This window comes from Convolutriloba macropyga, unplaced genomic scaffold, assembly GCF_964194025.1.
Source record: "Convolutriloba macropyga unplaced genomic scaffold, txConMacr16.3 SCAFFOLD_621, whole genome shotgun sequence".
NCBI lineage: Eukaryota > Metazoa > Xenacoelomorpha > Acoela > Convolutidae > Convolutriloba > Convolutriloba macropyga.
The window spans coordinates 3434-75522 of NW_027449495.1; the positions used below are offsets into that span (position 1 = coordinate 3434).

General features: G+C 33.9%; 2 protein-coding genes across 8 annotated transcripts in view; both read left to right on the top strand.

The window, feature by feature from the left end:
- Positions 1-5170, top strand: part of LOC142355075 (rho-related protein rac1A-like) — a 5682-nt gene extending 512 nt beyond the window's left edge. The window contains exons 2-4 of one of the 5 annotated variants that reach the window (XM_075407355.1): positions 278-519; positions 1605-1792; positions 4181-5170. In XM_075407355.1, the coding sequence (XP_075263470.1) occupies positions 339-519; positions 1605-1792; positions 4181-4393 (582 nt within the window). In that variant the 5' untranslated portion in view covers positions 278-338 and the 3' untranslated portion in view covers positions 4394-5170. The remainder of the gene's footprint in view (positions 1-277; positions 520-1604; positions 1793-4180) is intronic. The other 4 variants (XM_075407354.1, XM_075407353.1, XM_075407352.1 and 1 more) reach the window with 4 other exon arrangements.
- A 9679-nt stretch (positions 5171-14849) lies between these two features.
- Positions 14850-41401, top strand: LOC142355073 (ras-related protein Rac1-like). Of its 3 annotated transcripts, none has more exons than XM_075407349.1 (4): positions 14850-14950; positions 20006-20231; positions 34691-34872; positions 41141-41401. In XM_075407349.1, exons 2-4 carry the CDS (start codon positions 20051-20053, stop codon positions 41324-41326), a joined length of 549 nt encoding a protein of 182 aa, XP_075263464.1. In that variant the 5' UTR covers positions 14850-14950; positions 20006-20050; the 3' UTR covers positions 41327-41401. The 3 variants fall into 3 exon arrangements, with proteins under 3 accessions (XP_075263464.1, XP_075263466.1, XP_075263465.1); XM_075407351.1 differs by having other exon boundaries at positions 34700-34872; XM_075407350.1 differs by having other exon boundaries at positions 14865-14950; positions 20036-20231.
- The last annotated feature ends 30688 nt before the right edge of the window (positions 41402-72089 follow it).

Genomic DNA, 72089 nt, shown 5'->3' on the forward strand with positions numbered 1-72089 from the left:
ACTTGCCATATGTAGGAAGTGACATGGTCATAGTTCTGAATCAGTAATGAAATGAGACTTGTAATTAGACTTGCCCCAGTACTGAAATTGACTTGGCGTTAGGTCCGTGCAGACTGCAATATACTGCCCCCCCCCCCAGCCCCGCCCTCGAGGACAGAACATAATAATAATACACGTTTTCGACACTGATCATAGTTTGAGTATTCTATTAAGAAGTCGGTGTAGCAACTGTATTTTTACATAATATTTGGCATAAAAACGAATAATAATTGAGTAGGAAAAGAAGCAGTTCCAATAGAAATTAGCCCATTTATCAAATCTGATTGAACCCATTAACAATGGCCCAGAAGGTGAAGTGTGTGGTCGTGGGTGACGGGGAAGTGGGAAAAACTTCCATGCTCATGAGCTATGTCGAGGATAAGTTTCCCGGTGAATATGTTCCCACTGTGTTCGATTCCTACAGTGCAACAAAGACTGTTGATGGAAAATCAATTAGCCTGAAACTAATGGATACTGCAGGTTAGTTAATTAGTTAATTAGTTTAGTTAATTAGTTTGTCACTTTGAACATGTTGAATGATCAGTCCGGGTCGGGTTGTAGTGGATGCGAATTAATTTTTAAAAAACAATGGAGTGCGAAAACTACTAAAAATCAGAGAAACAAGAGCACAGAAACAATAATGTGTCAACGCGAGATATTTGCGAAATTATTCGCCTGATAATTTGAACCAGTAAGAAATTAAACAAAATTGATTAAAAAGTTTATTAATTATGCAAATGAAAAGATAGGATTTATCCGCTTAAAAGTATACCGTTTTCTACGTCTGCCAGCATTATGTTTTCAAAGTCAACTGAATGCAAGTTTGCAAAATCCGGCGTTGACATCACTCATTCGTCACTGTTTCAAAAAAACTTTGAACAATCTAAAACTAGTCATCTGGATTTCCTGTAATGAAAAAACTACTGAAAATTTTCTGTAATTATTTTTTTACGGCCTGAGAGGGGATTTTGCATTTTATGCAATGTGAACAACCTGAATAAATATGATGATAGCCTGCAGTTTTCACAAAAAAATATATATATAGATCATTAGCTATCTCACATACTCAGTTGCTCGTTCATTCACTAACTTTTGTGAAGTGTGGAAATCTGATTAAAAAAACAGGAAATTTCTTATACCGCTATTTTCCAACATTTCTCCTCGACATATTAAGCATTTTTTGCCAATGTGTGACTTTTTCTCATTAATAATATAACAATTCTTATAAGTAAAAATAAAAAAAATCAAGTTTCCGTAGAAGGTCTTGAAATAATTTTTAAAAGAAAAGGCACCCTAACTTGTGTGAAATTCGGAAACGAGATTAAACGAATAAACAGGAACTAATTATTTACTGCAAAAATATTACTGCAAAATATCTTCAAAATTTTTAAAAGAAAACTAATTCACCCTTATAGCTGAGATCTGTAAAATCTAAAATTTTAATATTTACAGAGAAAAAGGGAGTGTAATTTCATAATAATTATTATTGAGGAATCCAGCTTGATGATCCAGTTTAATGTTACCGAAGAACATAAAGAATATGTGAATTTGACTTTATTTTCTAGGTCAAGAGGACTTTGACCAAATTCGACATCTTTCGTATCCGGACACAGATGTCTTCCTGATCTGTTTCTCAGTTGTCCAGAGGTCTTCACTGGATCACGTGTTCGAAAAGTGGGTTAAGGAGATCCAACAACATCAGCCAGATTCCTGTTCTTTGCTGATTGGGACAAAAATTGACCTTAGGGGCAAAGTATGCTTAAAGTCCAATTGGTCCAAAGATCTTGCAAGATGGTGCGTAATCTTACAAGACTCTTGCAAGATTCTTGCAAGATCTTGCAAGATAGCCGTCGGTATTAGACTAGGGTTTTAAGGGGTTATGTAAAACCAGTTATATATGCATCGTTGCATATTTTACCGGTTTTGCTAAATATTCATTTCTGTCAAGTTTACTAGACTAGAAACATTAGACATACTTCTTCGGGTTTCAGCTTTTTTCGCCTGAGGTATTTAGCTCAAATTACAGCAATAATAAAAGCAGCTTTCCTCTGTGCTCCAAATAAATGATCATACGGTAAAATTGCAACCAAAAGTTCATAGTTGAGTTGAGCGTTGAGCACAGATTTGCTTGAACAGTTTTAGCTCAAGTTTTTTTCATTTCGATTCTTATAGTAATTTTTTTATAAACAATTGCGAAGGCGTCCCAATAGCTTCGATTCACTGTTACATACTAGAAACCCAAAGTACCAGAAAGTGCTAGTTTAAAATAAAATTGTCAAACGATATTGCGCAGCTTCTCAGCCTTTGCACGAATTCAATTTAACTTATAGTTTTTAAAATTTTTAGGAAATATGGTATTATATCGTACCAACTTCATTGTGTTTCAGGCTTTTATTAGTATTCAAGCGCCACTGTTGTGCAATAACTTTATGAAATCTGAAAAATAAATTAATTTCTGAAGTATCCCTTGGTATCAATTTGGGGTAAAGCAAAACGAAACTAACGTCAAATGAGATTTTTTTATTGTCGCCTCTCTACTTCCGTAAATTTTTCCATCTATAGAACGAGCGGTTTTCCTGTAGCAAGTTCATCACTCCTCTTGTTCGTCCATAATAAGATGAAATTGGACATGGGGGAAATTTTGGTCAAAAATCACATGTGAATTGATTGATAGTTCAGAAGCGATATTTACAGATGCTTACAAATATTTACAACAACGATCGCAATTCAAAACCAATATATTTTGTCTTATCAATAATTCTACCTTTATATCACCTTTGTTTATATGACTCTACTACTTTTTTATGATCTTTAATAATTTTTCATGCTCAATTAAGAAAGCTTCAATTGTTTTTGCATGCTCAACTAATAAGACTTTAAATCATATCAGCATGCTCAAAAGCGCGCGTTTAAATAGGCTAAATTGCGGATTAGAGATACACTTAATGAAAAAAAGATACCTAAAATGAACCAAAACGTGATATAAGACTTATAACCTATTTTACAACTTTCAATTATCTCAATGTTGCAAAACTGGCATAACCATTTTTGCAAAAAGTAAGATACAAAGCTTGTCTCCTATTTTTGGTCCTTTTATGTAGCTGTTCTTCGAGTGATTTTGACTAAAAGAGAAACTTTTGGGGGTATACTTCTGCGGCGCAATGAATGTGACAAGGTGACAAAGTGAAAACAAAGTGCAAAAGCCCCGCTTGAGTTACTCGCCGAACATATTATGATACGCTAAAACAACAGAAAAACGGATTAGTGCTGAGCATACATTGTACTCGTTGGCCAATGGCAGCCAACACTTTAGAGCAGCTCTGCTCAAATATGGTATATATTGTGTCTTAATCTCTATAAAAAGTCTTCAAAAAATTTCAAAATTTCTCCAATTTCATGCAAGCGCAGAAAAACTGTGAAAAAATTGTTTGTCAATTTTTTTCAGATAAACACTTTTTTGTACTTTTGGAAGCTAGTGTACAACAGTGAAATAAATCTCTTTTGACGCCATTGCATGTTTTTATAGTTAAAGATACCCATTAGAATAGAAATTTTTAATTTTATTTGGATAGCAGGGACAATTTTGCATTGAGAAGTCCCAGTGTTTAAAATGTTTTGATTATTCGTTTTCTTTTTTAGAACTGAAAATCAAAAACAAAAAACTCAAAAACTTTCAAATAGCTCCTTTTAGCAGTAAAATCCCAAATCCAGCATGCTATTGAACCTAAGAGTACTGAAGAATGATTATTTTTTTACAGACCAACCTCTCTCTAATTTGAAGTTAAAACTTTTCTCATCAAGCGTTAGCACTCTAAAGCAAAACATAAATAGCATAAAGATTCATCAGTACACAACCTAGATATTTTTATTATTTTTTTAAAGCATCTACTTTAACTAAATTTTGAAACTTTTGTACAGTGCTTAAGAAAAAAATAGCGGATATACAGTTTTCAGATCATCCGCAATTGGAAATCGATACAAAATCAATTCCGACATATATATTGCCTTTGAGCATTTAAGATTAAGGTGAAAGGAAATTTTAGGCTCCTAATTTTGAGTTAAACCCACGCAACCAAAACGCACACCGACAAATGAACCTACACGCTTCAACAAAATCAATCAATGTTCTTTTTGCTTTTCGGAGGATCCCGAAAAAATTGCAAAAAGTGAGGGTGAAAAAGCCAAGAAAGAAATTCCCAACTGCAAGAAGTACATGGAATGTTCCGCTTTGACTCTGGAGGGACTAAAAGAGGTGTTCGACGAGGCAATCAGAGTTGTGTTGTACCCGTCCAGTGACAAAGCAAAAGGAGGCAAGAAGAAGGGCGGAGGGGGAGGGGGTTGCATGATCATTTAACATGCTATGTTGACAGTAGATGTTATGTTGACAGTTGCTTGTGAACCAAAGACATAATTTAGGAAAAGTAGAAGTTATCTCATTTGAAGCTTCATTAATATTATTAATATTACTAAACATACTAAGCCACTCCGGTTGATAGCTAACAAAATACAGAACATAAAAGACGCATTTCCATTAAAAAAAAATCAAAAATTTGTAAAAGTCATTTGATGATAAACTAGGACGTTTGACAATTCTTATATGACTTTGTATGGGCATAGGAAGTTATATACAACCGTTCAGGAAATTAATTAATAGAAATTTAAGGCGATTTTGTAAATTTAAATATTTAACCAAATGTCTTTGTTGTGGTTATATAACTTCAAATTTACATTTTTGAGGATTAAAAAAAATCGGGGAAAAAATAGGTACGGTTTATTTATGTTTTCAGAAGACCGAAAATGCGACTAACGGTACCTTATCGACAAACTTTAGACTAGCCGTGGTCAATGTCAGTTCGGCTACTTTTTAATCGCATTTTTACTATAATGGCGAATTTGGAATTTTTTCACGCATTTCTCTTAAAAATTAGTGTGCTTTTAAATTATCATATTGAGTACTAACGATTTGATTTTAACAACAAATAGTTAATATTTAATACAATCTGATGTTTAGATTATTCGTAATCAATTGCGACATGCTGTACAGGTTGTTTTCATTTTGCATAATTAAATTATTTTTATAAAGTTTAGAATATTTGATTGAAATCCTGAAATTGAGTATCATTACAATTTGTTCACAACTTATCGCATCAGTTTTTTATTGCCGAAAAGTTTTGGCCTATCTTTAGATAGGAGTCACATATTTTGACAGGGAGTTAATACAAGGACTCAATTTTGTTGGATGCACAATAGTTCTATTGTTGTATCAGGTTTCGTAAATTTGAATTGACGTAAAATTGCCAAAGCTCAGCTCTTGCAACGAGAGAGGAATATTTGATTGTTAAGATTTGAATATTAAGATTTGATTGTTTGAGATCCTCTAAAACCCGCATTTATCTGAAATGTTTAAAAATTATGCGTGCAAAGCAATTAGATTATTAGGGAAATTAATGGGGAAAAATATAAAAGTTGATACCGAGAAATAATTTTTTGAAATAATTAACTTTGGGCTAATTTCAAGAATTCTTATGCTTTCGATGTTCAGTTTTTTGAAGTGATTAGATATTTTGAAAAATTGTCACATAATTGAAATAGTAACGGTTTATTTTAATTTAAATGTAAAAAAAGAAGGCTCTTATTGTGCTGCTTCTATTTTCACATCGTTGTTAACTTCTGTATGTAGTTATTTCTTTGATTTTGTAAGGAAATAAAAAAGGGGTTTAGAAAACACTGATTTCGATAAATATTAGTTCTTTCCTTCAATTCAAAAAAAGAATTTTTTTTCTACAAGTTGCCAGAATATACGGTAGAAAAAGCGTGCAATAAAAAAAGATTTCTTGTTTTTAATAGCTTTGAAAGGGCAAAAACGAACACATTTAAAAACCCTTTTGACGTTTTTGTTTCCTAATATTCGTTTCCAATGCATTATTGTTCCGACCCCTCTTGAGGGGGGAGGAACTATATATTCAACTGGGTTTTTTTTTGTTCAGTCAATACTGGCCGATCGATATATTCATCGTAGAGAGTTGAGACTGGTATCATTAGAAAACTTGTCCAGCGTAGAATATGGAATTAAAAAGATTTTTTTGATTTTCGTTTTTGACAGGGAGATATCGCGGTTTAAACTTTCGAGAAAATAGAGTGAATTCCGTTGATTTCATTCACCTTTTTTTGACTGAAATTTTGCCAATTTTGATAAAATTTAATAAAATTTTTTATGATAATAATGATGATTTTACGTTTAAAGACAAAAGACATTGTCAGCTAATTTCATTGATTTTTTTGTCACAAATTCCGGCTAAAAATTTTACAAAGTTTAGACTTTTTCATCAAAAACAGCACGAAATAAGTTTCTTTAGTCCACTCTGATTAAATTTGCAGGAAGTGCACACCCAAACACCACTAACAAAATCTTTGTAGACTGAAAAGGGGGCTAATTATACTTCAACATCCGTTGAGAGAGCTCTGTAAATAAAACTTTGCCGTTTTTTTGCTAATTTTATTCGTTGATTATCAAAAACGCAGCATTTACTTTTGATTTTTTAACATGTTCTGAAAAATTGCATGACTCAAGGGCTTCCTTCGGAAGAATAAACGAACCTGTTAAATTTTTTCTTTTGTAATTAATGGCTTTCATGTCTTTGGAAATAATTTTTTTTCGAAAAAAAAACATGTTTTACTCTTGCTTTTTTTCCGATAAAAAGAAGTTCTAATATTGCTTTTTTCTTTTTGTTCTAATTGTTACCTAGTTTCATTAATGAGAGGTCACATAACACATTTCAAGGGAAGGTGTGAAAAGGGATTGTTGTCACGAAATCTAATGTTTTAAGAGAATTCGTTTTGACTTTACTGGCTTCCACACGGGTTTTTCACCAAAAAAAGTAAATGAATTTTTGATTTTTGTCATATTTGACGTTCTTTTTGTAGACGTAAGACATATTCTGGATAATTGCAGTTCTCAAGGGTTTCCTTTGGAAAAATGGACGAACCTATTCAACTTTTTCATTTTGTAATTAATGGCTTTCATGTCTTTGGAAATAAATTTTTTTTGAAAAAAAAACAAGTATTACATAATTTTTAATTTTTTTTGTCTAATTGTTGCTTATTTTCATTAATGAGCGGCCACATTATCGGTGTTCGACGAAGGTACAATTGAACATATTTTCGGGGCCAAAGTATGGCTTTACGGCTTCCAAAGCATTTTCTGGAAAGTTTTCATTGATTTTTAGTTTGTTGTCTGTTTGTTGTTCTTTTTTTAACTACATAAAAAATTGAATACCAAGAGTTCTTAATTCCCTTATATAGAAGCATTGCTAATTGAAAACCTATGGGATATTTTAGTTGATTCCTAATGGTTTTCATTACATTGAAATAAATTAATTTTTTTTTTAAAGAAATTCATCGAATTTTCTAACTTTAAGTTTCTGTTCTTTTTTTTGTCTAATTGTTACAGATCTTTATTATGAACTGGTGAATAATCATGTTTTTCTGGAGAATTACAAGTTATTTTGTTTATTTTCAGTTTTATCGGACGCTATTATGACTTTGTTATTAAGTTTTGTTTTTTAAAACGGACAAAAATTTTTTCATATAATTAATGTTTGTCGTTGTTGTTGTTGCTTGATTTTGCCGTTCATCTTCTCTCGCTTTCTTAATATCGGCATATCTCATCAATCTAATGCATCATTTTTTACTCCACTGTGTTATTTGTTTTGGAGGCTATCTTTTCGTTCATACACCATTTTTTTTTGAAAAATACTTGAATTTTTTGTGTTTTTCTATCTGTTCTTCATTCAGTAGACAATTATGCCAAAATTGTGGAGTCGGAACCTTATGTGCGATCGCACATTACCGAGCCGCCTTGTTGATTAATGGAGCAAAAACTTTTAGACTTCTCTTTCATTTTACAGATTTTCATAGTTCCCGATTTTATTGCTCTAACTTGTGCTCGGAATAGAGTGTTTGAACTTCATGGGCGATGCACGGTTTCGGGCTAGCGTCATTGTTCTTTTTACTGGCGAATAAAATGCCGTTAAATGGAAAGAAGATCGAGACTCAAAAATAAATTCCTGCGTTAGTGAAAATTGCAGACAAACCAAGCGATAGAATACCCCTAGCTGACCAGAAAGAACTCAAAGAATTGTTAGAACGGTTCTCTGATTGATTTATTGCCCAATAGTGCCCAAAGAAAATTTAGATCTATTCTGTTTGCCCCCCCCCCCCCACCCCAAACTTAGTGAGCATAAATTTTTTTAGACCCCCAGGCGCACGTGCTATTTTCTTACATAGTAACGTGCTACATAATAACATATAATTTGTAACTGGGGGTCATAAAAAACACTGGGGGGGGGGCAGAATAGATCCGAAAATTTACCATTTCTTTGATAGGATGCAAAGAGTTATGTAAACATGCTGAGTAATTGCGTTCAGCCGATAAAAAAATTATGTGTGGAAAAATCATCTAATGATTGGGTGTGATAATTTTGTCACCATTCACACAGGATGCTGACCCGGGTCGAGGTTTGGCGGTGAAATTTCGTAACAAATGCAGTGAAATGCGGAGAAAAAAAAATTTTCACTGCGTATTTCTTACATCTTTTTGCGGTGAATGCGGTGAATCGCGGTGAATTATTTATTTTCACCACGTTCTCAGTATTCTCACAAAAAAAATTTGTCCGCAAACGGTTTCGGACTTCTGACCTCATGCTTGCCTTCAACTGCTTATTCCACTACGCCAACTGTCACTTCCTGCTTTGCTAATTCTTGTGAAGTTAAATTAGATTGAGTAAACGTTGGAAAGCAAATTTGGTGAATTTTTGTAAGAAATGCGGTGAATTTAGCAGTGAATTGTTGTGAGAAATGCAGTGAAAGGAGGTGAAATATTTATTTTCCTTTATTCATCGCAATCACCGCATTTCTTGCAAAAATTCAGCGCATTCACCGCATTTCTTTCAAAAATTTACCCAAAAACCTCGACCTGGGGAGGCATAGCAATGGCCACAGAGGATTGTTAAACAAGGAGCTTCAATGTGATATAATTAAAGCTCTTTCCTTTTTTTATTTATCTCTGAGGAACCAGTTTATAATGCGGCGAATCTAACGCGATGTTCGCTTCACTTTTAAACATCTGTTTTTGATTTATTCACTGTTCCTAATAAACTTCATCCGAAAATCTTCTTTCAGAATTTTGCTATTTCCGTCCAACTGACAGTCTGGAGAGTTTATTGTTTTTGATAAATTGTTAATTTTTTTTACGGTTTGTTTCTGAAACATTCATTTAAAGTCTCCTGAGGAGTATAACTAGCTTGGAACTTTAACGATTTTCATACATATATACGTTCCTAGGTAACCCAATTTCCTAAGTCTCTGAAAAGGGTCTTTTAGAAAAATAAAGCTACCTAAAAATTGAAAGAACTTTGAAATTGTTAAATCTGTCAGCTGTGTTTCAGGATTCGAAAGCTAATTTTAATGCCTATTTTTGCACATGATTACCAAAAAATCTACTTATAAAGTTTTGCCACAATTACCACGGGAGTGCCGACATCGGTGCAATCATAACTTTTTAAAAATATCGGTGCAATCACATTGGCTACTCTGATTTGAATTCTCATCGGCAATTTGGTGTCTAAAAACTGAACATAATTTTACGAAAAGACAGAACCAAAAGATCATTTTTTTTCGTTGGTTTGTAGGAAACAAAGATGAAAACGACGAATCACAGTAAAGCTCAAGTTGATGTAAAATGTTTGTATCCTTCACCAAGAACCCCTTCGCGCATTTATCAGCCATAGATTCCGCAGTGAAAAAAATGTTGAGAAGAGAAATAATTTGTAATCCCCTGAGTTTCGTTAGTTCTTTTTATTTTGTTTGTAATTTCAATCACTTCATAACGCATTCCAAAAAATTTCTTTTGAATATTGAAAATTATAATATAACAGCTGTAATTTTCCATAGTTTTTCGACAGAAAGCAGAAAATGTTGACCTGTATGTTCTGTTTCGGCAGCTGAATGCAATTTATTAATATACATACTAGCGCATGAATGACAAAAAATACATCATAAAAATTTTCTACAATTACCACAAAATGCCTATCTAGAGAACGTTTGTGATTATCAAATGAATTCTGCAAATGTCAAAATATTTATCTACTTCATTTGCATCAAAACCCCTAATCACAAATAAAAGAACGACAAAAAACCACCCTGCAAATGATGATTAAATTTGTCTTCATACAAAAAATTTTATGCCATCAAATTCTGATTTAACTGTAAAAAAGTTTTAAATTCACACGATAAATTTTATGATTGCGCATAATTGTCGGACAGCAGCCGGCAGCTATCCAGGATTTTAAAAAAACTTCATCGCTGAAAAGAGGACAAAAAAACTAAGTTTGCGTTTAAAAATAGACAACAATAAAAGCTTTTAAAAATATCTGGCACATGCAAAAGACAAAATATAGCCGAACGTGAAAAAAGCTGTTTCAGATATAATGCTATATTATTATAAAATTTAAAAAATTTTCGGATCGAGAAAAAAATTCGGGCTAGCTAGCTAGCTAGCTAGCAATGCAATATAATGAGATCAGATTAAATCGTAAGAAAGTTAATCAGGGAAATTGCAAACAAAAGGGAATTTTCTCTATCTTTTTTTTCGGGTTGTCTCAAATTTGGGTTGAAGACTGGTTTACGGGTGGGTACAGGGTTTAAAGTTTTTTTTTGACCGTTTTGACATTAAATTAAAAGAACTGTCGAAACAACACATCTTAATCCTCATGATCTTATCTTCGGTGTCACCTTGAACTGCCTCAAGAAGTGTTGAAAGTGATTCATCTCGCCTGAACTTGGAAGAAACTCTGAAATATTTTATCATATATTCACCTGGCGATCATAACTTCCAGACTAAATTTTATTTTTTGTAAAATTGTACACCATTGGGCGCATGATTTGTTTTCTTCAGTTTCATAAGGAAATTTCCTTTAAAAAATTCGGCTCTGTTATATTGTTTCTGTAACATGATGCAATCAATTAACAGACATGCTATTAACAGCCCTCAAATTGAAGATAAGACTGCAGAGATCTCAACTTATAAGAGACAACTGCGACCAATGAGACCATAGAGATTGTGTTGGAAAACTTGTATTCTAATTTCGTATACTACTACAATTTTCGTAAAACCAAATTTCAAAAACCAGCTGTTTTGCAGAAAAATGGTGTCAAAATTATGACAAATATGGGCTCACCATTATTTCGCTAAATATATTTAACATTTTGCATACATTGAAGTTGTGTATCATCATTTGATTGCTATTCTGAAGAAAAGAAGGTTAAGATAACGCACGTGATACAGAATTCCTTTATCAAAAATTTTTTGATATAAAATAGTTTTTTAATTTCAAAATTCGATCAAACGCTATCATTTTATTCGGTACTTTATTCGTTTTTTTTAAATACCGGTGCAATCACAATGGCTACTCTGATTTGCATTCTCATCAACATTTTGACGTTTAAAAATTGAGCTTTTCCTTAATCAAAGACAGTGTCGGGGGATCATTTTTTGTTGAATTGTAGGAAACAAAGATGAGAATGACGGATCATAGTATAGATGAAGTTGATGTAAAAAGTATGTATCATTCACCAAGAATCCTTTCCCGCATTTGTCCGCTATAGATTCTACACTAACTAAAATTATTGAGAAGAGATAAATTGTATTCCAATTAGTTTTGATAATTCTTTTTATTTCGGTTGTAAATTAAATTACAGCAAAACGCGCTACACATTCCATTAAACTTTCTTTTGAATAAGAAAAATTTTATATAAGTTGGAATATTTTATAATTCATGATAACTTAGAAATTTCCAGATGAGGTTTTTTGGTGAGAGAAGGCATAATACTGCTTTCAATCATTCCTGATTATTTTTCATAACGTACAAATTTGAGTCCTTCTAAATTAAAATGTTGTTTAATGAAAATTTCCGTTAAACGTGGCAGGGTTGCTCAAAACCTTGAAAGCGACTGTTTTAAAGAGAACAATTTTTTTAAAAACAGATTCTATGGGGGAAATAGTAACTGTTATTTTAGAATTCAGTTAAATTATTGAGTGCACGGCATGACCATCATAAAAAAACTTGCCAACGAAAAACGCCATATATGGATTTCACGGAAACTTACTCAGCACAAAAAGATTGTAAACATTTTCGAATTTGACCAATAAACAAACCAAATTGATACCTATAGTTTTGAAATATCGCTTCTGCGCATAAAAATTGTAAACTCTATTGTTAACTTATCGTAAAAAAACCATGAAAATACTTAACCATTAAAAATGCTGTTCTTTAAAATGACAAATGTTTGTTCAAATCCGTAAAACGAGCCATAATGGTACCTTATCAACCAAAAACAGGCCATAATGGTACCATATCTACCTTAAAACCAGCCATGTCTACAACATTGCAAATATAAACTGTGCATAATATCAGAAACAAAGAATTGACATTTGGTGCACCGTTTTTCTAATTGTTTTTTAAACTTACCAACTATAATATAGACTATCATGGAAATTTACCAATCATAGCAAGTTCATAGAACGGAAATTTTTATGGACATTTAATGGTCCATTTCATGGTTGGTATGTTTGTTCCGGGTACGTTCATTTCATTCAAGTTTCGGAAATATCATTTCAAAATTGGAATGTTTTTACAGTGGATTTTTTGTTAATCGTTTTTCACCCCTCTTTCGAAAACCAAAAAAATTGATCCTTGTTTCTGGTTCGCAAAAACATGTGTCCGGAAATCCCAAGCCAGCTTAGGCCACCTTAATACAGAGTTGAATTTTCGTATTTTTATAGTAAACTGAAATTTATACTCTTAATTTATATGTTTGCTGACTTTTCAGAGGCCAATCAGAGCGAGAATCCATGACAGAATTCATGACAGAATGTTTGCCTACCGTACTTTGCTGAGCGCTTCTTTCGAGTCTTGGATCATTTCTGTGAGATGATATAATTTCTACATGTTTTTCAGCCAGAACTCAGAACATCTTTTCAATCCAGGTTTTTAATAATGATCATGATAGTAGGCAACGTACAACACAGAAACAAACGCTTTATACAGATCCGAGATAAAATGTTTACGAAATGAGGAACAAAACTGGTCCACGAATGCATACGCGTTGCTTGGACTAAAAATTTATTTTTTTTTGTTAACAGGCAGAACAATAGACAGAAACAGACAGAAATAGACAGAAACAGACGAACAATAGACTTATCAGACAGAAAATAATTAGGCGCCCGTGAAATGTTGAGAGATGAACTAATCCAATTAATTGTTTAATGCATGTTTGATCATTAATACAACCATCTAGACTGTGGGCTACCCCGGACCGAACTCCAAGTCTATATCAGTACTAGGCAAGTCTAAATCCAAGTCTTATTTAGGTTTCCAGTACTGGCTATTTTTGACGTGTCCCCGGCTATTTTTGACGTTTTTTTCGGCTATTTTTGACGTTTCCCCGGCTATTTCTGATGTTTTTTCGGCTATTTTTGACGTTTTTTTTGGCTATTTTTGACGTGTCCCCGGCTATTTTTGACCTTTTTTTCGGCTATTTTTGACGTTTCCCCTGCTATTTTTGACTTTTTTTTCAATTGTCAAGTCTAAAATCAGATTTGGATTAGACTTGCCAAGTCTAAAATCAGACTTGGATTAGACTTGCCAAGTCTAAAATCAAAATTGGATTAGACTTGCCAAGTCTCAGCCCAGACTTGGATTTAGACTGCCAAGTGTAAAAAGTGACATGATCATGGTTCTGAATCAGTAATGAAATAAGACTTGGATTTAGACTTGTCCAGTACTGAAATTGACTTGGCGTTAGGTCTGGGTACAATATTTCGTAATACAACGAGTGACAATATTTCGTCACCATTTTATAACATATAAACGATTTAACGAGCGCGCCTCGACAACGATATAAAAAACTTATCAAGGCCTAAATCGAGCAATGGTTTTTAATGATTTTTCAGCGTCCTTAAAAACTGACAAATTAACAAAAAGGAAATAGTGCTTAAAAAATATTAAAGTACTTTAATATTTTTTAAGCGCTATTTCCTTTTTGTTAATTTGTCAGTTTTTAAGGACTCTGAAAACTCATTAAAAACCATTGCTCGATTTAGGCCTTGATAAGTTTTTTATATCGTTGTCGAGGCGCGCTCGTTAAATCGTTTATATGTTATAAAATGGTGACGAAATATTGTCACTCGCTTTTACAAAACTACAAATTAATTGAAAAAGGCCTGTTGGACATCCTTTTTTGGATCGTAATGTGAAGTCGAAATTGATGTTTTCAATTATTGATGTTTTGGGTTTTGTGCACCAAATCTTTGTTAAACTTACTATTGTCCAAAAAAAGAGAAAAATTCTAATGTAGAGGCAGAATAATCCGAATGTGGAACAAAAGTGACTCTTAAGATTAGTCAATAGTAATAGCAAGTACTATCACAATATTGATGGTACTGATGGCAGTTACTGGCCTGTAAACAAATTTAGCATTTGAAAATGGTAGCTGAGGCATCATTTATTGATAATATAGACCTCTCAGCTAAAATCTCTCACACTTTTCGGACATTTTTTGTTCAGTTCATTTGTTACAGCTATAGTTAGTTCATTTGTTCTGGCAACATTTTCGACCATATCATGTGAGAACGTGTCTATAATTAGATTGCTAGATTTTTCGAGACGTTTTACAGATTTTCAATGCATAAGCAGCTTGTTTGTTTTTTTGAAAAGCTTTTCTTTATGCAATTCAGCTTAAATTAACTAATACCACCAGTTCATATTGTAAAATTCAAGCTTCGAATTGGAAAACATCAAGTTTCTATTATAACGTTGCACCAGAAAGTTTACATACAAAAATCTCTCAGCTGGTAAGATAGTTAATTGCAACTATCAAAATTTTATTCCCATTTTTTTCCTTTTTCGTATCTTGAAACACAGCGCCAATAACTTTCAGATATATAAGATTTTTTGGATGAAAGTGAGTTTTTTGAATAGCCAAGAAATTAGTATAGTGAGAAAATCAATTATACGCAATAAAGGGCACCCATATAGAGCTATGACAGTCGATCGAAAGACAGTAAATTGAAAAGCTGAAACAATGAATCGAAGCGACACCCGTACCTAACATTGAAACACTCACGTACACATTTTAAAATGTCGAAAGTCTGCAATGCCAGAAGTTAAAATCTCAGAAGTTGCTACTTAGGCAGAAGTTGATTTCCGTTGACTTTCGTCATTTTAAAACGTGCGCGTTTTGTGTTTTAAGCATGGTTAAGTGACTCTGCAGAAGTCATTTCGAAATTCTGACTTATTATCTCCAACCGCTTCGCGGTTCTCTATAAACGCCATTAGTTCTCAGTGACTTCAAGCAGAGTCACTTAACCATTACTTCAGTCGGCATCAGAACTGATTCAGAACATTCTCAGTGTAATATTTACTTTCAGTGCTTATTCAGAAAGTTTTCTGAATGGTTTGTGCGTTGATCATCCGCTAAGCGCAGTCAAATGCGACAACCTCAAGATTTATAACTAAATGGTGTTTTAACTACTGTCAATAGAGCATATGCTTTCTATGTACTTTTGGTTTATTGTCCCAAAATTCAGAAACTTTTAAAGTCAAATTCTATCTACTGTCTTGTTCAATGTACTGTCTGGTCACCTGCGAGTACCGCGTTGCCAGAAATCGCGCATGTTAGAAATTTACTATTTTTTTTTTTGGGGGGGGGGGGTGGGGTGGAATACACACCTCAAAGCAATATCATATTTTGCCGCGGTCATGAATAATCAAAACAAAGGTTTCATAATGGTTCCGACCCCAATTTTAGTGTGGGGGGGGGGGGGGGGAACTATATACTCAACTGGGTTTTTTTTTGTTCAGTCAATTTCGGCCGATCGATATATTCATCGTAGAGAGTTGTGAGTGGTATCATTAGAAAGCCCGTCCAGCGTAAAATATGGAGGTTTAAACTTTGAGAAAAGTAGAGTGAATTCCGTAGTTTTCGTTCACATTTTCTGTTAATTTTGACCAAATTTTCGTTAATTTTGCTAAAATATCTTTAAAATGTTAACGGTAGTGGGATTGATCTTATCTTAAAAGATAGAGGGGGGTTGCTGAATTCTTCGATCTGAGCTTTTTGGCTGAAATTTATGCAAAATTTTTTAAAAATCAAGACTTTTTTTTCGTCAAAAATGCGACCAAATACGCATTTTTGGCCCACTTTCACTGCATTTGCTGGAAGTGGACACCCAAAAACTGCAGTCCTATTAATTGCCAGCTTGAAAAGAGAGTTAGTTGCACTCCCGCTGGTTATAGGAGTCTTCAGAAATCATAATTTTGCCAGATTTTTGCAAATTTAATCACAATAATTAAACGAACTGCATTATTTATTTTTGATATACTGAAAAATTTTGTTGAAAAATTGAGCTATTTCGCAACCATTTGAACAATTGAATGTCTTCTTAGTCGCAGAGCAATATCAGGGCTGATATTGATCTCACCGTAGATCCATACGGTAAACATTTTAGATTTTAATGGGGCGCGGCCTTTTTTAAAAAAAATTCCGCATATAGTTTCTTATGCATAATCCTGACAAGAATTTCAAATAAAGGCTCTTTTATCGACAGATATTTTTAAATAAAAATGCGTACTAACGACCATATTTTACGGTCTCAGAGTAAAGCTCGTGTTTTTTAGCTCTTACCTATTGCTTTCGAAAAAATTTTGTGGATTTCTTATGTTTTGCAATCATTTTTTTCTACTTTTTGTAGTCCAATAACATAATCAACGCAATCAGTGATCGGAATGGTTTATTAAGAAGTACATTTGAAGCAGACAATGCTCTCAGATGCTACCTAATGTCTCTTCTAACTTTTACTTCATTTGTTTTAAGAAAATGTAGGCGAATTTTTGAATTTTGCCACCACTTTCTCTTTTTTCTCTCGGCTTCCGCGTAGTCTCGGTTAAAACAAACAAAAACTCATTTCGTGTTAGTCAATAAATTAATGTCTGTAGCGGATTTATAATTAACTAATGGATTCATGGTTTTGACACAACGAGTTTCGATTTTTCTCGGATTTAATTGCAGATTATTTGAGTTCTTTTTTTTCATTTTCGATTTATTACATCATTGATAAATCTAAATGAAGATAATTATAGTTGGAAAAATGAACGGGTTAAAAAAAGGTGTATCCGAATATGTTAACTGTTTTTATTGAATAGTTTGCGCTTTTGGGCTGAGACACTGTTCTCTTGCAAACTTTATTGATTTTTCGCGTACCTGGCGATGATTGCTCTCAATTGTTCCCCAGGACAAATAACAACCTATTTTAACCTTTCAGTATAGAGCTTTTTATTTTAGTAGCTTTCAAGCTAACTTTTTTAAAAAAGATTTTTTCAACTGTTTCCTTTCTGCTTTGATTTTTGTCACACTGTAACTCAATCTCACTAATAAGAAGTCTCAATTACTTTTGTTGACTCCAACATTATTTTCGCGGTTGCTTATATGTTTTGACCGATTGCTGGGGCCATTTAATTTCCTAAGAAACGTTCGAAATTTCTCTACTGTTCTTATTTTGGGTTTTTTGTTCTCATTTCTATGTAGTTCTTTTATAGGGAAAACTCCATTGATTTTCAGATGAGACCCAAGTGATGTTTTCCAGCTCTTGCAGATAACATCTTATAAATGCAGTAACTTGAAGACTGTGATTTAAAATTGTTTGTGAAGTTTTGGCTTCTGCCTGTTTTTGATTTTTTTTCGTCTCGTGACTTAGTCTCATTAATGATAGGCCCAATTGGCTTTCTGAGGTGTTGCATCTTTTTGTTGAATTCTTATGTCTGTTGTGAAGTTAAATAATAATGGTTTTAGTGCCAACCAATTGTTTTTCGGCTTTGTTACTACTGTTACTACAAAATTTTATAACATAACTGAGAACTTTATGTATTTGTACATTTTAAAGGACTTTTGTTTTCTTTTAAAATTATTACGCTAATGGTAGGTCCCATTGGCTTTAGAATATTGCTAAATTGAACTTTTTCATTGCTCTTAGTAACAAGTGTTTGGTTTCAACCCCTTCGACGGTTTCAGAGCCATTTCGTGTAAAGCTTAGTTTTGTCGGTATTTGTCCTTCTTTTTGTAGTCGTATGACGTACACTAGATAATGAGAGGTCTCAATTGCCTCATATGCAGATATAATTAAAGTTTTTAGTGATTTCACATATTATCTAATGACGATAATCATTTTTGAAATCAATTGTTTTCAAAAAAAGAAACGTATTTCTGAACTTGGCACCTTTTTGCTCTGTTTGTCGACCGGTTACCCAGTCGCATTAACACGTCCCATATCTTTCCTATTGAAATAAGGGTTATTTTTTGTTTAGGTTCCATCTGATGGAAGGTTGATTTTGTTATAATTTTTAAAAAATATAGACATCGAGTTTTGGTCGTAATTAATGTTTGTTCTTTAATTTTTATTATAGTCATTTCCAGTAGTCCTATTAACAACAAGTTTTATCGGCCCTCTAGCGTGGCCTTATTGTAATCCAATTATGGTTTATTGAGCAATATGTATGTTTTTGAAACTTTTCTATCGGTTCAATATATGGTAGTCAATTAAGTCAAGAATGTGGATGAGCGGGGTTGAAACATTATGTGCGTATGCACATTACCGAGCCTCCTTGTTTAGAAAGTGCTCAAACATTATTTTGAATTGCTCAACTAGTATGGCTCCACCTGAACGCACCATAGCTTGACTCGATCTTAGCAGGCAGTATAATGACAATGTACGTGGTCAGAGGCGATATAGAATCAATTTTTTTCGAACGTTGTTTGATTGAACAGATGAATCCGCTTCATAACATAGTAAATGATATATTTGATGTAAAACAATTCTCGATCATTTCTGCGTTATTGATGACCAAATTTTAACATTTGAGTTGTAAGCTTGCGTGGAAAAAAGTGACACTAAGCAAAACCAATTCAGATTAGCTTCAAAATTGGAAATATTGGTCAAAATTGTCCACGAGGCCTGTAGTCGTGAAAGAGCGGACTGCAGTGCCAGGAGTTTTTCACTCTCACTGTCACTGTCGTCGATAATTTCGCTGCTGCCCATGTTTGCAGAATCTAATAACCGCAAAATGTTAAAGTTCGTTTGACCGAAATGAAAGGAAATTTTATTCGTGATTAATTACAGAAATGTATAGTGTATTAAGATAATGTATAGATTAATTAAGATAATGCATAGTTCTTCCATTTATCTTGCAAGATTCGTGCAAGAATTGAATTCTTCTTGCAAGAATCTTGCAAGATTTTGAATCCGGGCTAATGTTTTTGTTTAGGTTTTGTAATTTGTTTAATAAACAATAAATTTCTTCAAAGATGTTTCCTAAAACATTTGTACCCGGATTTGTTTTTTGCCTTGCTTGATATCTTGCAAGATTCTTGCAAGAATCTTGCAAGTTTTGAATCCGCCCGTCATAGGGTAGTAATAATAATTATAGATTAGGAAGACATTTAGTTCGTGCTGTAAAGTTTTAGGCTAGCTAAATCCTTTAAAAATCGTTGACTTTTTTTGCGTTATGTTTGAATGCGAGAAACAAAGTTCATGCTTTTTTGTCATTGTTTTCGCATAGATTCTTCACTGTGGACAACAATGAGAGTGAGTGAATTGTCACGGTTGTCCAAGAAGGTCCTGAGAAATATCAGAATTTCAAAATGTACCACTTGCTATGTGTTGAGTGTTTTAAAGTTCTCGACCAATCAGATTCGTTGGAGGTTCTATATGATTTAATTCCATTTGTAGAGAAATAGAGGGGAGAAATTCACCGAGATATACGGATTTTTTACATCTGTTTTGTGTAGTACTTTGCTTTGATTGTCTAATTGGTGAGTAACTGCTGAGAGATGAAATCCCCGTGGATTTTTACAGGGAATTTTGTATCATTCTGCCGTTGTACAGGGGAGCACTTCGTAGATGTCGCCACGTGTGAAATGTGTTATTGTTGGCAGTGGATGTACTGGGAAAACTTGTATCTTGGACAGGTTTCTCAATGACAAGTTTACAGATTCTTTTATTCCCACAGTGCAAGACGTACACAATACGTCAATTATTGTCGATGGCCAAACTATTGAGGTTCATCTTGTAGACACAACAGGTTAGTTTTTCACTTATGCCTTTCTTGAGTTGGAAAAAAATAATTTCTCAATTATCAGAAATACACAGTTTTCAAAGTCTCTTAGATATTTCTTTTCAAAATACGTTGAAATTTTTTAAAAATGGTTACCAAATAGAACCAATCAAACGGTTAATATTGTTTAATTTCATTCACTGCAAGAAACATACAAAATTTCAATTTTTTGTTGTTTCTTTTTTGTAGATAATCAATTAAAATTATGATATCTTTTTATTGAAATATACGGTTTACGTCAGTGCTTCAAATACAACAACAGAAACTCTACAATTTGTTTCCCTGTGTATTTAAACATTAAGATTAGTAAATGTATTTAAACTAAGTTAATTCTTATTTAAATTAAGTTAATTCTTGTTAACCTACATCGCTTTTTAATGCTACCTAATAAAGCCGGGGAGAACGAGTAGCTTATTTTGCACTATTTTAAGATAGGATGTGAAAATTAGCTTACACGTTGAGGTCTCAGGTGAAAGCAAGTTATGTCCAAACCTAAGATAAAGATTCGAGCGAACTTCGTGCTTTCAAAATTACTGGAAATAGTATAGAGAGATTGACACGTCGAAAGTCTGGACATGAACCCACAAATACCTGGTGAACGAAAGAATTTCTGGACATAAAATTTTTCTGCTTGTTGGACGGTGTGGAAACACGTGTTTCCGTTTGGGACCTCGACCTGAGTAACTATAGCGTGCTGCCGAAAATCAAAACGACTTTTTTTGGGTACAATAGTCCCTTGTTTGATTATGATTGATTGATGTTTGATTCAAATTATGTCGTACGTTGATTCAAATTGTCTTGCGCAGCGGGTCATGGCCAAACGCTATAAAGCTTGAACAAAATTAGGTTTCATTCACTTCGGGCCAATAGAATGTACTATTCTTCAAATACTCCACTGCAATTCTTTCTACTTTAATGCACATCTGTTCATTATTTTTAACATTTCTCTATTATCTCTATCAATTTCTCTATTATCATTTCTCGCTCGGAAAAGTGGAACGAATAATTATGATTTTGATTGGATGCTTCCACATGTTTAAGTGGGTCTGGTCTAGGGTCTGTTTGGTCCGGCCAATTGTCTGGCAACAAACTAGGTCTGTTCCGTTTGGTCACATAAATTTGGGCAAAGTTCGTTCGGTCTGGCCACCGGTGTTCAAAGTCTGTTTGGTCTGGTCAAGGGTAGCCAAAGACTGTTTGGTCTGGCCGATGCGTTTTATGGTCAAATACCTGTCTTGGGTGGTGGACCTCGTCCTGTTTAATATATCCACTTCAAGCTCATTTAAAAAGAGATTAGCCGGGACTGTGGCAGTTTTGAAGCACTATCGAATGCACTATCATATTTACGAACAACTATACAATTGATGTCTAATATGAGCTACCAGTTAGAGGTAAATGCACAATTGGGGTTAAAACTTAAATTGAAGAACAAGGAGGCTCTCCACCCAGGTTGATGTCCAGACACAAATTTTCCTCTGATCAGACTTTTCAGACAATAATTACCTCTGATCAGACTTTCCAGACTGATAGGGTCTCTGATCAGACTTTCCAGACCGACAAAATTTTGATAAGCCTATCTCCAACCGAGTCAAACTCAGACCACTGCTCTGACATTAATCAGACTATGATCAGACTCTCCAGACCAAAATGACCTCTGATCAGACCATCTCTAAATCAGGGTCCAGACTGTAGTGCGCTCAAATTGCCGACCAGATTTTGTAATTTCCCTCTGAAAACAGAGGGATGTGCGCTCGAGTGAGTCTGATCAGAGGACAATTTGGGTCCGGATCCCAACCTGGGTAATGTGCAATGGCACAATATGTTCTGCCCGAGCAAAGCGGAAAGCTTGAGTTGTACATTTTATGTCGATTTTAGTAAATGATACTGAAGGGCAAGAAGAAAAAATTGACAAAAATGTCAGAAATCAAAATTCTTCTTTTTCTCACGAAAACAGAGTGACCAGTCATGAAAACTATTTGCAATTAACTCCAGCCATACTCTTATTATCAGACTACTGCAATCATTGGGATCTTTCATTACTCAGATTGTAAAAAAAGATTCAGATACAAGCGTCTTGGGTCAAAATACAATCATTTGAAAATTCTTTGTTACTAAAACAAATAAATATAAAGTAGTCGATACATTAAACTACAAAATAGAATTTTATTGTAGTTTGTAGACCTTTTTGGGTTTTCAAAGAGACCTCTGAGTATTGGTAATTAATAAAAAGAAAATGTACGATTTAAAATGGGCAACATTTACAAAATTTTAATGAAAACAGGTACTGTCTAAATTAACAAAATCTTTAGTTGCCATGAGATCTATACAGGCATAAAGCGTATATGCATCATTAAGAAAATAAAACTGCATTTACTAAGTTCCTTAGGTGATGTTACTTGCTTGTTACTTACAACGTTGTTGGCAATGTAGTTTTTGCCTAGGCTTTCTGGAACTGGTGGTGGCAGAAATTGCGGTAATTGAGCATAATGCGAAGGTTTTGGGTTGCTGTTATCATTAAACATTGCAACTGTTGGACCAGGCGATTGGGATATTACATTTTGGTAGTTATTGCTGTTTTTATGAATTGTTGTGGCAGGGGGTCTGTGGTTCAATTGTATAGGATCTGTGTACTTTTTGTCTGAATTTGGTAGACATAGCAACTGGTTCACTGATGCAGAATTACAGTCATTCATTGTTTTTGTCCTGTACGGTTGTACAAATTGACTTGGTTCGATGTCATTCTCAATGTCATTGCGAACAAAGTGGTTGCCGAGGAGCTGTTGCTGGTGTAAATTCGGCCAAAACTGTGAACTTCCAGCTATCTGATCTTCTGTATCGGCGCAATATTCCTCGTTTCGACTGAGTTCATGATGTTGAAAAGCTGGTTTAACAGCTCTCCATTCGCATCATATATATTACTCCCCTTTTCGTTTGACGTCATTGTGATTTGCGAAGCACCAGGGTTTATTTGAGTATTCATTTGAGAATTGGACACCAGCACTGTGGGATAACTGTTCCTTACTTTTGAAGGAATCGTAGTTTCTGCCATAGTACCAAGAGGAAACTGATAATTGTGAATCTTTTCTGTCTTCATGGCGGTTTGCTAAACATTCTGAGTTTGAATATGACACACTTGCCCTTTGAGATTTTGTACATTGATGTCAAGTTCTCCTGAGTCAAGTCGCGGTTCATGAATTTTAGTTTTTGGTCTGACAACTGCTGGCACTGTTTGTTTGCCACTTATATTATCTCTTGTACTGGAAAGAATTCCGATTGGTTTTGTGCAGTAGAACTTTTTAAACCGATCTGTGTTTCACGGTTTTTCAAAAGTACTTGATCAGTTTGTTGAGCTTGATTTAATAAAAAGGGTTCCTAGGGTTGTTCATATGGCCCTGTTACCTGTTGAATGGCACTAGGGGAGATAGTTGTAATAGTTGACATGTTATCAATAATATTAGGTATAGGAAACTGATTGTAAGGTTTGTTATGAATACAAATTTCATTGCCAAATTGACACGTCTGCGGGTACGTATCCTCAGCGGGTGTTTTCTGTTGTTGAGTTATGTTAGGCTCAACATTGTTTTTACTATATCCTGAAATATGCTCAGCTTTTTTTTAGTATTTGGAATGTTGGTGTTATGTTGTTTAGTAATAAAAGTTGTGATTGTGGCTGTTGACGTTTGAATTTTTTGAAAATCAACAAACTTTTTGTTGGAGGTTACATCAACCTCAAATTAAACGTCTATTGGTTGCTTTGTTGGAAGTAATGTGGTGTCTCCTGATGCGTTGGGATTCAGTTCGTCAGTTTGAATTGTGTCAAAGGCAAACGGATTTGTGGATGTATCCAGTTGTTGGTTCGCTTTGGACTTTTTTGCTGAGAAGGTTTGACTAGTTCTCAGAAATTTTGATAACAGTGGTTGTGTATTGCTGTTTGTTGGCAAAAAGATGCAAGGTTTTGTCCTGGGAGGTATTGGCGGAGGTTGGAGTAGAGCTTCAACTTCATTATTGTTGTCCTGAACCGCCTGTGTTGGCTTCTCGGTTCGTGTTGGCGATGATCTGTTGGATTCAAGAAGGCGTGAGCTGAACTTCGAACTGACGCTAATGTCATCTCGTAATCGTGTGGACGACTGGCTGAGTTGTCCGTCGTCATCCAGGCTATCCCTCCAAAAGGAAATCCCTCCAAAAGCAGTTACACTATATTATTGAAGCTAAATCTAGCTTTATGATTTTTTGTTTGAAAAAAACGGAAAACTCTCGGAAGTGTGAACGTAGACCGTTTTTTTTTCAAGAGACTCAAATAATTGCTAGTTTTGTTTATGAATTTTTGACCAATAAACTTAGGATGACTAAATAATTGTTACATTAGACCGAGGACTTTTGCTTTTGTTAGTTGCTCACAATTAAACTCCAGATGTTTCTCTTTCCCTCAAGCGAATGATACCCTAACCAAGTGTGTCTGAGCAGGGAATAAAAAAAAATTTCAGTTAATTCGTAATTGGGACAAAGGCGATGCGTTCAGGCAACACGAGCTACTGAACACAATTAGGTAGCTTTCAAAGGAACTTTTTTGTAGTGAGATCTTTTCTGTTGAACTGTTTCTTTTATTTTTGCTGTTTTGAACACCAAACTGAAGAATCTTTTATGTGAAGGTAAGGTCATCAATCTTCATCATGTTTTAAGGTGACTTCTGCAACCAGTTTTTCTACTGTGACAGTTGGTGACTACTGTGACCTTTCGAAAAAAAAACTTCCTTCACCTGATTGGTAACGTCTGTAACCAGGGAAAAAGGGACATCAACTGTAACTGCTGAGACAGAGGACAACATAAAAGAAAAATCTGAGTTTTGTAAAAGCTATGTTGACATAAGTATTGATCAAGATTTTGCTATCTGAGTTGGAAAATTGCAGGAAGCGTAAAAAATGATTTTGCTTATCAGCTTGCTCTTTGATCAATTGTTTTTAAATATTCTGGCTCATGTAGCTTTCACTTTTCAATTACTTAGCAAAAGCAGCAAAAACTTTTTTGTTTTGCTTAATGAATTTATTGCTGCTGTTTTAAACTAGCAAAGAGCTTTTCTTTCCAATAAAAGTGCAGCCATTCGTCAAGAAAGAAAAATCGAAAAATTGAAAAAGATTCCAACAAACTTGAATATCTGATTCTGAGGAGGTAAAACTTTTCTATCAAAACCTTTTTGCAACTTTTTGTTAGCAAGCGTGTCCTTTTCTAACAAGATAAAACGACACTCGATTTTTGTTTTGATGCGCCTGAGTTTTAACTGTTATCAACTCTTTTTTATCGAAAAATTGCAAAAGAATCAATAATTTTTTGTCCAAAAGTTTGAAATATTGCCAGATTTTTCAGAAAACTAACAGTTGCTTCTTTGCTCAAGCTATGGTGAGAAAAATACCAGTTTTCGATTCAATGTTTTTTTAAGGGGGAACGGGACTTCTTAGGTAACGTCTGAGACCTAGGGCGATCATCTGCGGTAACGTTTGAAACCAAAAACAAATGTCATGGCCTTCTCTAGGTGACTACTGAAACCTATATTTTCCAAAAAAAATTGTCACAGATTTTAGTTTTTTTTCGGTTTAGTAAAAAAAATGTTGTCAAAGAACATCCATTGTCATAGAATACCCATTGTCATAGAAAACGCATTGTCATAGAACACCAACAAATCAGAATTCGGCCAACAAGTAAATCTTTTAGAATTCCAGTAACTGTGTAAATTAGAATTCCACCACCAAATTGTCATAAAAAAACTCAAATTATATTCAATAGAGCGGGTGGAAAAACGGGGATGCTTGTGAGCAAGTAAAATATTTAAATCAGAAGGATTGCAAAGAAAAAATTCGCACAGAAATTGTACTCTATGTGTAGAGAACACGTTTCTAGTAATGTAAATTCAGTAAGATAATGTTTTGTTCAGTCTCTTTTATCGGAGAGTTACTGTTCACTCGTGTTTGTTGGAGGAAGTCAAGTTCCCACTTTTTTGGCGGGAAGAGTTTCAAGTTTTGTAATATTGGCTTTGGCCTTCTTGAATTGATGCATCATCAACAATGGGCAACATTTACAAAATTGTAATGAAAACAGGTACTGTCTAAATTAACAAAATCTTTAGTTGCCATAAGATCTATACAGACATAAAGCATATATGCATCATTAAGACAATAAAACTGCATTTACTGAATTCCTTAGGTGATGTTTTGTAATTAAAACCTGATTCTTCCTATAAAAAGGACAGACTTCCAAACATTCTTTTTCAGTAAAATGAACATTATATTGAATGGAATGAAACATAAACAAGTAAATCTAATGCACTTTTAGCACCAATTAAAGCCGCAATTAACAAAAAAGGAGATGTAGAATTCAACATCAACCCTATTTTCAAACTAAATTTTAAGCTGTAAGATCTCTAAAGATCAGTCTGCAAACTAACGGCTACAAAATCTTCCAGCTAGCTTACACTGCAATTCTATTCAAAAGGACGCCTATAGCTCAATTTAGATTTATGTCTGAGTGCAGAGGTGCACCCGTTGTAAATCGAATTTGAGACTGTAAATTCTAATTGAGGCCACAAGCAACAATAAAATTCAGCTGAGTCATGAAAGATGTATGTCAGTTTTTCTGTTTGAATTTAGCAAATGATTGTTCGAGGAAACTATGGATCAAATTGTTTAGAACCACCTTTCCGAAAGTAAAGACAAATCTTGAAAATTTTATAAACATTTTGGTGTACAAATTTAAGAACCAAAAAAATTTCTCGAATAACTCAACCACCAAACAACTATGAACGAGCACATAAGTTTAATTATGAATCAGCTATATATTCTTGTTGAAGCGGATAATTGGGATGCCATTTAAACCATATTGAAAGGCAAATAAATCTCTAAAAACTGTTAGTTACCATTCTTAAATACTGTTAAAACTTTAAGTGAAAATTGGCTTCAAAAGCAATCAAAATAAATGATAAATAATTTCGCAAAAAAAAATGCTGTAAATTTCAAGCTGTAAGATCTCTAAAGATCAGTCTGCAAACTAACGGCTACAAAATCTTCCAGCTAGTTTACACTGCAATTCTATTCAAAAGGACGCCTATAGCTCAATTTAGGTTTATGTCTGAGTGCAGAGGTGCACCCGTTGTAAATGGAATTTGAGACTGCAAATTCTAATTGAGGCCACACAAGCAACAATAAAATTCAGCTGAGTCATGAAAGAGGTATGTCAGTTTTTCTGTTTGAATTTAGCAAATGATTGTTCGAGGAAACTATGGATCAAATTGTTTAGAACCACCTTTCCATAAGTAAAGACAAATCTTGAAAATTTTATAAACATTTTGGTATACAAATTTAAGAACCAAAAAAAATTTCTCGAATAACTCAACCACTAAACATCTATGAACGAGCACATAAGTTAAATTATGAATCAGCTATATATTCTTGTTGGAGCGGATAATTGGGATGCCATTTAAACCATATTGAAAGGCAAATAAATTTCTAAAAACCGTTAGTTACCATTCTTAAATACTGTTCAAACTTTAAGTGAAAATTGGTTTCAAAAGCAATCAAAATAAATAATAAATCATTTCCCAAAAAAAAATCAAAATTAAAGAAAAACAAGTTTAGTTAAAAACCAATTGAAGGCGAAACACAAAAATTGCCGTTGATTTTGTCTGTGTTAAGCTATCCATTTAAAGGAAAATTATCCTATCAAATTTGTCTGTTTTTGACATATGATGACTTTTTTTGAAAGCATATTGTCTCGAAATATACAATTCATTAGTTTTGTGCTCAAGAAATTGAGAAGTTTCGTTTTTTTTAATATTGAAATCAATGAGAGCTTTCATTACTTTAATGACAACTTCAATCAGACTTGTTACCCTTCGTACTCATTGATAATCGAACAAAAAGCAAAAAAAAAATATTAAGTTGAAAATTTTGTTTTGTAGTAAAGATCATTAGCTGCCCAGAGGTCAATTCAGGCAACAGCATGCAGTTATGTCGTAAATTTTTGATGTTTTGCCAGAAATCACGATAAAAAAACAAAAACCGTAATCAAATGGCAGCAAAAAACAAATAAAAATATGGCTTTAAAGTCCAAAAAATCTAGATTGAAATCTAAACTTGATTCACTTTAAGAAACCAGGATGCAACAAAAAGTTCAGAAAATTAGAAAAATGGGATAAAGGATGAAAAATGAACAAAATCAATAGAAGAACAAAATTGTTCTTAAAATGTAAAAAATCAATAATTCTTCCAAAAGGACTAGATTTGAAAAAAGCGTTTAATCTCCCACTCTACGCTGGACGGGCTGTGTAAGGATACTACTCAAAGGTCTGTACGATAAGAATACCAACCGCCAAAATTGACTGGACAAAGAAACCCCACACGAGAATAGAAAACCCCACAAGTGGGCTCGAAACAAAAAATCAGTTTTTATGATCATGTATTTAGCGAATATGCAAATATTTTCTCAAGCGACTGTTTTGGAATAGCCATCAGGGATTTATTGTATGTTGATTTTGTTCCCTTTTAATGATTTAAAACATATATACAAAATAAATTATGTATTTTATACTCAAAATTTGATAAAAAAATTCCGCTGCTTAAAATCATTGTTTTGAATTTATGCTTTATTAGTAAAATTTATTCGCAATCCTTACATCAACTCTTAAGAGTTTTTTGTAATTGAAGTGCTCTATTGAAGTTTATTCAGAAGTTCTCGAAGACCTTGCCGCTGGACCAGTATTGAATTGGTATCGGCAAATTTGGCTCGTAGAGTTTGCGCAATCTATCTTCTTATCGGAACACATGTGAGAGAGGCTGTTTTTTGCGTGTTTCACTGTTTTAATTTAAAAGTAACATCTAAAAATATTAATATTAGTGTTAAACCAACAGCGTGAATGATAGAATGAATGTATGGATCCAATCTCAGTTTTATAGTTTTCATCTTAACCTTCTGAACTTTGTTACGATAGAGTTTAATATATGTGCTGATTAATGCAAAAAAATTAAGGAATCAAAATTTTTTAAACAATGACTTTTTCCTTTGAAACAAATCTAGATTGATCGTACCAATCAAACTTATTTCATCCCAATTCACAATTTATATCAATTCAAAAAACTGTAAAATGATCTAGTCCGTATGTATGTACTCTATGTGTAGAGAACACGTTTCTAGTAATGTAAATTCAGTAAGATAATGTTTTGTTCAGTCTCTTTTATCGGAGAGTTACTGTTTTACACGTGTTTGTTGGACGAAGTCAAGTTCCCACTTTTTTGGCGGGAAGAGTTTCAAGTTTTGTAATATTGGCTTTGGCCTTCTTGAATTGATGCATCATCAACAATGGGCAACATTTACAAAATTTTAATGAAAACAGGTACTGTCTAAATTAACAAAATCTTTAGTTGCCATGAGATCTATACAAACATAAAGGATATATGCATCATTAAGACAATAAAACTGCATTTACTGAATTCCTTAGGTGATGTTTTGTAATTAAAATCTGATTCTTCCTATGAAAAGGACAGACTTTCAAACATTTTGTTTCAGTAAAATGAACATCATATTGAATGGAATGAAACATAAACAAGTAAATCTAATGCACTTTTAGCACCAATTAAAGCCGCAATTAACAAAAAAGGAGATGTAGAATTCAACATCAACCCTATTTTCAAACTAAATTTCAAGCTGTAAGATCTCTAAAGATCAGTCTGCAAACTAACGGCTACAAAACCTTCCAGCTAGCTTACACTGCAATTCTATTCAAAAGGACGCCTATAGCTCAATTTAGATTTATGTCTGAGTGCAGAGGTGCACCCGTTGTAAATCGAATTTGAGACTGCAAATTCTAAGTGAGGTCACACAAGCAACAATAAAATTCAGCTGAGTCATGAAAGAGGTATGTCAGTTTTTCTGTTTGAATTTAGCAAATGGTTGTTCGAGGAAACTATGGATCAAATCGTTTAGAACCACCTTTCCGAAAGTAAAGACAAATCTTAAAAATTTTATAAACATTTTGGTGTACAAATTTAAGAACCAAATAAAATTTCTCGAATAACTCAACCACTAAACAACTATGAACGAGCACATAAGTTTAATTATGAATCAGCTATATATTCTTGTTGAAGGGGATAATTGGGATGCCATTTAAACCATATTGAAAGGCAAATAATTTTTTAAAAACTGTTAGTAACCATTTTTTAAATACTGTAAAAAAATTTTAAGTGAAAATTGGTTTCAAAAGCAATCAAAATAAATGATAAATCATTTCGCAAAAAAAATCAAAATTCAAGAAAACAATTTTAGTTAAAAACCAATTGAAGGCGAAATACAAAAATTGCCGTTGATTTTGTCTGTGTTAAGCTATCCATTTAAAGGAAAATTATCCTATCAAATTTGTCTTTTTTTGACTTATGATGACTTTTTTTGAAAGCATATTGTCTCGAAATATACAATTCATTAGTTTTGTGCTCAAGAAATTGAAAAGTTTCGTTTTTTTTTTACTATTGAAATCAATGAGAGCTTTCATTACTCTGATTGTAACAAAACTACAAAAAGAAAATTTGAGAACTTTAACGACAACTTCAATGAGACTTGTCAGCCTTCGGACTCAGTGATAATCGAACAAAAAGCAAAAAAAAAAATATTAAGTTGAAAATTTTGTTTTGCAGTAAAGATCATTAGCTGCCCAGAGGTCAAATCAGGCAACAGCATGCAGTTATCATTTAAAAAATGTCGTAAATTTTTGATGTTTTGCCAGAAATCACGATAAAAAAACCAAAACCGTAATCAAATGGCAGCAAAAAAAAAACAAAAATATGGCTTCAAAGTCCAAAAAATCTAGATTGAAATCTAAACTTGATTCACTTTAAGAAACCAGGATGCAACAAAAAGTTCAAAAAATTAGAAAAATGGGAAAAAGGATGAAAAATGAACAAAATCAATAGAAAAATAAAAATGTTCTTAAAATGTAAAAAATCAATAATTCTTCCAAAAGGACTAGATTTGAAAAAAGCGTTTAATCTCCCACTCTACGCTGGACGGGCTGTGTAAGGATACTACTCAAAGGTCTGTACGATAAGAATACCAACCGCCAAAATTGACTGGACAAAGAAACCCCACACGAGAATAGAAAACCCCACAAGTGGGCTCGAAACAAAAAATCAGTTTTTATGATCATGTATTTAGCGAATATGCAAATATTTTCTCAAGCGACTGTTTTGGAATAGCCATCAGGGATTTATTGTATGTTGATTTTGTTCCCTTTTAATGATTTAAAACATATATACAAAATAAATTATGTATTTTATACTCAAAATTTGATAAAAAAATTCCGCTGCTTAAAATCATTGTTTTGAATTTATGCTTTATTAGTAAAATTTATTCGCAATCCTTACATCAACTCTTAAGAGTTTTTTGTAATTGAAGTGCTCTATTGAAGTTTATTCAGAAGTTCTCGAAGACCTTGCCGCTGGACCAGTATTGAATTGGTATCGGCAAATTTGGCTCGTAGAGTTTGCGCAATCTATCTTCTTATCGGAACACATGTGAGAGAGGCTGTTTTCTGCGTGTTTCATAGTTTTAATTTAAAAGTAACATCCAAAAACATTAATATTAGTATAAACCAACAGAGTGAATGATAGAATGAATGTATGGATCCAATCTCAGTTTTATAGTTTTCATCTTAACCTTCTGAACTTTGTTACGATAGAGTTTAATTTAAGTGCTGATTAATGCAAAAAAACTAAGGAGTCAAAATTTTTAAACAAGGATTTCTTCCCTTTGAAACAAATCTAGATTGATCGTACTAATCAAACTTATTTAATCCCAATTCACAATTTATATCAATGCAAAAAACTGTAAAATAATCTAGTCCGTATTTACCAAACAAAAAGTATTCAGATTTTAAATATTAATTTAACCATTTAAACTCTTCAGTTACAAGAGGATTTCTAATATGCGTTTGCACAAAATGTTCCAACCCTGTTCATCCATATTTTGGCTTAATTGTCTGCCAAATGAAGATGAGATAGAAACGCTTCGAAGAATTTATTTTTGTCAATATTATGACTCATTTTGGATAAGTGTTGAGTTAAATTAGCGAAAATTGTCCAATTTTGAATCAAGAACACTCTCAAACAAAATGCAATAAAAATTAGCCGTTTTTGGAATTAACAAAGATTGAGTCAGCAGTTTCTATGTGTGTTAACACGGCAATTTTAAATTAAGTAGACTAAAGAAGCTTACTTCATGCCAACAGTTCAACAAACTCTTTTTGTCCTTAGAAATAAACTCAGCAACACTGCCGTTAAGCTTTTAACATGATTTTCCCCAAATTCCGTAAAACTTGCGTAGAATTACAGGAAATATAAGAAAACAACAAAAATCAGTCAAGTGTTCACAAATTTTTAAAATCTTAAAATTTTCAAAGTTTTTAAAGTCACGTCAATAATTCCGTGGAAAGATTAAATCAACAAACTTTTCTAAATATTTGTTCTACGTTGTACGGGCTTTCTAATGATACCACTTACAAACCTCTACAATGAATATATCAATCAGTCAAAATTGACTGAACAAAAAAAACCATTTGATTATATGGTTCCTGCCCCACTAAATTGGATCCGAACATTTACTAGAAACGGATTCAGATTGTGGTTTGTATTTCTCAATTCAAAGCTCTTGTAAGAATATAAAGATACTGTAAAACGCCTGGTCGGATCCGATATAATTTTAAATTGGTGCATGAATCGTTGCAGCTTAGAGAAGCTAATGATGTGTTTCTGCTATGTTGCATTTTTCACTCTATTTTTTGGAGGGATTTTTCGAAGAGATTTGGAACAAGGGTAGAGATTTGGTATGGTTCCCGAACAACACAATTACACGTTCCTCTTCATTATTCATGGCACTTTAATCGATTTAGTCATTATAGTATGATACTCCCTGGAAAATTATTTAATATTGAAAAACTCGAAATCGCTTTTTCCCGTTTAAAAAATATTGTTTTTTAAAATGAAAATGTAAGTAAATTTATTTATTGTAATGATACTGTACGTAAAATTTTCACCCCTGTAATTTATTGAACCAAACTATTTTGCGCTCGAAATTACAGGGAAATATAGAGCACAGGAGCGAACTTGAGTCCAATCAGAGGCGGATTCGAGCAAGCTTGAGTCTAATCAAGAGTGGATTTGAGCTCGTTTGCGTCCGATCAGAAACGGCTTCGAGCGCTAATGGGTCTGATCAGAGACCATTTTGAGTGCATTATTTTTCCATTTTCATTTTTTTGTACTGAGAGGTTGGATCTGCCAAGAGCGAACAATTAAGTAGCATTCTGATGCAAAATCCATCTCAAGTTGGATAGCTCTGATCAGAATCAAAGATTCCAGCTATTTAGAGGATTTTAATTGATCAAGACGTTTCCTACGGAAAATGTATCAGTTCATCCATTGAGATAGAAATATGAACGATATGCAAAATAAATTGATTTCTCAAAAGCTAGGGTCTCTTTAGCATCATTTTCAGAAATGGCGCTTTCATAGTTGAGTATACTACTGCAAACATCAGTTTTGATGAATTCAATATATTACAGTCAATTAAGAGATTTGTTCATACCTAAAATCGGTCTCTGATCAGACTATTTAGAGCACAATTGAGTCTGATCAGAACCCAGGAGTCCAGCTGATAGCAAATGCCAGTACCCTGTAGATGATTTTAGTTAACTGTAGATCGAGACGTTTCTTATGACAATTTATATAAATTCATCTATAGAATCAGAAATATATGTTAACGGTATAAAAAAAAACATTTTTTCTAAGCAGCTGGGTTCTTTTTTCTCTAGCAATATTTTCACATATATCCATTTTTGAGTATGTTACTGCAAAAATTTCTTTTTATGAAATAAATATATTGTAGCAAAATTAAGAGACTTGTTCATATTTAAAATCATTCTCTGGTCAGACTATTTTGAACGCAATTGAGTATGATCAGGACCGGTTTCAAGCACGCTCTAGTCTGATTATAAACGGCTTCAAGCGCAACTGGGTCTAATCATAAATGATTTCGAACGCAAGTGGATCTAATCAGAAGTGCAATCGAGCACAGGTGAGTCTGACCAGGAACACACGTCTTTTCGAGCCCACAGAAACTGACAGCAAATTTACGGTCTGAAGTAGACTATGATCCGTGCCGCACCAAGACACAGAGTGGTCTGTTCAGCGCATTACCTATGGCCTCGAAACTCTGATCAGAGCTCCATCGAGAGTCCGAACAGTCTGTCTGATCAGAGCATGGTCTAGAATCTGGATATTTTGGTGGTTTGATCCGGATAGTTTGAACAGTGCTCGTTCAAGAGTACGTCCGGTCTGACATTAACAGCAAAATTGGGGTCTAAAAAGCAAGATTTAATAGAATTCGGAACTATCTATATTTAGGTGTTGAAGATTTTGAAAGAGCAAGATCTCTATGCTACCCGGATACCCAGATATTTCTGATTTGCTTCTCCCTGGACCGAATGAATACTCTGGAAAGAGTAATTGACTATTGGGTACCAGAGCTTCAGCACCACTCACCGTCTACATCTTCAATTCTAGTGGGCACAAAGTTGGATTTGAGGGTATAGCTATGCTTTCTGTTACCTTGTGTAATTATTAACATACAGTTCCCCCGATATGTTTAGATTGGAATCTAATTGTCACACATTATATTGAGTAAAAATAGACAACTTTGATGGAAATTTTTGGGGATTATTAAGGGCTAAGGAAAAATCGATCGATCCTGATGCCCAAAATAAGTGATAAATAACAAAGATTTTAAACATAGCTAACTTCCTGACTTATAATGTTCCAGCATTGTGTTTTGTGCCTACATTTTGGGTTTTTGCCGCTAGCAAGTAGTGAAACTTTTAGTTTTTTTTTAAGAAACTTGAAATAGTAAAAAACCAACTCAAAAAGACGGTTGTGGTGCTTATGTAGCGCAGGGGCGTACAGCTAGCAACTTGATTGACAGAGATCGCAGGATACTAGTGAAGCGAACAAAACTACAAAGTGGTGTATAGAGTTGACATTTTCTCCACATTTTTGACGCAAGTAGTTGGCCATGGATGCAAAAGTTGAGAATGCGGACCTATTCGGATTAAGCCAAACAATCAACTCAAATTACAAAGAATGCGCTAGATCTAGCTACATTCAGTCATTTCATCAACTTTATTAGATATACTGTTTTTTTTTCTGGGGAGTTCTATGATTTTTTTTCAGACAGCAAAATACTGCCGTACCCACTTAAATAATTTTTTCAGAACTTCCAATGACGATTATTGTTTTTGTATGAACAGTAACCGATCACCCCCCCCCCATCAACTCGGGATTTATTTTTGGGAGAGGTTAGCGAAATTTAAAATTATATGCTCAAAACGTACCATTCTCCAACGTAACACCTATTCCCATAACTTTAGGTTCTAAACAAAAATGTTTTTTTTTTCACTGTGGTTAAAATCGGGAGTCATAAAAACATTATTTTTTTGTCAGATCGTATAATTATGTTTTGTTAAATTTTGGTGTTTGACACTAAAAACAGAGAATATATGGAAAAAATTTAACATCGCAAGAAAGTAAATGTTGATGAAAATTTTGGCCAAATTGTTTACTTTTTTTAAGAAGAAAAGAATTTCGCTTTTCATTATGGTAATTAACGGAGATTTAAACGAGAAAGTCCACAAAATTGTCTACTTTTTCTTGTGTTCTTTAGTTGTCTTTTTGGAACTATCAATTCCGTTCTTTCGTCCTTTGTTGTGCGTAAATTTAATCTTGTATATTTGTTTCAAATAAGATAAATATGAAAATTTCATGAGACTAAATTTTAAACAAAAGTGGAGAAAAAAATCAGTTTTCTTAGCTCGCATTGTTAAATCCCAACTGATATCATAATATACTTGGTAGAATGTCAGATTGGTCTTACTGTTTTGATTTGCAGCTGATCTGTACACGACGGTCGGGTCAACTTATCCATCGCATGCTTTCTAATTATCAAGAAAAGAGGATGGTTGCATGAAGTTCCTCTTTCGGGCCATGTACAGCCCCGTGTTTTTTTGTGAGTTTTTATATGTTACACATGATATCCAGTTTGTTATGTTTTACAATTTGATCTAATATCTATTTTTTGATAACAGCAGCCATAGTTTTTGCAAATAACTAGAAGACACGCTTTTAAACCTCATTGCATTATCACATCGCAAATCTTCAGCTGTTACTGCTTTTGACGGAAAGCTTATTTTCTGTTCGCCATCTTTTTCCAGCCATCTTCGTAACAAAAAATTCAAAACGTTGAGGTGACTGGTATTTCGTTTAAATAATATAAACAATAGAACTTGCAGAATAAACTCTTGGTACATCAATAGTAACAGCAGGTTCTTCATGCCTTTCCGTTTTTTTTTATATTAGTTGCTTATTCTGGCACAGATAAATGAGGCAATGATTTTGAGCCCCGTTACTTCAAAACGGTAACTTCTAGGATCGAGTTAAAAAAACGGTGCGGTAGAAATTAAAAATTTCTATCGATAGCAAGATAGATGATTGTTATGCAGAATACTGAATTTTGAAAAACAGGTTGTATTTTAATAAGTTTGGGCAGCTGGAACTGTTGATCTTTTCTCAGGGAAACCCCATTTGAATTTTGTATCTTTTTTCAATCTCAAGAGTAAATTGGGTCAAATATTAACTTTGTAAGGTAGCACTGAAATGTAACACTGAAAACTGATTGTTCTATATGTAACTACTTCTGTTTAGTTTTCATCCATGGAAATTGGAATGATTATAGTAATTTCGCTCTCAAAAATTTTTGATACTTAAAGACAAGAGTTTGAGATAGCTCGAGGATTTACTAGACCATCAGGCCAATTTGAAAATTTTGCATCAAGGTGTTTAAGAGATCATTAAAATCAATCCAATTGGTTAACAGTCTATTTCGTTTTTTTTTCTCTATAGATTTTTCTCTGTTTTCAAAAGTAAACCACAATACTGTTTTAAACAAAAATCCCAATAACCAGAACAGAAGAAAAAAATAGATTTTGTCAACAATTCTAAAAAAGCAGTCCAGTTATTAATCTGCATCGTACGTTTTTTCTATTGTCAATTATTTTTGGTATCATTGTGCACTGTTTAATTAAAGAATTTTTTGGTTATAAACATTCAATAAGGTTTGTTTTGCCTCTTTGTTTAATATAGTTTCATAGTTATTTGTTATGAAAAGGTTAGGCTTTTTTCGGATTATGAGTTGACATTTAAATGCACAGCCCGTTGATGAGAATAACACCAGCCGCCTCTCATTGCATAACATTGAATTCATTAACCCGTACCTAACTCCAAGTGCGTTTCAGTACTCGGCCAGTATAAATGCAATTCCTGTCATTACTGAATCATAGAATGATTCATGTCACTTTTTTAATGGTCAGACTTATGTTCAGTCTGATTTTACAATGGTCAGCCTTGGGCCAATTGTAAAAATAAAGTACCTTACGGGGATGGAACTCACGATCTCCCGCACCCTAGACGTTTGTCCTCGTTTCTGCTCCACCACAACTGTTAAAAACGCTTTCTTTTGCGCTGTAAATATATGCTTGAAAGAAACAATTTTCAAGCGAGAACGCGAGCAAAATATATTACATAGGAGACTTGCATTTACCATTGCCCAGTACTGATTTACTTTTGGTGTTCGGTACGGGAAACAACCTGATGATATTATCAGAAGCAGAAGAAAAAACTCTGAACTAATTGGTTCCTTACCCAGCACAATGGTGAACCACTGAAATGACAGCAGTGCTCAGGTCAAAGCAAGTCTACTTTTGGTTGCGGATCACTCACCCTCTGACGACGTTATGAGATATCATTTCGTCAACGGAATTATGAAATTGGAAAAATCTGATTCTCCATGTTGCAGCGTAAAATAAAAAGATGAACTACGAACCTGAAATCGGATATCAAGCCAGCCTTAAGAAGGTAAAGGTGCACGGGAAGGCAATACGTTTTAGAATTGCTGTCGAGTATCAAAGACCAGAGTTTCAGCACGACTCTCAAAAGTTACCGAATTTGAAACTGAGCTAATTCCACATATCTAGATCAAGCGTTGGCGATTAATTTACACTATTTATATAAACTGACGTACTACATATATCTGCCACCCATAATCAAACAACAACGAATTCAATTGTCCACTTCTGCGCAGTTCTGCTGGCTCCACTTACCCTGTCGAAACCCAGGGCACTTATTCAAAGTAATGGATATATCACATATGCAAACAAGACACAATGACAAAAATTACCCCACAACGTTAAGCATCATGCTTGAAAACTTCTACATTGATACGTACCTTGACTTGGGATCATTAGGGGCGTCTAGCGGTACAAAATTTTTGAGTAAATTTACTCGTTTCTATTACCAGATTTCACTTTTTCAATGTTTATACATTGTGCGTGTAAAACATACTTTCGAACTTTGCGAACCAAAAAGTTGTGCCTCTACACGGAAAACACAGTCAGCTGTTCTAAATTGGAAGCTGAAAAGTGAAAACTACCTACCACCGCAAAATATGTTTGACGGAAGCGCGATCGGCAATGAATTGTGCCGCAGATTAATTGCAGTATATTTTCTGATTTTAGTAAAATTAAAACAATAAATCGTAAAATTGAGCGGCAAAAAGACTAAAAGGATTAAAATTGTATGAAGTGATCTTACAGCAGATCGTAACTATTTTTCACATTTATTCAATCATATAATTTTTAGGGCAAGAAATGGTTTTGTGAAAACCATTTTCACAAAAAATAGCGCTTCCCGCATTGAACGGAAGTCGGCACCTGAAAGCGGCTGCCACTTTCTTTGGAAGTAGTTTTTTTGGGTACCAGTAGACGCTCATACTGATCCCAGGTTGAGGTGCCATTCGGAAGTGACTTCTAATCAGAACGTTCCAGACGAAAGTAACCTCTGATCAGACCATCCCGGAGAAAAATATCCTCCGTGTGCGTTGGACTTATTATGATCAGAGTTCATTTCCGGATGGCACCTCAACCTGGGATATGTTCAGATAACCAGAAGTGGATAAAAAGAGTTAACGAAGCTTCCATAACTTTTTTATATATGTAACTTTGATTGAATTAGGCTTTCGAGTGGTGCACTAAATCTGATAAATCCAGTTGATGATTCTTCTCCGTCAACTGCACCGATTGTTAATTCTTCATCAGACGAGGCGTCATTGCACGTGCCATGTTTTTAGGCTCGCAAAAAGGTCCGTATTTAACGCTTTTTGAAAAATTACTGTCAAGGTTCCTGTTCGATTAGTTTGCTTCATACGTCAGCTTTGAGATTAAAAGCTATCACAAGATACAATTAAAAGGTTCTTGGTTTGACGAGCTTATATTTTTAATTTTGGTACTTGTTCTGTTACGAGAAGTTAATTCACCAATAGAGCAAAGACGAAGTCATCTGTTTTGAAGCCTTTCTCTCAGTGCGTATCATATTTTACTAAATCAGTTCAGTCTTCGAGGAGCGAGATGACGGCTTATTTTCTAGAATTGATTCTGCTAAGTGAATTGATTAATTATTTTGGGCCTTAGCTTTGCAGCGTGAAATCAATAAAAGAATTAAATATTTGAAATCAAAATCAGGATTGAAGGAGAATGAAATTTTAAGTACTTGTCAACAAAAGGTTTTTATGAACAAAACATTCAGTCACAAAGCGGGAAGTGAAATATGGAAGGAGAAAAAAAGACAAAAAAGTCAGACAGCGGGAAATAAAGCAAAATGAAATATGAGTAATATGGAAATGGCCTCTCTTGACGTCGACTTGAACGCCACAACCCTTAATCATTTTCAAACAACCGCCAATCGGAATGACAAGCACCTTCGGAAAAATGTTCTGAGATCTTTTGATACTGCTTCGTTGCAATCGAAGGAACACGGAAATGGCTCCAATAGCATTCCACGTCGCACGTTCCGCCGTTTTTCCTACGTCTTCCACTAATCCAACTACGAAAAGGCCAACAAAATTATTCCTTTTTCCTAATATTTGTTTGATACTGAAGGTTGCTACCCTCCGTAAACATTATCAAAATTCCGTTGAGTTGTTTTAGATTGAAATTGAAGTGTAGCACAATTTGTTTGGTAAAAATCGATCTTTGTTGACATTTTTCGGGGATTTTTAAGACATAAAACTCATCGATTTGCCGTTTGATCAAAATAACCATATCAGATGAAACACGCGATAAACAACGGCGATTTCAACAATAACTAATTTCGTAACTGATATTTTTCGACAAAGTGTTTCTGACCTACACTCTCCCCTTTGTAAAAAAAAACGTGCGCCGTTGGAATTTTACGTTTATTAGGCTTACGTTTACATGTACTTGGAATTTTATTGTGGAGGCCGAAATAAAGTAGTATATCTTGGTTCCAAATGTTTCTAAAGTTTAAAATAGTGAAAAATATTAAAGGAAAACTGAATTAGTCTTAAAGGTAGTTACTTCAGAGAAGTTGGATTTGAACACGACGATTGCCATAAAATAATTGGTCACTACTCTAGCAATGAGAGCGCAAACGAATATAATCAACAATAAAATAAATTTGAATTGTACTATAATTTATACCGCACGTCATCAGTTATTGTCGAATGCACCCCTCAGTTACAGAGCACGTGTCATTACACAGTAAATCATTTTGTAAAGATATGGCGCGTGCTCTGTAAGTGGGGGCGCACGTGTCATATTTTTACATAATGATTTACTATGTAATGACATGTGCTCTGTAACTGGAGGGGCGCAAAACGTACTGGGGGAGCACAAATGGAAAAGATCTGGAAAGCTTCACTCAGATAATTTTTTTTCTGTGAAATTTTTTCAGGACTCTAGGAAAATCTCAGCCGGGGAAGGCGAGAAAGTTCAGAAAATGATCCCAAACTGCATAAAGTACATGGAGTGTTCGGCTGCAAGCGGGGAGGGAATCAAAGAGGTCTTTGAGGCAGCTGTTCGAGAAGCGCTCAAAGCAGAACCAAAGAAAGAGAAGAAAAAGCAGTGTGCTGTTATGTAAAAAAGAATGAATTTTCCCATTATAGCCCCCTCCCACCAAAATATAGCCCCCTCCCATTATGTTGGTATATTTTTAGTGATAACAGGGAAGAGTATGCGATCATATAAGACCAAAAAGGTAGATGTAGTATAATGGAAAAGTTGCAAATTTAATCACATGACAAAGCGAAAAGTTTTTATGATATATGTTTCAACAAGGATGCTCGTTAATGTGCGTTCGCACATGATGTTCCGACCCGAGCTCATCGACATTTTTGACTTAAATGTCAACCTGATGAGATAAAAAAAATAGATATTTGACTTTAAAAAATTGTAACAAAACCGAACTTTAATTGAATTACATAACACGACGCCCCGATGCAGCGCTCACAAATTCTGCCACTGGAAACGCTACGCGGAAAAACAAACGACAAAATAAGCAAAAACAATTTTTTTAGCGAATATGCTAAAAGAAGAGAAAGAGAAACACAAATATTGACCACTCACAAATCTTTTATAAAAACGCATGTTGTCCAACAAACAAAACATCAGTTACGACATGATATCAATGGAAAAATGGTTTTTGAATAACAAGGATGGGAACTTCTCATTGATGAGCATAAGTTATAAGTTGACGAAAAGAACAAAAACTGAAAAACATAAAAAAGTCTTTGAAATCGAACATTATCATAATCTTTAATAGTTTTTGCTAGAAATTGACTCATTGAGTAACATCATTTTTTCAATCATTAATGAGAAGCCTATGAGACCAGTAAGCATTTTACGAATATACGAAGAGTTTTAAAAAAAAGCAAAAACAGCAAATTCAGAAAAAACTGAGTGAGAAAGGTGCCGCACCGAAGAGAAGAGAAGTTACTGGACATTTTTTTTCTAATTTCATATACTTCTTTAACAGCAATGAGGTTGTTCTTTTTTTAACAATCTGGCTTTAAAAGTATGAACAAATATAACAAAAACCAAATTTTTGAGAAAACCAGTTATATCATAGGCATTAATTTCAATAGCTTTCAACAGTAGTCAAAAATACGCTAAGATATACCTCAATGAGAAACAAATGATATTTGTCAATCATAAGTCATCAACTGGAAGTCACAATAAGTCTTATGATTACGAAAACAACAAAAAATACACGCAACAACCAAAAATTCAGTAGAAAAGTGCGAAAAGCAAGTGTCGAAGACATTGAAACCATAAGCGTTTCTCTAAAAACTTTATCTATGAACCATAGGACGTCTTCGTTAAGCCAATGGGACCTAACAGTGTTTGGTTAATGAGATAACGCTTCAAAAGGAACCAAAATTGCAAAAAAAACAGAATTTTCTTTTTTGGAAATTATGAAAACTCGTGACATCGAAATCATGAAACCAATAGTTAGATTATCAATAGTTAAAAAAGTTAAAAAAAAACGTTTATTTGGGGAAAAGGTAACAGCTCCAAGTGTTCAATTTACCAATTATTATTCCGACTCACTCGTGGGGGGAGGAATAATAATTGTTAAAATCACTAATAGTTAAAATCACTAACAGATTATCGTTGTATGCAAGAAAAAGGAGAGGGTTTCTGTCTGTACTGAAATCGGCTTATGTTCATGGAAGTAGGTTTAATAAAAGTTGGTGTTCAAAAAAAATTTAATTTTTTTTAAAGTCTTAACAGCCACTAAATTCAAGAGCTCTCAGCGGAAATCAGTAAATACACAAAATAGATACGCGGAAATCATAAATCATCAATAAGACATCACAATAAGTCGTATGATTATGAAAACAACGTCAAAAGCAGGTAAAAAACAAAAATTCAGTAGAAAAGTGCAAGAAAGTGTCGGAGCAATTTAAACCATAATCTTTGCTCTGAGGATTTAAACTTTGATCCATTTGAAGTCTTTTTTAAAAAGCTGGAACTATAATTATTAATATACTGTGATAAAAATTGAAATGTAATCAAAAATACAAAAAAATACAAAAACCAAATAAAAATTACGAGAGCGCGTGTTGTTGAAGTCATAAAACCAATGGTTGGAAAATGAAACCGATTACCAGATTAGTTTCGGTTGCAGTAGAAAAAATGGAGATTCTGTCACTACGACTGACCTAGAATTAACGAAAATAAGTTTAAGGTTGGTTAATGTCCAAAAAAGTTCCGAAAAAATTATTTTTAAAGTGTTAACAGACATTAAATTCAATAGCTTTCTTTGTAATCCAAAAAATACGCTACGTCAACCCTAATTGGAAGACACGGATGTTTGTCATCAATATGTTATCAATAAGCCATCACAATAATTCCTATGGTTATGAAAATTCAGCTTAAATGCGAATAGAAAGCGTGGAAGCCATTCGAACCATAAACTTTCGCTTAAAACTTTATCTATGATCCATTTGATGTCTTCTCTAAGTCAATGGCAACTATCAATAATAGGATAATGGGATTAGATTTCAAAAGTAACCAAAATTACAAAAAAAAATCCTAATTTTTTTTAATTATGAAAACTCGTGTTATTGAAGTCATTATATCACAAATGTAGCACATATCACCACTTACAAATTATATTCGCTTGCATTAAAGGAACTTGGTCCTCTTGTTACTGACACTGACTTACTGTTCATGAAAAAAAGTTTAATATCGGTTAAAATTCAAAAAAAATTTTGAAAAAATGATATTAAAGTCTTAGCAGCCATTGGCTGTCCACTCACAGAACTATATAGGTTTACCTAATGCACATTAGGAATTAAATTGCCCTTGTAGTTAATAACTCTATGCCATACGACTCCCCAAATTTAATAGGATCTCGAAAAGAAGATCAAAATTTCATTAAATTATTCAAAAACAGAGCTGAAAACAAAAAAAAAACACATGAGTGATCCCTTGAACGATTATTTTGTTCATTGGGTACCAGTTTACTGTAAATGAGGTTTGTTTTTAACAGAACTTCGATATGGAAAGTGACTAATCTCTAAATGGCTAAAATGACATAAATGAAAAGACAAGTTTTTCTATAAAAAACAGCCCTCAAATTGAATTCGATTTTTTTTTAAAGTAAACTTCCTCATGAGACCAGAACTAGTCTTTTTATCGGTCTATTGTTCGCAAAAATTGATCATTTTGTAGCGTGAAATGTAATTTTGAAATATTATTTTTATAGAAAGGCCTTAGTTTGAATGAAAATTTCGCTAAAAGTGAACAAAATCTTGCAAATATCACGCGCTCACACAAACTTTTAAACCTCAATAAATCCTCGAAAAATACGAAAATAAAAAAAGTCGTTTTAATTTCGAATTCTATGCTGGAAGAGCTTTTTAGTGATACCACTCACATTTCTCTACGATGAATATATCGGTCGGCCAAATTTGACTGAACAAAAAAAACCAGTTGAGTATATAGTTCCTCCCCACACAAGTTGGTCGGAATAATAATTGGTAAATTGAACACTTGGAGCTGTTCCTTTTTCCCCAAATGAACGTTTTTTAATGTTTTTAATACAATTTATGGAAAACCCAAGGCGAGACTGGATAATTTAATTCAATAAATCAATAATTGCTTTTAGATGGTTTTTAATCTTTAATAATAATTAACAAATTATGTGTAGATTACAATACCTTGTAAAAACGGTTGCGACATTTAACCGTTTTTTCTGAAGTCAATGTCTTGAGTATAGATTTTTAGTATTTAAGACAAACAGATGTTTTATAAGATTATTTTAGAACGAACGATTATCTTGTAAAATTCTTTTAAGACGAACGGTTATCCTGTAAGATTCTTTTAAGACGGATGTTCATTCGAATTCTGTCAAATTCGGTCAAAATCTTGTGAGATCTTAAAAGATAACCGTTCAAAGTTGTCCCGTGGGAAATTAATTAGCAAACTTGTGCAAGAACAAAGCTTAGACAACCGAAAACTGCCTGACCAATGAAACCCTAACTTAGCTAGAAGGTATAGCCTCTTGAACCACCTTAATATTTGACCACCGAAGTATACAATACTCTACGTGGTTATAATCATATTGATTCTTGAAAAAAAGAGGGGGTTAATTAGAAGCAGAGAAATTCACAAACATTTCGCTGATTTTTCTTTAGGTAAGAAAATTTAATCTAGTTCTGAAAACCAGGAAATTTGGTCAAATGTTAAAATAAACGTACACGCAACAATAGCTATGAGAACGTGAACCCTGTTTCAGCGGCTTTCATTCTAAATGAAACAACAAACTTCCATTGTGTTACCGTTTTATTAAAATTATACTAGACCAATTAAAATTAGATGAAAGTATTGCTTTTTTCAGTAAATATGTTTTGAAATAAAAATAAAATTAATTAAAATGAAGTTTTTCCGTTTTTGTCCGGACAGGCAGCTGACGTAGTTTTCTATGCCAAACATTTTTGTACATTACTATAACCTCTTAGAATTTTAGGCACTTTGAAAAGTTTATCAAAACCATTGATTCATGATATTTAGTGCAACATGAGTTTTGAAAGAAAAAGGATGTAAAAATCTAAAAAAAATGGTTTACCGATAACGACAATCATATGATCCCGACAATTAAGGATTTAGCTCTACTTATAATCAGGCTTAGTAGCCAAACACTGTTGTTCTCATTTTGTTTTTTCCATGATAAAAAGTTTGTGGTCGATTTAAGTAAAAAGTAAAAAAAAAATGATTAGATTTTGTACCCAACTCAAAGTGCGTTTCAGTACTGGGACAGTATAAATGCGATTCCCCATCATTGATAAATCATAGACTGATTTCTGACGTTTTATTTCACTTGTCAGGCGTTCGTTCATCCAAGATCACACTGGCTAAAATGACAATCATGAACAGAAAAACTTTTCTATAAAAAACAGCCCTCAAATTGAATTTGATTTTTTATTAAAAGTTAACTTCCACATGAGACCAGAACTAACATGTTTATCGGTCTATTGGTCGCAAAAACTGATCATTTTGTAGCGTGAAATTTAATATTGAAATAATATTTTTATAGAAAGGTCTTAATTTGAGTGAAAATTTCGCTAAAAGTGAACAAAATCATGCAAATATCACGTGTTCACAAAAAACTTTAAACCTCGATAAATCCTCGAAAAATACGAAATTCAAAAAAATCTTTTTAATTTCGAATTCTACGCTGGAAGAGCTTTTTAGTGATACCACCCACATTTCTCTACGATGAATATATCGATCGGCAAAAATTGACTGAACAAAAAAAACCCATTTGAGTATATAGTTCCTCTCCCCACAAGTGGGTCGGAATAATAATTGGTAAATTGAAAACTTGGAGCTGTTCCCTTTTCCCCAAATGAACGTTTTTTAATTTTTTAATACAATTTATGGACAACCCGAGGCGAGACTGGATAAATTAATTCAATAAATTAAAAATTGCTTTTAGATAATTTTTGATATTTATTAATAATTAACAAATTATGTGTAGATTACAATACCTTGTAAAAACGGTTGCGACATTTAACCGTTTTTTCTCAAGTCAATGTCTTAAGTATAGATTTTTAGTATTTAAGACAAACAGATATTTTATATGATTCTTTCAAAACGAACGATTATCTTGTAACATTCTTTTAAGACGAACGGTTATCCTGTAAGATTCTTTTAAGACGAATGTTTATTCGAATTCTGTCAGATTCGGTCAAAATCTTGTAAGATCTTAAAAGATAACCGTTCAAAGTTGTCCCGCGGAAATTAATTAGCAAACTTGTGCAAGAACAAAACTTAGGCAACCGAAAACTGCCTGACCAATGAAACCCTAACTTAGCTAGAAGGTATAGCCTCTTGAACCACATTAATAATTGACCATCGAAGTATACAATACTCTACGTGGTTATAATCACATTGATTCTTGAAAAAATAGGGGGTTAATTAGAAGCAGAGAAACTCACAAACATTTCGCTGATTTTTCTTTAGATAAAAAAGTATAATCTAGTTCTGAAAACCAGGAAATTTGGTCAAATGTTTAAAAACAACGTACACGCAACAATAGCTATGAGAGCGTGAACCCTGTTTCAGCGTCTTTCTTTCTAAATGAAACAACAAACTTCCATTGTGTAATCGTTTTATTAAAGCTATACTAGACCAATTAAAATTAGATCAAAGTATTGCTTTTGTTCAGTAAATATATTTTGAAATGAAAATAATATTAATCAAGATAAAGTTTTACCGTTTTTGTCCGGACAGGCAGCTGACGTAGTTGTCTATGCCAAACATTTTTGTACATTACTATAACCTCTTAGAATTTAAGGCACTTTGAAAAGTTTATCAAAACCATTGATTCATGATATTTAGTGCAACAGGAGTTTTAAAAGAAAAAGGATGTAAAAATCTAAGAAAATGGTTTACCGATAACGACAATCATATGACCCCAACAATTAAGGATTTACCTCTACTTATACTCAGGCTTAGTAGCCAAACACTGTTGTTCCCATTTTGTTTTTTCCATGGTAAAAAATTTGTGGTCGATTTAAGTAAAAAGTAAAAATAAACTGATTAGATTTTGTAACCAACTCAATGTGCGATTCAGTACTGGGACAGTGTAAATGCAATTCCCCATCATTGATGAATCATAGACTGATTTGTTTCATTTTATTTGACTTGTCAGGCGCTCGTTCATCCAAGATCACACTGGCTAAAATGACAATAATGAATAGAAAAGTTTTTCTATATAAAACAGCCCTCAAATTGAATTCGATTTTTTTTAAAAGTTAACTTCCACATGAGACCAGAACTAACCTTTTTATCGGTCTATTGGTCGCAAAAACTGATCATTTTGTGGCGTGAAATTTAATATTGAAATAATATTTTTATAGAAAGGTCTTAATTTGAATGAAAATTTCGCTAAAAGTGAACAAAATCATGCAAATATCACGTGTTCACACAAAATTTTAAACCTCGATAAATCCTCGAAAAATACGAAATTCAAAAAATTCTTTTTTATTTCAAATTCTACGCTGGACGAGCTTTTTAGTGATACCACTCACATTTCTCTACGATGAATATATCGATCGGCCAAAATTGACTGAACAAAAAAACCCATTTGAGTATATAGTTCCTCCCCCCACAAGTGGGTCGGAATAATAATTGGTAAATTGAACACTTGGAGCTGTTCCCTTTTCCCCAAATGAACGTTTTTTAATTTTTTAATACAATTTATGGACAACCCGAGGCGAGACTGGATAATTTAATTCATTAAATTAAAAATTGCTTTTAGATAATTTTTAATATTTATTAATAATTAACAAATTATGTGTAGATTTCAATACCTTGTAAAAACGGTTGCGACATTTAACCGTTTTTTCTCAAGTCAATGTCTTAAGTATAGATTTTTAGTATTTAAGACAAACAGATATTTTATATGATTCTTTTAAAACAAACGATTATCTTGTAACATTCTTTTAAGACGAATGTTTATTCGAATTCTGTCAGATTCGGTCAAAATCTTGTAAGATCTTAAAAGATAACCGTTCAAAGTTTTCCCGCGGAAATTAATTAGCAAACTTTTGCAAGAACAAAGCTTAGACAACCGAAAACTGCCTGACCAATGAAACCCTAACTTAGCTAGAAGGTATAGCCTCTTGAACCACATTAATAATTGACCATCGAAGTATACAATACTCTACGTGGTTATAATCACATTGATTCTTGAAAAAATAGGGGGTTAATTAGAAGCAGAGAAACTCACAAACATTTCGCTGATTTTTCTTTAGATAAAAAAGTATAATCTAGTTCTGAAAACCAGGAAATTTGGTCAAATGTTAGAAAAAACGTACACGCAACAATATCTATGAGAGCGTGAACCCTGTTTCAGCGTCTTTCTTTCTAAATGAAACAACAAACTTCCATTGTGCAATCGTTTTATTAAAGCTATACTAGACCAATTAAAATTAGATCAAAGTATTGCTTTTTTTCAGTAAATATGTTTTGAAATGAAAATAATATTAATCAAAATAAAGTTTTACCGTTTTTGTCCGGACAGGCAGCTGACGTAGTTGTCTATGCCAAACATTTTTGTACATTACTATAACCTCTTAGAATTTAAGGCACTTTGAAAAGTTTATCAAAACCATTGATTCATGATATTTAGTGCAACAGGAGTTTTAACAGAAAAAGGATGTAAAAATCTAAGAAAATGGTTTACCGATAACGACAATCATATGACCCCGACAATTAAGGATTTAGCTCTACTTATACTCAGGCTTAGTAGCCAAACACTGTTGTTCTCATTTTGTTTTTTCCATGATAAAAATTTGTGGTCGATTTAAGTAAAAAGTAAAAAAAAATTGATTAGATTTTGTAACCAATTCAAAGTGCGTTTCAGTACTGGGACAGTGTAAATGCAATTCCCCATCATTGATGAATCATAGACTCATTTGTGTCATTATATTTGACTTGTCAGGCGCTCGTTCATCCAAGATCACACTGGCTAAAATGACAATAATGAATAGAAGAGTTTTTCTATATAAAACAGCCCTCAAATTGAATTCGATTTTTTTTAAATGTAAACTTCCACATGAGACCAGAATTAGCCTTTTTATCGGTCTATTGGTCGCAAAAACTGATCATTTTGTAGCGTGAAATTTAATATTGAAATAATATTTTTATAGAAAGGTCTTAATTTGAATGAAAATTTCGCTAAAATTGAACAAAATCATGCAAATATCACGTGTTCACACAAAATTTTAAACCTCGATAAATCCTCGAAAAATACGAAATTCAAAAAATTCTTTTTAATTTCAAATTCTATGCTGGACGAGCTTTTTAGTGATACCACTCACATTTCTCTACGATGAACATATCGATCGGCCAAAATTGACTGAACAAAAAAACCCATTTGAGTATATAGTTCCTCCCCCCACAAGTGGGTCGGAATAATAATTGGTAAATTGAACACTTGGAGCTGTTCCCTTTTCCTCAAATGAACGTTTTTTAATGTTTTTAATACGATTTATGGAAAACCCGAGGCGAGACTGGATAAATTAGTTCAATAAATTAATAATTGCTTTTAGATAGTTTTTAATATTTAATAATAATTAACAAATTATGTGTAGATTACAATACCTTGTAAAAACGGTTGCGACAATTAACCGTTTTTTCTCAAGTCAATGTCTTAAGTATAGATTTTTAGTTTTTAAGACAAACAGATATTTTATATGATTCTTTCAAAACGAACGATTATCTTGTAAAAACGAACGATTATCTAGATTTCAATACCTTGTAAAAACGGTTGCGACATTTAACCGTTTTTTCTCAAGTCAATGTCTTAAGTATAGATTTTTAGTATTTAAGACAAACAGATATTTTATATGATTCATTTAAAACAAACGATTATCTTGTAACATTCTTTTAAGACGAATGGTTATCCTGTAAGATTCTTTTAAGACGAATGTTTATTCGAATTCTGTCAGATTCGGTCAAAATCTTGTAAGATCTTAAAAGATAACCGTTCAAAGTTTTCCCGCGGAAATTAATTAGCAAACTTTTGCAAGAACAAAGCTTAGACAACCGAAAACTGCCTGACCAATGAAACCCTAACTTAGCTAGAAGGTATAGCCTCTTGAACCACATTAATAATTGACCATCGAAGTATACAATACTCTACGTGGTTATAATCATATTGATTCTTGAAAAAAATAGGGGGTTAATTAGAAGCAGAGAAACTCACAAACCTTTCGCTGATTTTTCTTTAGATAAAAAAGTATAATCTAGTTCTGAAAACCAGGAAATTTGGTCAAATGTTAGAAAAAAACGTACACGCAACAATAGCTATGAGAGCGTGAACCCTGTTTCAGCGTCTTTCTTTCTAAATGAAACAACAAACTTCCATTGTGCAATCGTTTTATTAAAGCTATACTAGACCAATTAAAATTAGATCAAAGTACTGCTTTTTTTCAGGAAATATGTTTTGAAATGAAAATAATATTAATCAAAATAAAGTTTTACCGTTTTTGTCCGGACAGGCAGCTGACGTAGTTGTCTATGCCAAACATTTTTGTACATTACTATAACCTCTTAGAATTTAAGGCACTTTGAAAAGTTTATCAAAACCATTGATTCATGATATTTAGTGCAACAGGAGTTTTAACAGAAAAAGGATGTAAAAATCTAAGAAAATGGTTTACCGATAACGACAATCATATGACCCCGACAATTAAGGATTTAGCTCTACTTATACTCAGGCTTAGTAGCCAAACACTGTTGTTCTCATTTTGTTTTTTCCATGATAAAAATTTGTGATCGATTTAAGTAAAAAGTAAAAAAAAATTGATTAGATTTTGTAACCAATTCAAAGTGCGTTTCAGTACTGGGACAGTGTAAATGCAATTCCCCATCATTGATGAATCATAGACTGATTTGTGTCATTTTATTTGACTTGTCAGGCGCTCGTTCATCCAAGATCACACTGGCTAAAATGACAATAATGAATAGAAAAGTTTTTCTATATAAAACAGCCCTCAAATTGAATTCGATTTTTTTAAATGTAAACTTCCACATGAGACCAGAATTAGCCTTTTTATCGGTCTATTGGTCGCAAAAATTAATCATTTTGTAGCGTGAAATTTAATAAGGAAATAATATTTTTATAGAAAGCCCTTAATTTGAATGAAAATTTCGCTAAAGTGAACAAAATCATGCAAATATCACGTGTTCACACAAAACTTTAAACCTTGATAAATCGTCGAAAAGTACGAAATTAAAACAAATCGTTTTAATTTTGAATTCTACGCTGGACGATCTTTTTAGTGATACCACTCACATTTCTCTACGATGAATATATCGATCGGCCAAAATTGACTGAACAAAAAAACCCATTTGAGTATATAGTTCCTCCCCCCACAAGTGGGTCGGAATAATAATTGGTAAATTGAACACTTGGAGCTGTTCCCTTTTCCCCAAATGAACGTTTTTTAATGTTTTTAATACAATTTATGGAAAACCCGAGGCGAGACTGGGTAATTTAGTTCAATAAATTAATAATTGCTTTTAAATAGTTTTTAATATTTAATAATAATTAACAAATTATGTGTAGATTACAATACCTTGTAAAAACGGTTGCGACATTTAACCGTTTTTTCTCAAGTCAATGTCTTAAGTATAGATTTTTAGTATTTAAGACAAACAGATATTTTATAAGATTCTTTTAAAACGAACGATTATCTTGTAACGTTCATTTAAGACGAACGGTTATCCTGTAAGATTCTTTTAAGACGAATGTTCATTCGAATTCTGTCAGATTCGGTCAAAATCTTGTGAGATCTTAAAAGATAACCATTCGAAGTTGTCCCGCGGGAAATTAAATACCAAACTTGTGCACGAACAAAGCTTAGACAACCCACAACTGCCTGTCAATGAAACCCTAACTTAGCTAGAGGATGTAGCCTCTTGAACCATCTTAATAAATGACCATCGGATTAAACAATACTCCATGTGGTTATAGCCATATCGATTCTTAAAAAAGTAGTAGATTAATTAGAAGCTGAGAAATTCACAAACATTTTGCTGATTTTTTGTTCAGATACAAAAGTCTAATTTGGTTCTGAAAACAAAGAAATTCGCTCGAATTTTTGTATAGCTGTACACGCAACAATTGCCATGAGTGTACTCAGTGGCTCTCACTCTAAAATTAACAACAAATTTCAATTGTGTAATTGTTCTTTTAGAGTTATATAAGACCAATTAAAATTAGACGAAGTATTGTTATTTTCAGTAAGTATTTTTTAGATAATAATAAAAAACATCAATGTCAGGTTCTATTATTTTGTCCAGACAGACAGCTGACGTAGTTGTCTATTCTAAGAATTTGCAAAATTTCTGTTCATTTCTGTCACCTCTTTGATTTCTAGGCACTTTTATATGTTCAATAAAACCTTCAATCACGATATTTTAATTGAAACCCGAGTTTCAAAAGAACAAAGACGTAAAAATCTGAGGAAATGGTTAAGTAATACCGACAATCATATGACCCCACCAATTACGGATTTAGTAGCCAAACACTATTGCTCTCATATTGTGGTTGCAATAATACAAATTTTTTGATTCATTTAAGTCAAAAAGTAAAGCATACTTTGATCAGATTCTGTACCCAACTCCAAGTGCATTTCAGTACTGGGACAGTATAAATGCAATTCCTCATCATTATTGAATCATAGACTGATTGATGTTACTTTTTTGATTTGTCAGACATTCCTTCATCCTGATATCCTAATGATCAGACTGGAGCAAACTCTGATTTTTACTGACCAGACTATTGACAATTCAGTTTTTTTACTGGATAGACCTGCGCCAATTGTAATTTTTTTACTTTCCAGACTTGAGTAAATTCTGTTTTTTTTAATAGCCGGACTAGCACCAATTCTAATTTCCTGCTTGCCTGATTTTTTATTTACTCAAAACATGATCGGGAAAACACCAAAGTAGCAAAAAAACTCCAAAAAAGCCGAGGAAACGTCAAAAAACGCCAAACTGAAACTTCAAAAACAGCCGGGGAAAAAACGTCAAAAATAGCCGGAAAAACGTCAGAAATAGCCAAAAAAACAAAAAAACAGCCGGAGAAACGTCAAAATAAGCCGAAAGAAAAGGTCAAAAATAGCAAACAAAAACATCAGAAATAGCCGGGGAATTGTCAAAAATAGCAAAAAAACGTCAAAAATAGAAATTCATGTGTAAGTTGTCCTCGTCTAACCGTTTGAGGCATTGATTTACATATTTCATATGCTCTTCTATCAAACTTGTGCTAACTATGATTATATCATATAGGAAACAAATCATAATCTGATGGTCGATTTGTGCATAAACTTAAGCATTTTGAAATTCAGCACGCATGTCTGTAAGGCCTTAAATTCGTGTTTTGAAACGATATGTTCCCGTCGATTCGCCACAGATGATATAAAAATGAAGTATCTGGATGGTGTCCAGACTGAAGATAGGCAGGTTTTAGATCTAAAGTAGTAAAGTATGCCCTTTGAGCGTTTTGGGTTTCAGCCAAGTTTTGTGATATCGATTCAATAAAAGTTTCGGTATTTGATTTTTTGAATAGCTTTGTTGAGTTTTTTGGAATTGAACGGTAACTCTTTGAAAAGACATTATTTGAGTTATGTCAATTGGGGAAAAATTTTCATCAGAACAATTAGATAATTATTCAACGTTTCCCTTTTTCTGTAATCAATAAACTTCATCTGTGACTGTAGATTTTAAATTAATAGGAACGTGTCTCCGTTTTCGGCGCTTAGCTGTGTAATTCCTATGAAATTTTTAATTTTGCATTGTGTGTCTTTGATAAACCGATAGGTGAAACTAGACTTGATCTTGAGTAGCGACCATCTGTTTTATGGGGCGTTGTGATTGAGAGGTTATGTGTTTATTAATTTACCAGTTTCAGGTGGTTTATGCACGAGTGCCAGGACAAGAGTTGTTGAAAAAGGTCCCTCCCCAGGTTGTTTTTATTTACCTCCTCTAAAATTGTCAGCAAAACTTTTTGTGTTTTCCAATAATTGAATGCAATTGAAGTTTGTGGTTTAATGAATACTTTAATCTGTTCCTTAGAGTAGGTTTTCAAATCTTTTTCATCAGTTGCCGGGATTCATGAAAATTTCGGTGTTTGTGAGCATTCATGAAAATTTCGGTGTTTGTGAGCATTCATTGTGAGCAGCGAGGTTTTTGTAGATGACACCGCAGACGCGTCCAAGGTCTACCATTGAGTTACTAATTATGTTTCCATACATGTGGACGTTTAAAGGCTCCACTTTTATGTTGTTTCACCCGTCATTGTTGCTACGTACTCGACTTCCAAGTTTTCGTAGGAACAGTCAATAGCCTGTTTGTACTGCTTGTTGTGAATGGTCACGTAATTAACCGTCTCCCTTAAGGTCATCTTCTACATCTTCTTCGATTTGATTTGGGTTTGTTTGTTGGGAAGCAGCTTCTGTTTGCCTTTTGTTTTTCGACACGTCGTGCAAAGTGACACACCGGGGCAAATTGTTTTATTGTTGTTGTGTTACCTTTGGCCTCATTTTTTGCTTTGGAAGATCAATTTTGTGGTTAGACACTCCCACAGCGATTAAAGATTGGGCGTTGTTGACTGTAAGCGGAGTTTCAGTTTTTCTTTTGAGAATTAATAACGAAGTTGATTGTTTGATTATTTGTCCAGTTTCAATTTTCTGCTGATTCTTTGTTTCCATTTCCATGTGAACTATAATTTCAATTGCATTTTGAGGGATGACTATTTCTCAGATTAGAGTGGATCTTTTTGTATGTCAAATTTGGATATTCTTTTTATGAAACTTGACACTCAGTCAGTTTTCATCTTGTTCTTTGAGCAAAAGAAAAACTCTACTGCCTCTCATTCTCTGTTGTCTGACTCAGAAATCTTGATTCTTGTTTTTCCATTTCGGGGTGTGGGTTCTTGCTGCTGACAATTCGGCGATCTACCGTTCCGATGCGAAGATAGTGAGTGAATCTGTCGCATATTTTGCATGGTTGTGTTCAAATCACATGCCCATTTCATCTATATTTTTTCAACGATATCTCGGATTGTTAGGAATGGTCTTTGACCTGCTCTTCCTATGTTGGCTTTTCAGGGTAGGTTACTCCAGATGGTGAATAGTTGAGTAGTTCTTCTAATTGATTGTTTTACATGGGGAGGAGAGTTAGTTTCCGCTCAATGATCCTTTTTCCTTGTTGAAAGGTAGGTTTGCGGTAGACTTTTCCTAAAAAGCATCCCGATGAAAAAAAGTTTGCAGCAAATCCGTGGTTGACTGCGCAATGTGATAAGCTGGCAAATCATGTCTTACAAATTTGCTTTAAAAAAGGCGCTTTGACTATCTTAAGGGGTTATTGCGTCACAATTGCCTGCTATAGTGTTTGCTCAGTTTTAGTTAATTGTTTTTGCTGGGATTCGTGAGGCGAATTACTCTTTATTAACTCAGTAGTCAGAACGCTAAGAATCTGACTAATTTAAATTGTTCAACTAAATATTAAAAGAATTTTCATAAGAATGAAAGTTGAGTCGGAATTGTAGTGTCCGAAATTCAACCCTACGGAAGTCAATGAACAAATATTTGTTTGAAGCATGATTAACTACTTTTTAAATCACTTTGGATGTCTACTACAATAAACAGATTAACAACCTGTCAAGGTGGCAACAAAATGAACTGATTTTAAAAAAACCTAAAATTTGGTTGACTTTTAACAATGAACTAAATTAAATCATTTTTATGTCATATCCTTATTACAATAAACACACCTTTTTGATTTTTTTAATTAATCGTATATTTGCCTTAAAAATTAATTTTACGTTAGATAATAAAACGAGCTAATTGTCGACATTTTTTATGTTCTCTTTGAAGAACCAGAACAAAAAAAGGGATATCATTCGAACTTCTGATTCTATTTCTCTCTTGAGAATGAAATCAGTCCAAAAAGTTCTGTAGCTTATTAGAGGTTGACTTGCCATTAAATTGTACGATCTATTTCAATAATTAAAACAAAACAAATAAACTAGTCAAATTTGGAAAATCAGGTGATGGAGGTTTTTTTAGATTAAACAATATTTTTTGGTGTATTCTTCACTCAAGTAGATACGGTGACCTCTGAGAGGTCACATTATCTCTTCAGTTGATTGTTTCAATAATATTTTGACATTTCACTGTTTTCTACTTATAATGCAGTTGTCTAATGACTAAAAACAATACTTTGTTTTTGCGTCAGATACAATTTAAGTAATGGTTAAGTGACTTTAAGAGAGGTTGATTATGAAAACCTTCTTTATAGCATAACTTAATTTTGATAATCTTATCCGTCAATTATTGATTGTAAAATGGCCGTATAAGTACATTCATAACCAACTGTTAAACATGAAAACAGCATTTCAAGAACGATTGTTTTCAAAAGCGGTGGTTCAAATATTATGTAAACGTTAAGTGACTCAGCTTGAAGTCACTGTTAACTTGTGGCGTTTATCGAGAACCGCGAAGCGGTTCGATATATTAAGTCAAAATTTCGAAGTGACTTCTGCAAAGTCACGTAACCATGCTTAAAACACGAAACGTGCACGTTTTAAAAATGACGAAAGTCAACGGAAATCAACTTCTGGATAAGTAGCAACTTCTGGCATTTCAACTTCTGGCACTGCAGACTTTCGGCATTTTAAAATGTGCACGTGAGTGTTTCAACTGATGCTTAGGTTGTTGCTGGACGCGAAGTTCAACACGCTAATTCGAGAATAAAGGAGAAAGCTATAATCGTAAAATTATTACGACAGGTATGATGTAATTCGTCTGGGTCAGAGATGAAGTTCATTTTTTAGTTTTGGAATCTTTTACGTTTGTCCCTCAGACGCGCACACCTTATTTTTACATAATGATGCAACCTGATCGGTAATTGGCGGGTTGGTTACATAATAATGCTTAAGATGGGGGTGGGGTCGATATCGTGGGGGGGGGGGCGAACGGAAAAGATACAAATATATAATAAAACTATGGGATACAGAACTGATTTCTCCTTTAAAGGGCAAGTAGGGGGCGTGGGGGGCGGGGGTAGTGTTTGGGTTGGATAATGGAGCATAGATCCTTCTTCTGCATTGGCTGACTCTACTGAGGCGAATAGGATGATTAAACCAGTCTTTCTTCTTTCAATTCCTGCATACATAAGTACTTGCTGTCCCAGTCTGAGGAGTCGCAGCCAATCAATTGGGGTATCCTGTTCAACTCAGATTGCGTAATACACACATAGATCTTTTGGTTGGCATCGAACTAAAATAAATGTGAGTGAATTTCTGATTTATTTTTTTTTCTGTTTCGATGTTTTCCGTTTGTTCTCCTCATTACGTTATGCAACCCCCAGTTACAGAGCACGTATGCCATTGCATATTAAAATATGGCACGTGAGTGTGGGGGTGCAAATAATATGCACCCAATAAGCTTGGGGGGCACAAACGGAAAAGATCCCATTATTTTAAAATATAGCATGGTTGGGGGGGGGGGGTGGAGCTTATTTAGAAACAGAAAAGATCTGGAATGCGAGTGAACATAACCTGAATGGGGAACTTTTCTCTTTTCTGGAAATTTTGGACAGCACGCTCTAGCAATGCACTAAAAATTGTACCAAAACCGGTCAAAATTCATGTGACAAGAAAGATGCCGGCTTTCATTTTTCAAAATAAAAGCCTGGTGTCACCCCTACCGAATACCCAAAGCCTATCAGACCTGATTCAAAGATTATCCAGAGGCCAAGTCTGGGTAGAGGAGCCAAGTCTTGGGAACCTCGCTGAGCAGAGAGAAGTCAAGACTTGTTTTTTTTTAAATAGCAGAAACCAAGTCGTGGGTTTTTTTTGAGTAGAGATAAGTTTGATTTCTTGCAGGTAGGATGGTTTTTTCATAAGAGGGCAATTATTTGACTTTTTTGCAGTCACTTTGAAAGTTTTTGAAAAATATCCCTTTGCCGTGGCAATTCTTAGATTTTTCGTGGCATCACAAATGGTTTTCATGCAAGATTCTTGCAACACGAAGCGTTATCTTGCAAGATTCGCACCCATGGTAACTTTGCAAGATGTTGCACGATTTCTGTATGGATCTTGCCAGACCTTGCAAGATAACAATTCGAAGTTGAACGGGATAGCAAGGAGACTTCGGTTCCTTTCTTTTTTATGAAAACAAAATTGAAGTTAATTACAGGAGTGTCGTCAAACTCCAATTGATGCATTCTTTCGAAATCATGACTGAGAGCTCTTTCATCGAACGCGACGTCATAATGATGGAGATCAACGGGAAAAGTAATTCTTCCATTCACTTGCTGCATCTCGCGAGTCACGTCTGCTAACAGTCGCAACTCTGAAGGTGTTTTTGGGTACGCCAATTGTGCGTCTCCGCAAAACCTGATAATAACAGAATCGTAGACCACAACCATTTTTCTGTTCTCAACTCCAAACAACTCCAGGTAAACGCTGTTCACTTAAAAAAACAAAACATAACTGCACAGATTAATGAAGTTTACAATCGAATAATGTTTTGTCATATAAGAGATGCTTGACTGTTCACAGATAATCCATAAAAAAAGAAATAAAACATCAGCCCTGCTTCAAAATTTTTTTCTGTTTTGAAAAATAAGCAACAATTTTATCAAAATAGCAGCTAAAACTATTCATTACAATTTGACTTAAATCTATTGTTTTGGTATGTATTAGACGGTGCAAACTCATCGAAAAAGTTTTTTGCAGTTGAAAAATCAGCAAAAAGAGTAAACTGGTTTCGGGTAAATTTATTTTAAGATTTGTATTCTTTATCTGATACAGAAATTGGACTCATAGTTACAAAAAAAAATCTAACAAAATCCATTTTTTCAAACACTTCTTCAATTTGCCATTTTGGCACTATGTTTATCTCAAACAATCAATTGCAGACGTTGAGTTCGACATATAGACCAAACATGAACGCAGTTTGGAACAACTCCGCGTAAGAAAAAAAAGTTAGAGAAAAAACTACAAGCAACTAGCATTAGACAAATTTCTTTGTTGATTAAAATTGGAAACATCTAGGCTGAGATTACATTTCGTCTTCAATTATAATGCACGACAATGCAACAAAACTATTTTGTCGGATATGTTCGTTAATTGTTTGTTATGAGAATTCAAATAAGTGAAACTTGCATAAAAACGTTTCGAGTCTATGATATTGTCTAGTCTTTCAGTCAAGTGTAAACAGCTCTTGTTTTTATAACCTGCAATTAAATCTTCCTCATTACCACATTACAATGCAGAGGTATACCCAAATCGTCACGGGCAGATATGCCCGATGCGTGTATCTCGTGTTCGTTTTTACTATGTTAATAGATTGAAAGTGGAACAATATTGCGGGAAATAGCTACTTTAGCAGAAACCGGCAAAAAGGAAGGGAATATCGAATCCCGTGTTCGCAAAAGTGTCCTAATTTTAGCCGCGAAATACAAGTACAAACTTAATAACCTATTTTTTGCGCGAGTTGTATCGCGCATCCGCTCCATTTATGTATCGATTTTTCGCACGCAATGTAGCTCGATTTCGCATATAATCCGCAATTAAGCCTAACTTAATTACTATTTATTTAATTAAGCGTAACTTATTACTACTAGTAGTACTTTATTACTACATTTTTACTACTTATAGTACTTTATTACTACTTATTTCTACTTATTAGTACTATTTATTACTACTTATTAAAATTGGCCAATCCCACATTGATATACAAAGTCTTTGATGTGCGAGGAGTTTTTCGGAAAAAAGTCAGTTTTTGTGGTTGCATGTATTTAAAGCACTTTAAAGCTTTGAAGGCTTCAATTAAGTCTTTATTAAAGTGCTTATTGCATGCTCAAATTGCGCGCGAATAATAGATACCTAAATTGAGCGCAAACGTACTACAAGATTTGTTACCTACTTTTCGCACCGAATGTTCTTTTATTTCGCAAAATTGGCGGAACCCCTTTTGCGAAAAGTAAAATACTAAGGATGCCACCTAATTTCGTTCAATTTATGTAACTAGTTTTCGAGCCAATTTTACTAAGGCGGAAATTTTGGGGTATACCTCTGCATCGTAATGCATAAAACGTATCAAAACGTATCAACGGCTAACTAACAGCAACTAAAAGAGATACAAGTATACTATTATCTTTTTTTACTTTGCAGCATAGTGGAAGACCTTTATTTTTAAAGTTTGTTTGTCTTTAAATAGATGATGTGACAAAGACAGCCAAAAATACAGAAAACTTGTTTCTACAAGTCAGTTGGTTGATTTTTCCTTTCAATTCTTAACACTTACTGTGATTGCCCGGACTTGAGTCGCAGAGCTTTTCAGCGCTGAACCAGCACATTTCAAGAGTAAAAACTTAATTCAGTTATGAAACATTGTACTTTCAGAATAATTTAGGTTTCTTTATGTGCAGTATTTCTTCATTATGTTTATATTGAGGTCATAGAGTTCGCCCAGGCTAAACTTATCCTGTATAGTCTGCAAATTACTCATACCCCAAATTTAAGTCTGAGCAGAATAAATTCATACTTTTGTAGCTTATAACTGGTAATTACTATAGTAGTGTACTCACTATTTATACTTAAGCTACTTTGTAAGCAATTATCACAAAGCCCATTTAGCGCAGTGGTTACGACTCGTTACGCAAATTAAATATCACAAGCACCCACGCGGAAGTTCGAATCGCATTTAAAGCAAACGTTGTTGGCGGGAGTTAAGCTGAACATATTATTTTTCATGACGTAAATTTTATTCAAAATTCAGACTAGCCAGTGTAAATTGTGACATGAACAGGGTACTGGTCATCCTAAAAAACAGAATGTTTTTAGACTGATTCAGCTCTGATTTGCTCTGCCACCAACCTCCGGGTGTTCACGCAACATAACAATGGAAAGTACTGACGGTTAATAAAAACCCGGGACCTGTAATAAAATGCCATTAAGAACAGGGACAGTCTAAACTTTACTATGCGCAGGCAAACAATATAGTGTGCCAAGTGTGATGAAACATTGTATAGAATGAGAAGTCAAAATTTCATAAAAATTTTTCTTTACTTGATAAAAATGAGATTTTATGTATCAGCGATGAAACTGCATGAAAACACAGACCGAGAAGCAATTGATCAATTTTTATTAAACTTTAAGCAAGCCTTTATTTAATTTCACTTCGCCTCTTGGGCCGACTCTATGCCTCAGTGACCAACGCCATCTGAAATAATGCTACAATAGGGAAAATTTAATAAGATCAGCAGAGTCACGTTAATCCTAGTCAGTTTTTTTCACGCTCCCTAAAGTATATAATTTGATGCATTTCCAATTTTTTGACCAACCCGACCTTCAGTTTTTAGGCTATCGTAAATGCCGCCGCTCAACTCAGATTTTTTTATTTTGTTTTGTATTTAACACAAGAATTCCTCTGATCTACGGCCAATCCGAACTGGAGACTTTAAAAGGCGGTCTGGGAATTATTGCTGGTGAGTTTTTATTTTCCGAATTTGAGTCTTTTTCCTGACCAGTTCTTTACTTCTGCTACAATTTCAATTCAAAACAAATGTATTCCACAAACAGTCCAAAATGAGAATTAATTTTTTTTGCTGAAATTATTTTAAATACCAAATTGACAATTTCAAAAATTTCTTATTACGAATTGCTTCTCATTTAAATAAAAAAGTTTTGTTTTGTTTTCATTCATGTAAACATTTGTCCGGTATGCATTTTAAACGTTAAAATGCTAACATAAAAATTGTTTTAATATAATATTTTCACAAAGGGATAGAATGGCTAGCATATGTTCAACGGTTGCATTCAATGATATCTGAACCAAGTGAATGGGTAAACAATTAGCCTGATCTGGATAACAGCTTGAGAAGAAAATAAACGGTGCATTTTCGTAATTTTGTAGGAAAACAGTATGTCACAGTTTGTGATCATCTGAAGTCACAGATTCTGTTTACTTTTGAGAAAAAAAATCTCACTCGATTAATTCTTTTTATCGTCTTTGCATAACTTGCCCCAATTTGAAAAAAAAATAACAGGAAAAATTGCTCGTTGGAAAACAGGAGAAACATGAGCAACTTTTGGTTCAATATTTTGTATAATATTTATCATTACATTAAGCTTTGAAAAAGTCTGAGATGCATGGTTCATTTCAAATCTAATTTCTCTGGATACAATCTATTGCACTTTCATTAAAAATTCAAAAATCGCAATATTTTAAATTGGAACTTGAGCTCAAAGTTTTGCTTTTCCTTCCACAAAAGAAACAACTATAAAGACTCTTGAAATTCCAACTCTTGAGAAAATTTTCTCAGACAAGTTTCATTCATTTTATTTCAATTAGTTGAAAAATCTCAAAATATAAGCACTTGAGCAATTCTTTGTGTTGTTGTTTCACTACTCAATCATGAAGAGCCATTTTCGTTTTTAGTAATAACTGAAAAAAAATGCGCAAGAAATTGAGAGCCACATTTTGTAACAAATTGAACTGTCGGCCTTTGCCTTTTTGGGTTTTTAAAAGTGGCTTTTTTCACCATCCTTAATTGTACAAAACTTGGCTTAATTCATGTATAAATAGTCAAAATCCAATTTTAGGTGCCAGACGGAAACCGGTATGACCAGACCATCTCAGTCGGAAACATATTATGTCCCGACTTTCGTGCGTTCGCCAGACGTTCGTGTGTTAATTTCCAGACATTAGTGCTTTCCTCCGACTTTCGTGCGTTCTTGTTCAGTTTTTCGCGCGTTCAAGTTCAGATTTTTGTGCCTTCATGTCCAGGCTTTCATGCGTTCAGGTTAGACAAACTTCAGAAACACATAGTTTATATACTTGAAATTAGCATAATTTATTCATTTCGAATGCGCATCCTAAAAATCATTAACTGGTTAGTAGAGTTTTGAAAAAAAAATAACACTGCTAAGAAATTTTTTGGCTAAATTTGATACAATCTGTGCTGTAAGGAATAAAATTGTTTTATTTTCGACATCAAATCCCCTTTATAGCACATAAAGTAAAGGTCTTAAACGCAGCGCGAAGTCCAATTCTTCTCGCCTTCGACCTTTCGCTATTTATTTTATAGTTAATTGAGCTTCGGTTTTCAGTATTGAAGGCTGCCACTTGAGTCGGTACTCTGGAGGAAGATATTTGATAAGCGTTTTTTAAACAAGTCTGAAGAAATTAGTGCGTTCTAGGCTTCTGCGCGTTAATGTCCAAACATTGGTGCGTTCATGTCCAGACTTTCGTGCGTTTATTTCCAGACTTTCGTGCGTTCACCAGACTTTCGTGCGTTCACCAGACTTTCGTGCGTTCATGTTAAGACTTTCGTGCGTTCACCAGACTTTCGTGCGTTCACCAGACTTTCGTGCGTTCATGTTCAGGCTTTCGTGCGTTCATATCCAGACTTTCGTGCGTTCGACAGACTTTCGTGCGTTCACCAGACTTTCGTGCGTTCACCAGACTTTCGTGCGTTCATGTTCAGACTTTCGTGCGTTCATATGCAGACTTTCGTGCGTTCGACAGACTTTCGTGCGTTCGACAGACTTTCGTGCGTTCATGTCAAGACTTTCGTGCGTTCACCAGACTTTCGTGCGTTCATGCTCAGACTTTCGTGCGTTCGACAGATTTTCGTGCGTTCATGTTCAGACTTCCGTGCTTTTTTCGATGTTTACAGACTATGTAATTATGCACGCAGGATGTACCCCTCTTGCGATCAACTTAGATCTGAACATACCTGATTCCGTCGGGAAAGGGTTCTCAACCTGGGAAGGGTTTGTTTTCAATTCGATAGGTGCGCTTATATTAAGCCTCTATGTCTAATGATAAATTAATTAAAGTGGAAAGTTCGAAATATTTAAGGAATAAAAATATTGAATTCTGATATTTCTTCGCCAGCAGAGGAATGGAATTAAATTTAGAAAAGAGAAAAAAAGCTTCTCATTTTTTTCTACAGTTAAAGTTTCTATAGTAGAATTTTCAACAAAAGAATTTGAAATCTTTTGGAAAGCATGGCCAAGACTTGTGCGTTAGGTGGTAGCGTTGAAAATGGACTGTCAATTCAAAAATTGCAGGGGTAAAAACACTTTCCTGTTCAGGGTGACAGGTCCGCTGAAACCATCTGTCTTCAGAAGAAAGTAGCACTTGTTGAACTCATCGCTGCTTATACCTCCGCTCAATGTGCATTTCTCAACGTCAGCTGAGCCTGAAAAAACCGAAAAAGAAGAATTTTAACGACGATATTATATATCCTTCTAATTAGATATGGATCTAATACCTACAGGCAGGCTGCTTAACTATATCACGCGTGCCTAATTATATGTGTACCTGGCTAAAAATTAGATAAACTTTTCCAAGATAAATATTACAATTGAAGTTTTTCATCAAAATTTTCAAAGTTTGCTTTGATTGAGATATCACCTCGAAAACGGCGAGAACCAATCGTTGGACAATGAACTGAATAGTATCCAGAAGTATGTAAATAGGATAAGAAAAATGCTATTTGGTTGAAAACGCAACGTGAAAAAATGAGCACGAAGTATTTCAGTTTTAACATTTGAAATAATCACGTCGAGATTATCCACTTTAATAAAATTGCTTGTTTAAGCATTTCGAGCTTATCTGCAATTTAATCTTAAGTTTTCTGATTAGTTGCAATTTTTTTGATGCCCACTCGAGGGCATTGTCGACATTCTTGCTCCAAATTAAAAGGAACAAAATTTTAGGAGAATATTTCAGAAACTCTTAATGTACTTTCCTAAATTTTTCTAAGCGGTGATAACCATTAAATTGCAGTTAGAAATCAATAGGTGGCCCATGTACAAAAGGCAGGTTTCAATAAATTTAGAGTTTTCCGGAATCCAGTGACAAAAAATAGTCGCCACTTATTAGAATTCATACACCACTTTCAAGGATGGTATTCAGTTATGCAAAACGTGAAAATAAACTACTTATGTCGTGGATTTATTCGGTTTTTTGTTATCAGGATTCACGTAACCCAATTCTATTATTTTGAGCATGTAATTCGACAAAAACTTTTTCCCTGAAATTTTTTGTTAAATTAATGCAACCAAAATCCAAGAGTCAACTGTTCTTGTAAACAGTGCTACGGGTAATTGTAAAACTGTTTTTTGTCTTCTTAGTCCAATACTAGTTTTGGGAGTGACATTTCTGAAATCAATCACTATTAGACTTTCTTTCAATTTGGCATTTAGATGCTTTAACCTTAGTGAAAATGAGTTATCTATAGTGTAGAAAAATTGAAATTATGGTACAGAAACGAGTGACCAAATAATGTCTCAATGTTTTACGCTAGCCCAAACATGCGCTTTATGAGATATGAGACTACATATAACCAATTTCAAAGCAAATTTGAACTAAAAATCTTAGTGTCCCCCCTTTTTGTATACACTCTTGCAACTCTAATCTGAAATCTTGGATCGTATACTCCAGATTTCGCACATCGGTAACGTAAAATCATTACAGTTCCGTAGAAGGTTAGAAAAATTTTACTGATTGTTGTCAGAAAACAGTTGTCCGAGATCAGAACCTCTAACTTTACTTGCTACCTGGCAAACAGTTGAATGCATACTTTTCAGCATTGACCACATCAGGTATTGTAATAACGCAGTCAAATTTCACAATTAAAGATTTTGCTCTTGGATAAAATATTCAGTAGATGTAAACTGACGATTGTTCGAAAGTTTCAAGTTTTCCAAATTTAACTGGTTTTGTCTATTAGGGATCGATATGTCCAGTAATAGAAAAATTTTGGTAAGATAATGAGAGACGATATCGAGCATTACTCTTTTTTCAAAATATGCCTCTTCATTTTTTTTTCATTGAGAGAAAAGAAATTCCTCAATTGTTGGGTTTTGAGAAATTTGTAAAGATGCTGCTTGTAAGCAATTTAGTAGGATATGTTGAGAAACTTTAGCTACTATTTTTCCTCGTCCAATATCCCATGACATGACCACAAAAAATTTGCTCTTCCTATTTCTAAAAATGAGCAAAAATGGAAATTATAATGACCAAAAAATCTAAAAAACATTTCACTATTAAGGCTTCCGCTGAAGTTCTTTCTTTTCACGTCCCTGGAAGAGGATAGAGATGCCGTTTTGTAAGACTCCCTTAGTAAGCTCCAAATGTTACTTTTATTGGAAGAGAAATTAGAAATAATTTCTTGGTTGCGTTGTCAGTAAGGTTACGGCTACTTACCGAACTGCAATCGTAGTAAGCTCAGGTGGTCATCCCAAAATAGTTCATTCAGGTTTGAGACTCTCTCCGACCCCCTATAAACAAACTGTTTGAAGTTAGAAAATTTGAAGCTTTAATCTGATCCGAAAATTTACCGTTCTAACTCTATTTTAGTACCATCTGAAATGTTCCCGGGTTCACCAACATGAACCTTTCTTGGCAACCAACTTTACTTCATATCTAACTTCCTTTTTTCTTTTGGAAAAAAATTAACGGTTCATTTTCAGTGTATTCAGTGTAATTCTTCCACACGGAAACACAAATTTAGCACTTTTACCGAATTAAACACATGGTAGCACCTTGATATGAAGGAAAATAATTATTTACAACGGGCCTCAATGTTTCAGAAACGTTTTCAGAACAAAAAATAATAAAGTTTCATTGATTAAGTTTGAACCGCAAATACCTGAACCACAAAATTGTTTACGGGAATTCTTTAAAACGATTCCGTTTATGATATTAGTCTTTTAGTAGGTTGAGATTACGTTGATAATTCCGATAGTAGTCTTTTAGTTTCGGAATTATTTCTCGTATCATCTTGATGAATTTCGGTTTTTCCTTTTCCAATGATTTTTGCGTACACTTGAAAGATTGATCAGTTAAATTGCTTCTAAGATCAAATTAGCAAACAAGATTCTTGTGTGAAACATTCATTTAAACTATTGTCTATAGTCGACATCTCAACGTATTTAGATAGTTTTACCAGTTCTATTAATTTCAGATTTCTATTAGATGACTTACGTAGCAATTTCTCCTTCAAGATATGCTTTGTCACTTTCAATTCGTTCCAAAAGATCAACTCTCAGCCTGTAAACATATCAAAATAAAGGTCATCACAGGAACCATTGAGGAAATGAGATCATAACAAACATGAAAACAATTCAAGTGATCATGTTTTTCCAAATCTTTTCCGTTACCCCCCCCTCCTTGAGTTATGCTCCACAGATATATAACATTTGATATTACATGGCACAACAGTAAGCGACAAAACTTGCATGAGTGGTTCAGGAGCAAAACAATATATGCACCCACTAAGCTAAGGTTAACAGAAATATCACAAACAACGATAAATTATTTCGTATTTTTTTTAAATTACCGCGTCCCGCAAGTTCTCGTGTCATTTCTTCTTTAGCGGGATGCCATATAGCAACAGATCAAAAGTATCTCGGTTCATAACTTTGACGGCCAGAAAAAATTTCCTTTTTAAATCTGATTGTGACCATTTTATGTGCTCCAGAAAAGTATTGGAAAATTGGAGTAAAACTTGAGGAACTTTTTTGAAAACTAAACAAACACTACTACTTTGACGATATTCAACTTGAGAATTTATTTGAACACAAATTATTGTTTTATTTGATGTTTATGAAACTATTGTAAACATAAACCTAGAATAATATAAATAAACATAAAATTTCTCTCGAACGCCAATTGGGGAAATTTAGTTTGTGAGCTGCAGCCTAGATAAATTTTCGTTTATGATGCGAAAATTTCCAAAGAGCGTCGGATCCGGTTTTTCAGCCCCCTTAGTCTTCCACAGAAGCATTCAAAACTTAGTCATCTGTCTTTTCTCCTTGTCTATGCTACAAAAGCTTTTATTCTAGCAACAAACTTTACTCTGGAGTGCGAGCAATAAAGGTCACAGAAACTGAAGAAAAGAAGCTCGAAAAAGATATTTGATAAGTAAAAAATGGTCTAAAAGAAAAGCGCAAAAATTGTCCAGCAAAACTTTTGCTTATGAAGAGACGCCCACGTTTATTACAATTGCCTCAAACTTCGTTAGAGAGCAATTAATAATCTGGACTAAAATTTTTTTACTCAACAACGTATAAGCTTTACGACAAAAACGCCGCGGACAAAGTGTCTTGGACCTGATAATGATCTGGTATAAAAATACCAAAGAAGTAATTTGATGCAAATATTGTTGTTGTTATTTCCTTGCATTGCTACCTCTATTGGGTTTTTATATTAGTTTCTAACTATTACGTTTAAATGCTTCTCTTTTTTTTTCGCAGGAAGGGGTGGATATATCGTAAGAACCATGCAAGATATACAGTCGTGTTGCCGGAGATTTGCAATAAAGAGAGTTAACTTTCAAGAATCTTGCAAAACACTGGTGTGATAATGCATAATCTTCCAGCAGTTTTAACAACCGTTGGCTTTGGACAATGAAAAGCTTTAGGTAACAAATCTAGATGACTTTGATGGTAGATTCAAATTGATTGAACACCGTGATACTTCCAGACAAAACACAAAAATTTATTTCGAGAAGAGCAGCTCAACCGCAGGAAAATCTGTTGTGTAAAATCTACGTTCGTATAGCGCAGATGTCTGGATAGTGGCCTAGAAAGATTGGATTAGATTTCATTTTTATAGTTAGGTCTGTTAGGAGCTGGCTTTGAGTACACTATCAGCGCAGAACGTTAAAATGCGCGGATGCGTCTTACCAGAAGTTTTTAATTCTGGATCTCAACATGGAAAGAAAAAATTTATTGTAGTAGCTGTTAATTTAGTAGGAAAGAAATTAATTTTTTGACAACATTAAAATCAATCTGGAAACAGGTTTTAGATGAGAAAAATTTACCCATTCTCAGGGCATTTTTTAGTTAAATAGGTTCGTCGAATTAACAATTTGCTATTTTCATGAATACTATTTACTTGAAAAAAAAAATATCTTGAAAGACAAACAACGCTTTTGGAATACGATATGCGTTAACATCGTAATGTCAAGTTTTAATCAGTGAGGTGGTGTTAACCCGTACCAAACGCTAAGTCAATATCAGTACTGAGCCAGTCTAATTCTAAGTCTAGGTATCAGTACTATTCAGAGCTATGACCATAACACATTTAAGACTTGTCAGACTTGGCCAAGACTTGGCAAGTCTTAATCCAAGTCCGGACAGGCAAAAAAATCGTCAGAAATGGCCGAAAAACGTCAAAATTTGGTACAAAAAACATCGAAAATCAAAAATAGCCAAAAAACGTGAAAAATAGCCGAAATAACGTCAAAAATAGCCAAAAAAACGGTCAAGAATGAAAGAAAAAACGTCAAAAATAGCAAAAAAAACCGTCGAAAATAGCCAAAAAAAGTCGAAATTTGGTCCAAAAAGTTGCACCCTTTTTCACATTTTTGCCTCAGTTCGAAACCTTTGAGATGTGGTTCATCTGAAAAGTACAAACGTTTGGTGATTTCGGCTGTTTTAGGGGCTGGAATGGCTGAAAATGGCTGAAAACGGCTCAGAAACACCTGAAAACGGCCCCATATCATCCCTAGTCGCCCTGTGTCACCTTCCCGGGTCGCCCTGGCTCACTTGCTATCACTTGGTATCATTTATCAGGCACCCCGATAAAGTGCATCAAAATTAATGCAAAAATCGTGGCACGCTGCGAAATTTTTTTGAAAACGAAACTTTTACTCGAAATTTTTTGAAAAGTTGGCTTTGACTTGGGAATCATTTTGCAAGTGTTGCCCAAGTCCTGGCCAAGACTTGTCAGACTTGTAAGACTTGTTTTAAGTTTTGCCCAGTACTGAAAAACGAAATAAGACTTGGATTTAGACTTGTCCAGTACTGATATTGACTTGGAGTTTGGTACGGGAATACCATTCTTTTTTTAACCTAAAGGGATCTTTTCCGTTTGTGCCCTCCAGTACGTTCCCCCCCCCCCCCCCGCAGTTACAAAGCACGTGCCATTACATAGTAAGTCATTATGTAAAAATATGGCATGTGCGTCTGGGGGTTGCAAATAATATGCGCCCCCTAAGCTGGGGGGCACAAACGGAAAAGATCCACCTAAAGAATAACGCACGCAATCTAACAATCAAAATTAATACAATTAAAATAATGTCGCTGAACCCAAAAATTGCTCCTAAATGACTACTTCTTTGGTCAGAATACTTACTGTTTGTTTAGGTTTTCCAAGTATATTTTGTCGCGGTTAGCACGTGCCACAAGCTTTGTCTTCTGCCTAAAATAATTACACACTGACAAATCACAAATCATCCTGCAAACTTGCGAAGACTGATCGGCACCTCAACACTAAATCAAATTGGGGATCTTTGCCGTTTATGCCCCCCCCCCCCCCCCCAGTTTAGTGGGTACCTAATTTTTGCAACCCCCAGATGCACGTTCTATATTTTTACATATTGGTTTTTTTAATGTAATGGCACGTGCTGTGTAATGGGGGGGGGGGGTTGCGGGTGCTTAGTTTACCGGAGGGGGGGGGTGGGGTGTTGTAATCCATAACGAAAAGTGAAATCCATGGAATAATTTTTAGCCCCAATTCAAAACCTTAAAACCTTCCAAAAATCTTGCCAGTCTTTAAATTCTGAAAAAATTGTAGTATTTTGCAGTAATTTTGGTAGCTAAATCTAAATGAAAGCCTGCATTTTTGGATAGCTGTGTGGGCTGGTTTTTACCATACCCTGTCAGCATTCCTATAACTTTATTCGTAATTTCGCTGCTCAAGCCCGGAATTAAAAAGGAGGAGAGAAAACAACCCAAATCAGACTGGGAATAGCTCAAAAAGGTCAGTTCATAATATGGCTTGATTAAATTTTCCGACACAAAGTTACCAATTTAATGTTTAAAATTGTCATTTTTAGCTCAAAGCCAGCTTCAGCAAACTGACTAAAATGGAAAAATAATAAAGATACATTTTTTTCGCAAGAATCGATGCAACCTATCTATGAAAGCACAGAGAATACGTAGACCGAAGTACAGGTATTTTGATTTCATCTCCCATTTTTACTGAAACTCTTTTGTGTTAAGTGACTCCATTTTTTTGGCTCGATGAAAGAATTTTAGAATCCCTAAATAATATGGCGAAATTGCTGCTATAGGAAAAATGTCCATCCTGTTTTAATAATGGCTGTTTTAGCGAGTGTTTCTTTTTTTTGCCAACACTATGGAAAAGTTTTCTCTTTTTTTGCCAAAAGAAAAACATTTCTCCCAAGGCTTCAAACAATTTATTTTATTATTTTCAGATCCCAGGTGTAATTTGGCAGCCACATCTAATTGGTTGGAGTCCAAATACGTAAAAATGTAAGGA

Coding starts and splice junctions, on each gene's coding strand:
- LOC142355073 (XM_075407349.1), top strand. CDS start 20,051: ATGTCGCCACGTGTGAAATGTGTTATTGTTGGCAGTGGATGTACTGGG. Junction 20,232..34,690: donor TCATCTTGTAGACACAACAG/GTTAGTTTTTCA, acceptor ATCTATATTTAG/GTGTTGAAGATTTTGAAAGA. Junction 34,873..41,140: donor GCACAAAGTTGGATTTGAGG/GTATAGCTATGC, acceptor AAATTTTTTCAG/GACTCTAGGAAAATCTCAGC.